At 36.2% G+C, this 63,902-nt stretch overlaps 2 protein-coding genes across 8 annotated transcripts in view; both read left to right on the forward strand.

The window, feature by feature from the left end:
* The window catches only part of LOC119779142 (single-minded homolog 1-like), a 12,207-nt gene extending 4,164 nt beyond the window's left edge, over positions 1–8,043 (forward strand). For all 3 annotated transcript variants that reach the window (XM_038278678.1, XM_038278679.1, XM_038278680.1), the window contains exons 9-12: positions 85–232; positions 5,018–5,174; positions 5,283–5,664; positions 6,011–8,043. In XM_038278678.1, the coding sequence (XP_038134606.1) occupies positions 85–232; positions 5,018–5,174; positions 5,283–5,664; positions 6,011–6,753 (1,430 nt within the window). In that variant the 3' untranslated portion in view covers positions 6,754–8,043. The remainder of the gene's footprint in view (positions 1–84; positions 233–5,017; positions 5,175–5,282; positions 5,665–6,010) is intronic.
* A 19,025-nt stretch (positions 8,044–27,068) lies between these two features.
* Positions 27,069–59,640, forward strand: LOC119779167 (melanocortin-2 receptor accessory protein 2B-like). Of its 5 annotated transcripts, XM_038278726.1 has the most exons (7): positions 27,086–27,217; positions 27,988–28,020; positions 28,261–28,460; positions 35,232–35,328; positions 50,945–51,082; positions 51,545–51,644; positions 58,604–59,640. In XM_038278726.1, the coding sequence occupies exons 4-7, from the start codon at positions 35,274–35,276 to the stop codon at positions 59,064–59,066; spliced, it is 756 nt and encodes a 251-aa protein (XP_038134654.1). In that variant the 5' UTR covers positions 27,086–27,217; positions 27,988–28,020; positions 28,261–28,460; positions 35,232–35,273; the 3' UTR covers positions 59,067–59,640. The 5 variants fall into 5 exon arrangements, with proteins under 5 accessions (XP_038134653.1, XP_038134655.1, XP_038134654.1 ...); XM_038278725.1 differs by lacking the exon at positions 27,988–28,020 and having other exon boundaries at positions 27,069–27,217; XM_038278727.1 differs by lacking the exons at positions 27,988–28,020; positions 28,261–28,460 and having other exon boundaries at positions 27,083–27,217.
* The last annotated feature ends 4,262 nt before the right edge of the window (positions 59,641–63,902 follow it).

Genomic DNA, 63,902 nt, shown 5'->3' on the forward strand with positions numbered 1-63,902 from the left:
CACACTTGCCAATGAAGAACCCAGAGAATGCAACCCAATAAATAGTTAATCTTCTTAGTCTAATCTTTTCCCCCTCTCTTTTAGTGTTGGTGAAAGGCCAGGTCACTACTAAGTATTACCGTTTCCTCGCCAAGCATGGTGGCTGGGTCTGGGTCCAGAGTTACGCCACTATTGTCCACAATAGCCGATCTTCAAGACCACATTGTATCGTCAGTGTCAACTACGTTCTCACGTAAGTTTCAGTGGTTAGGAAATTGAAATAATTTTTTTATATACACTATATTGCCAAAAGTATTTGCTCACCCATCCAAATTATTGGAATCAGGTGTTCCAATCACTTCCATGGCCACAGGTGTATAAATTCAAGCACCTAGGCATGCAGACTGTTTTTACAAACATTTGTGAAAGAATGGGTCGCTCTCAGGAGCTCAGTGAATTCCAGCGTGGAACTGTGATAGGATGCCACCTGTGCAACAAATCCAGTCGTGAAATTTCCTCGCTCCTAAATATTCCACAGTCAACTGTCAGCTGTATTATAAGAAAATGGAAGTGTTTGGGAACGACAGCAACTCAGCCACGAAGTGGTAGGCCACGTAAACTGACGGAGCGGGGTCAGCGGATGCTGACGCGCATAGTGCGAAGAGGTCGCCAACTTTCTGCAGAGTCAATCACTACAGACCTCCAAACTTCATGTGGCCTTCAGATTAGCTCAAGAACAGTGCGCAGAGAGCTTCATGGAATGGGTTTCCATGGTCAAGCAGCTGCATCCAAGCCATACATCACCAAGTGCAATGCAAAGCGTCGGATGCGGTGGTGTAAAGCACGCCGCCACTGGACTCTAGAGCAGTGGAGACGCGTTCTCTGGAGTGACGAATCGCGCTTCTCCATCTGGCAATCTGATGGACGGGTCTGGGTTTGGCGGTTGCCAGGAGAACGGTACTTGTCTGACTGCATTGTGCCAAGTGTAAAGTTTGGTGGAGGGGGGATTATGGTGTGGGGTTGTTTTTCAGGAGCTGGGCTTGGCCCCTTAGTTCCAGTGAAAGGAACTCTGAATGCTTCAGCATACCAAGACATTTTGGACAATTCCATGCTCCCAACTTTGTGGGAACAGTTTGGAGCTGGCCCCTTCCTCTTCCAACATGACTGTGCACCAGTGCACAAAGCAAGGTCCATAAAGACATGGATGACAGAGTCTGGTGTGGATGAACTTGACTGGCCTGCACAGAGTCCTGACCTCAACCCGATAGAACACCTTTGGGATGAATTAGAGCGGAGACTGAGAGCCAGGCCTTCTCGTCCAACATCAGTGTGCGACCTCACAAATGCGCTTCTGGAAGAATGGTCAAAAATTCCCATAAACACACTCCTAAACCTTGTGGACAGCCTTCCCAGAAGAGTTGAAGCTGTTCTAGCTGCAAAGGGTGGACCGACGTCATATTGAACCCTATGGATTAGGAACGGGATGTCACTTAAGCTCATATGTGAGTCAAGGCAGGTGAGCAAATACTTTTGGCAATATAGTGTATGTTAAAGTATTTGTTTGATTTATTTCATAAAGATTAGGTTTCTGTCTGTGTGTGGAAATTAGAGCTGTAAAATGTAACTCAAGTCAGGATCTAATCAGAGTAAAAAATCTTGTGCTTTAGATATTTAGCTGACAAATAAGCACTCTTGAAGCTATTTGTCTCCCAAAGCAATCCTTATTCTTATCCATCTGTTGCCTTTACACACAAATCCACCAACCACTGGGGCTGCAAGGTTTAGGCAGTTCTCTGTTATGAAAGCATAAAGCACATTCAGGCCCCTTTGAGACAGTCAGAACAAACATCAGGGTTCAGCCCCATCAAAAACCCTCTACTGTCACCATCGATTGGGCAGTCTAAGGAAAGCTAAATCAATCAAACAGTAACCTAGAAATCAATTGCTATCTCATAGATGTAGCACATATTGGATTTTACTTGTTAAGTTTGGTTGATCCTTGAGTTTGTGTGTGAGTGCATGTGATGTGGAGCTGTCTGAGTCTGTAGGTGGATGCATGTGCATGGCTGCAGTATGGGTATTGATTTTCTCAATATAGTAAGGAGAAAACAAAGTAACTATATTAAAATGACAGTGAATTTGCTTGGAGATAATTATGTATAACATGACGGTGTAAAAACTCATACACAGAAAAAGGTGCAAAAACAGACACTTCAATTTATTAAACAGCTATTCAACCTAGACAGTATTATGACCCAACAAGCTTTTTTTTTTTTTACAGATATAAGGTGCTCTGACCATGACCCCAAAGTGGAATTTGGCTAACACAGCTAGGTTTCTACTCAACATGATCGGTTGAGACATTAGTCAGCCAGAACTAAGATAGGATTCAGAACCAGCCACTGCAACTGTACCTGCAAGAGCAAATACTGCTCAGGCACTGCACAGGCTATCCAAACATGGCCTTCCCCCCAAGATGTCATACAGGAGAATTGGTTCATATTTGGAGTCATATTAAAGAGACTGGCTCCACAGGGTCAGGGTTGGGTCACAAGGTTTAAAATGCTAGGCAGCTGCTATTACATACTGTTGATGTGATCAGTTAAGAATAGGCTCATGTTTGCTGAACATTTGACACGGGAAGCCTTTTTCTCTCCCTCGACAGCAACACTGGATTGTGCAGCTACAGAACAGTGGCGGATAGGGTACAAAAGCTAAATGTAGGCATGTAAACAATTGTCTTAAGTGAGCAAAATGAACCATTTTATTGGTTGCTTGTGTTAAATGTGTGCTAGAAACAAGTCTCTCCTCTCAGTTGATTTTTTCATCTTATTGCTTTTTATTGCATCATACAATGATTTTAAGCATGCTCTCTACAGTATTGACTTTTGATTAATCATTAATTACATCACTGGTTTTAATACAAAACACCAGGATTGTGCCATCAGAAAAAAAAAAAAATCAGAAAAATATATATTTTTAGAGAATATCCAGATATGTTTTGTCATCACTAGATGTCTGTTTCACTGGCTTGATTGAAGAATCAGATCTCCTGAATTTCAACTGACCAGAGCCTAAAATATAAGTAAAGGATTAAACAGAAACTTACTGCTAACACCACTGCATGTTCACACAGCCTCTAATTTCTTTTTTAATCTTTTTTGTAATTTTTTGAATCTGTTGACGTTCCAATTTTAGTATCATTTCAGTGTATTCAGTATCTTTACCACCACATATTGTCTATTTGAGACATATGCTTGGTAAAACTTAAAATGTGTACTTTTTGATTTGATCCAACAAGTGGTAACCTGCTACCTACAGGTTCTAATGTTTATAGTGACAATAAAAAGGAAAGCAAATGGGACTTTGGAGCTAATTCAAATTATTCTCTTTATTTTCTTTTTTTTTTTTTTTTTTACTTGGATTTAAGAAGTTTAATGAATAAGAATCACACATTTTAGCCTCCTGTTTTACAGGGTGCTTTTCACAGTTGTCTAAATATCTATAGCCTGCACCTGTTAAGAGAATGAGACTGTCAACTAATTGGAGGATTACTTTGTGAGAGTTATTTTCATATCACTGTACATAAACTATGAAATATTATTTTATAGAATGTACACTCTACTTTCATCTAGCTGAATATTTGTTTTCTTTAGTGGGAATATTACCATGTGTATATGTGTAATGCATGGAACTTGATATGATCTGCAAAATATAATTATTTAAAAATTTTTGACTGTATATTATTACAATTGTGTTTGTGATTCAATTTTAGGAATAATTTATGATCAAAAATATACCATTAAAACCTTAATTCTCAAAAATATTTACTTTCTTGTAACACAGAGAAATGAGACATGAGCAAACTTTGTAAATGTGTGTAATTTAATTAACATGGCACTAATTATGCAGTAGTTGCATAACTGCTATGAAATGATTAATACTTAAAGCTGCTTTTAAACAACCACATTTTGAAGATGAGTTTATTACCATAGCTTATTTCCAAACTAGCGTCATTTTTCATGCACACTGTTAGAGCTCTTGATCACTTGTTAGATCCATAAGTAATATCCCTTTCTGCATTAGGTACTTGTTCGCAAAATTATATTTATGGCTCCTCTAACCCAGTCTGTGCTAAATGCAGTGGACTAAGGTGGCCCCTCATATAATCCTACATTGCACCTTTTAAACCATTGAACTGAAGTAGCATATTCATGTTTTAGTCTATTTAAATTTATGTTTTCCTAATTGTGCAGGACAATATCTTCAACCTGGGACTCTCCTGATATAATTTGACCACTGCAACAGAGCCACAGACTTAATTCAACAGAGTGGGGAGTTAAGACAGTAAATGCTTCTGTTGGAAAGTCTTCAGATCTCTGAGGATATAGCCCCCAGCAACTCAGTTCATTTAGATTATTTTGGTTCAATGTCCCAGATTTATTAATATGCAAAAAGTTGCTAAGTAAGTAAGCTAATTAAAGCTTTAGCTCCAACATAAGACTCCAGAAAATATAGGTTAGGTAAAAAAAAAAAAAAAAGTATAGATCATACATATTTATTTCTTTATTATGGATTTATCTGATAAATGTTGTATCCTATATTTTCCTCCACATGGTTAAGACTAAAATTGTTTTACTTAAACAATAAAATAAGACTAGATCAAGGGTTATGATGCTAATACTTATGGAAATTATTGTTTTTTAATGCAAATGCTTTAATACATGCTTTATCCCTTTGCTGTAACATAAAATCTATCCCTATATGAATAAGTAAGATGGTGAACTGACAAGTCTAATAAGTTGTGAGTATTGTGATAATTATAGGTGCTTCAAATAAGATACATGGATGAAGCAATAAAAAGAAAAAAAAAATCAAAGCAACACCAACAAAGACTACCTACCATATAACTTTGTCCTTTGTTTTGTTTTAGACATGAAAATTCTCCAAAGGAAAATATAGCCTGCAGTAATTTACATTTCTATAGGATAGAGTTTATTTTTGTGATGTCTAACATGTATGTTACTTCTGTTTAAAGGGACACTGAATATAAAGGAATGCAGCTTTCCCTAGATCAAATGAGTCCCACAAAACCAGCCTTCCCCTATGCTGACAGTCAAAGCGAGGACAGAAAAACGAGCAAGTCTCGTTTGACCCAATCCAAGGCAAAATCCAGAGTATCACCCTATCCTCAGGTAAAAGCTTTATGGAGCATATATCAGAGGAGCTCGTTGTTGTTGCTTGCCAAAAGCATTCCTGGAACAGCCTTAAATTATTCAAACTGTGATTTTGTGTCTTTCCAGCAATTTGCAGCTTTCAACCCAGAGCGTTCAGAATCGGACCAAGACAGCCAGTGGGGAGGGAGCCCTCTGACAGACACAGCCTCTCCTCAGTTGTTGGATCCAAGCGAGGCTGCTGAGGCATCTTGCGCCTATAGACTATATCCAGATTCTGGGTCCTTGTGCTACAGTCTGGGTTTATCTGAAGATGATCTCACCCACACCCAAACTCACACCACCACTTGTGACCGTGTCCGATGCCAAGGAGGCCGCTATTTCTTGGGAACCCCTCAGTCGGGAAGAGAGATGTGGTGGGACACAACACGTTCTGTCCTGTCGCTCCCAAAATTCTCTGTGGACAACAGTGAGGGCTATGAAATCACATCCTACCATGGCGCCATTCATGGTGAGGTGTTAGGGTTGAGACCACAACCATCTGTCTCTGAAAATAGCTCTGGCCTTGTTTCTTCTGGTAGCTTCCAAATGCTATTACAGGATATGCTAAGTTGTTTACGCCGTCTCTTGCCAGTGTGACGATTGCTACCATCTGTTCCAAAATTGCCTGCAATTGAAAGCCAAGTTATTTCACATTTCACATCCTTAAACAGAGAAACAACCCCCACTGTGCCTCTAACAAGTCATCAGATCATGATACCATATGCACTGAAAGCAGGACTTTACATGTTTAGTTTATCTTTAATAAGAATGCCTCTATTAATTTTTCACACGTAGTCTTTTATTTCTCTATGCAGGCCGGGCTCACTGGGATGAAGACAGTGTTGTGAGTTCGCCTGATGGAGGTGGCTCTACCAGCGATTCAGGTGAGCGTTATCATGGTGACCAGTTCCAATCAAGTCCTCGAGAACCAAGCAAGATGGAAACCCTGATTCGAGCAACACAACAAATGATCAAAGAGGAAGAGAATCGTTTGCAGCAGCAGAAGGTGCTTCTGGATGTCTCAGGCCTCACCAAAACTCACAGTCCCTGCTTCAGCTCCTCCATACCCCATCATACTCAGCTTCCCATGCCCAGTGTGGTGTGTCGTGGTCCTGGAGCTCCCAGCATTGACCTCCCGTCGGAGCGCCTCCATCACAGAGATGGCATCAAGGCACTTGGCCCTCATGACAATGATGAAAATACAACCAGCCCTGTGTCCGTGTCTCGTCTAAGCAGTCCCGGTTCTGATGGTGTCCCTAGGTCTGGCCTCCTTCTAACCAAAGACTATATGCCAACAGATTTATCCCCCCACCCTGCACAGGCGCATGGGAGTCCGCTGCTCTATCCTGCCCAGGAGAGGCAGCAGATGGACAGACAAGCAGCTTATGCTTTGACCGGCTATTCCCTGGAGCACCTGTACGACCCAGAGAACTTACGGAGTTATTCTAGCCTGGCTTGTGGGGGAGTCCAGTATGATGTGGCATCTCATGTGAGGATGCAGGCAGACCAGATGCAAGGACACAAGGCCACCTCAGTCATCATAACCAATGGCAGCTGACAGTTTCTGGTGCAGATTGGCCACGTTGTCTAGGATGAGGATGTTACAGCCAATGGCAATGTATATGTGAGCATCACTCACCAGATGCTTCATGCAAGAGACAACATTTTGACAAAGGGATGCAAAATACCTTGTTGTTACTGAACTGACACTCTCCCGGTGGCCCATTGAGCTCTACTTGTAAATGTCAGGCCCTTAAAATGTTCTATTCTCTTTACTTTGTTGTCAGAGGATGATTTTCCAAAGCTCAAAGGAAATAATGTTTATACACTGCTGGGCACTGGGAACAAGTGTGCTCCACTACAGGAAAATTGCTGTTATTCTAACGGTAGTGAACTGTATTACCCTCCCACCAGAAGGCTGGTTAAACATCAAGCAAATGTTTCTGTCCCAATCCTCTCACGCATCGTTGAGCATCTAAGTTAATCTGTCCAGGATGTGATTTCCACAGACTTTAGGAAAACTTGTTGTTCCATTGCCCCTTTACCCAGAAACTCCAAACTCCTTAAAAGCATTAAAATGCAGCACCAGAAAGACCTGCAGGCAGACAAGCATTTCACTGTTGTAAGATGTAAATGTTTCCTTGTATTTATTAGTCAGTGGGCTGTTTTTCTGCATGTGTCATTATTTTTAGTCAAAATAGACATATTTTCAGGGGCCAATAAAACAGTTTCTTTGATTGGATCAGATCATTATTACCATTTTAAATTAAATATAATTAAAAAATAACGGAAGTTTAAAAGCAAAATAAAAATCTGCCTTTAAAATGTGAATGATCAAAATCTGCCAGCAGAGCTTGGCTGACAGGCAGAATTCGTTAATTATACATGTCAGTGTATTTTCATTATTTGTATACTAAATTTTACCATGCTGCTGGATATGCTTTAAATTATAAAACAATCTTCCACCTGTGCATTTTCTTAATTTTCTAAATTTCTAAATTGGAAGGATAGAAGTTACTGATATTTTTTTTTTTTTAAGTTTTAGTTTCTCAATTGATTTTTTTCTCAATATACAATACATAATATATATTTACTTTTGAAAAAAATATGTATTATATAATTGGCTACAAAATTAAATACACCTAAACCTGAAAACTCCTGCAAACATAAGATATCTATGTGGAGTTTGTTGCCGTTCACATACAGTACACTCAATGCTACTGCACAAGACCTGTGATATTTGATAGAAGTATTGATGTATGTATAGTATTTAAGTTTATTAGTTGTGTATTTTTATCATTTAATGTTTAATTTAATTTTTATCCATTTTGTAAAATATAATAGTAAAGAAAGAATGATAAAATATTTTATTGGTTGTTTTTTCTTTGTTTTTCTTTTCTTCCCATCTAGCAAGGGGGAAAAAAAGGTTTTCAAATATACAATGGTAAACAACAGTATGGATAACTAAGCTCCAAGGCCCGTACATTTCAAGGTATTTTATGTGACTTTTGGGGGGTTTATTTCACTGGAAGGTGAACCTCTACATTAGTCTCTCATTATTTAAAATATGTGTGCTTAGCATTTTGCACAGTGAAAGCTTTTTGGCATGAAGAGCATTTTGCATCTCAGTCAAAAGGTTCAATCCGACGACACATCCTTCGTCCATGTTTTGATAAAACTGTGCGAAACTACAATTTAAAATCCTTTCCTGATTTTTTTATTATGGGTTTCTTTATCAACTCTTCTATGAAGGCCGTTTTTACTATCAAATTATTCTGCCTTAGCTTTGGATCTTTGCAGCACCTACAGAGCTGCCCCAAGCTGTTTGGCTGCTTTGCTGATGTGGTTCTCACTACCAAACCTGTCAGCTTAGGTTGAAAGCTGTTTGCTTAGTAACTCTTTCCTGCAAAAATCAGTCTTTTCCTGCAATATGATGTTTATATTTATCGTATGGATCTAAAGTTTTAAATTATTTAAGAAGCTCAACTAACAATTTTAAGTTGTGGCTTCAAAAATAGTGTTCATGTTGGCCAAATGTCTCAAGTTAGGAGAGGTTCTGGCTTTTTGTGTGGAAAATACAAAATAATTGTTAACCTTTTCTATCTGCTGGACTACAAACATGGAGCATTTTAATGATGTGATAAAATAGCCATATTTTTGCAGGAAACTAGTTGACTAACTAGATTAGTAAATAATTGTAGCATTTTCCAAAATTTAAAGGGTTTGTGTAACGGGGGCACGGTTGAATGTTTATTAATGTCTTAATCTAACAATTATGTTCTTAGCAAAAAAAGAGCAAGATTAGGGCATCCTATTTTTGGATTTTTGGGCCTATTCACTATAAAATTAATAATAATTGGGTAAAAGACCACAGTAGTACATAACATTTTGAAATTTCAGATATTGTTTTCTTAAGTGAAAAACTTAAATATCTAAAAAGTAACAAAATTCCCATCTGCATGAATGACCAACTTTTGAATTGTGGTCAGTCAGCAAACAAAATCAATGCTTGCTACCAGGATGCTCTTTGTACACCTTTTGCTTTTAGATAAGCTGTGGATTAAAGGACAAATTCTATGTAATTATGTTTTTTAGAAATGCCGAGTAGTGATTTATTACAAAAGTAAAGCACCATACCTTAAGTTTTCTAAATATTTGCTGCAAAATGTTCCCCTCATTTGATGCAGTCGATTTTTCACATTAACTGAACAATTTTCCTCTGGAGTATTTTAATGTATGCAACATATTCATGTGTTGCTGGAGAACAGTCTGGTTGACCATCAGAGGTTCTGGGGACTGGACACATTTTTGGCCCAGATACAGACCTCCCATCACTCACCACTGACGTAGCTTTGTGATGATTTGCCAGATTTCCCCCGTCTGCTGTCATTCTGGGAGACAAAAATGCTCCAACACTCAGCTGCTGACATCATCAAGGTTCATAAAAAGAGTGTGTGTGTGAAAGTGTCTCTACTGTTAAGATTCTTTAAAAATCAGAGAGTTTTTTTTCCCTCTAAAGGCTGAAGCTTTTGCCTGATGTGCCCTGAAGCCTTTCACATGTAGAGCTGGTTACAAATTAGGCCAAACTCTGGGCTTTTTGCCCAGACTTTGCTCCCTAAATACTTCATGCTTTCTTCCTGCAGATCATTGTGCAGCCCAAAGAAAGAAACTGATAATTAGTGTAAGGAAAAGTTAAAGTAGAAAAAAAAGAGGAACAGTTTTCTCACCAGATTTATAATAAACTTAGGCAAATAATGCAACAATTTTTTTTCTGATTCATTTAATCCATCGAAACTAAAAACCGTGGCAAACCTACAGCCCACATGACCTATCGCTTTGTAAAACTAATTTTTTACTTAGTTACAGGCATTTTTCTGTACGTTTAACTGGATGTAAAATTTGTTTTGCAAAATCTTTTGATTGGTCATATCAGATGAGAGAAAATTGTTTTTTTCACTTTCACAAAAATTCTAAAATGGATTTATGAGGTCTTTAAAGAGGTATTATTGATTTTTCTAATAATGCTGCTACTTGTGGTCTCGTAGCCTGTGCTCAAACTTAACAAGGCTTTTGTTCTTTACTTTTTTGGGTTTTTTGCATGGAGTTACCATTGGTGTCCCTTCTGAGTATCCACAAAATCCATCATGAATATAACGCTTTAATCGTTTGCTAGGTCAAGCCCATTCAACATGGACAAGCTTGACATCACATCTGCCGAACAGCGCAGGAACTTCCTACCTGCAGTAAATTCAGGAAAAGAGCCTACAGACTTGACCTGTGCAGGGTGTACCCCGCCTCTCGCCCGTAGACAGCTGGAGATGGGCACCAGCACCCCTCACAACCACACCTGGGATTAAGCGTGTCAGAAAATGGATGGATGGAGCACAGACTTATAGATGCATTGGCACTGAACTACTGAGGTGTCAGTCTACTCATCAAATGATGTTTTAGTTGTACAGGGCCAAATAAAAAGATAAATTTAAAGATATTTCTCGGTAAAAACTTGCATAAACGCTTTAAGTAGGCAATTTCAATACTTCAAACTCTTGCGATCCAAACCAGAGTTGTCACACTCCAGTTCCTGACAGCCCGTGTCCTTCACCTTTTAGATGTGTCTCTGGTTCAACACACCTGGAACAAATAATCCTATAATCAGCAGAACTTTGTATAACTTGGCTGTGTCCGAACGTCGGCCCTAACCCGAGATCCATCAATAACTATAAAGAGCGGGGACTATATAGTGGACTTTATAGCGAAGTCAGTTAGTTGACCGTTTAAAAAAATTATAACAATTTTTCACTCACCGTAGGTAACGTGCCTCCCCCGCACTGTGCCTGCGCCATCTTTGTTATTAGTCGCCACTGTCGCCACTGTGGGATAGTGACAGCCTTTGACGACAGTGGGCCACAGTCACAACAAATCCCATAAAGGTTAGCAAGAAGAGCTCTCCTCGCAAAACATTCCGGGATATATCTTTTTGTCTAGTGACCATTGATGATCACTACTTTTCAAGGTGCATCATGGGAAATTTTGAGTCCACTACTTTTTCATCCACTAGGTGTTCAGACACTCACTTAAAATGGTGTAACCACTATAGAGTGCCATATATAGTACTTAGGGTGGATATTTGGATACAGCCCTTGACTGAATGCTGAGGAGCTAATTAGACCATCTGATTCAGGTGTGTTGGAGGATACCAGTACTCGAAGACTTGTTTTTGACACCCCTGATCTAAGTAATTCCAATATTGTTCTGACTGGGTGTTTGAGTCTAACTGGAAGTTGAACCCAAGCCTAGTCCATTTGCTGATTAGCATTTTAGTAACAGGTTTCATTACAATGTTACCTTGTATTTAGCTCAATCCATCCACCCAATAACTATGAAAAGTTTCCCTCTCACTGATGATTAAAATTGCCCTACATCATGATGCCCTCACCACCATGTGTCATAGTGGGAAATAAAGGGTTCCAAGCTTTAATTTTTGAAGGCATTATATAAAATTATTTTTTGTATGTTATAAAAAGCCCTTATATTATATTCAAAATAAACAAGCTAGTTTTGTCTACATTCATTAGCAGGCAGACATGATGAAGATGAGATGGATAGTATTAGAGGAATTTATGGGAAATAAAGATGGAAATACAGTATCAAGGTTTCCAACTCCAGAAAAGGCAAATTGCCCCCTTTTTTCCATGAAAAACCACACAGTTTGGGAGGGCAGGTGGCAAGGCTTGCAATGGCTGCCGAATGTCCACTTGATTGATTTCAGGGCCGGGATCGAGGCGCAATTGCATATTCATATGACAATTAAAGAGTTTCTCTACCAGAGCCTCTATAACTCAGTCTGGCACTTAGTGAGGAGTCATGCTTATAAAGCAGCTTCGAAGCAGCGCAAAGGAAAATGTTTCAACATGTTTTCTGCTCATGTGCGTACTTTACTCTGAATGACATGTTAATTGTTTAAATCCTCTCCCCCATAAATCAGAGTGGAAATTGCCTGTTGTACAAATTACACTTTAAGAAACAGTTGTAAGGTGCAAAGCCATACAATTATATGGAAAAGAAACAGTTTATGTCGTAAGGCACCAGCAGACACCTGGGAAAAGTCATTCATGCAAAACCCTAAGCGACACTTCAACAGCAAGCTTCACTGCACCAGAGGACATTTAGATGTTCTGATCTGCTGGACTAGGATATTGAGGTCATCTGGTCGATCTGATCGGCTGAGTCAGGAATAAGCTTTCTATTTTGGGCAGAATCTCAATCTGGTATACTACAGAGTACAATACTTTACAACACTGTACAGTATAATTGTTTATTTTGTAACACAAAATAAACAATTCTGTATCATTATTGCTTTAAATATAAGAATAAATGCTGGATGACAATATATCAAGGATGATCTAAAAAGTTATGTGACAATAAGTTTTCACGTTGACCCTTAAATACATACTGTATTATTTTTCAATAGTTTTTGCAATTACAAACAAATCAGGTAAAGAAAAGAAATAAAAACTAAATCACATTAATAAACTGGTTAAATGCCACTAATGGAAAATTTCTTTAAAATACTGTTTAAGTTGAAAAAGGTTTCAATATATATAATATATAATTCAATATATAATATATAATCTCAAAATATTCACATACCTGCCTCTTTTTAAATCTGCTTTTTTTTTTTTTTTGGGGGAGAATTAAAAATTGTCCTTTATTTAACCGGTAAACAAACAATAGGGGTTGATTTCATTAGAGTCAGACATAGATTTTTAAAATCAGCTGACAAAAAACGTTTAGAGGCCAGTTCAGTGTGATTTAAAACATCTTGGTGCTGAATCCAGGCAGCAGGAGAAGCATAATGAAAAACCAATAGGTTGAAATCAAAGAACTACTTTTTAATTATTAAGTATGAAGAACTAGTGATTTGGTCTTAGTGAATAGTGGAGATTAGCCCACCACCTAAGATAAAATCACAGTATTGAGCAAGGGATTTAAAAAAAATTACTGTACATCTCAGAGAGTCAAAATATACTGCATCTAACTTATACACATGCAGGGTAGGGGACTCAGCTGGTGACTACCGGTAGTTATTTTAATTATTTAGTGCTTTGAAAACTAAGGAAGCATTACACGATAACTATATATTGTACCTAATAAAAATTTAACTAATTCAGTGCTATATTCAAATAATTAATTCACACAATTGATTAACAATCTTAAGACACTGCTAAAAATGAATCAAGATTTTGACTCCAACACAAGACAAAAAGAAGCTCACTGACACAATAGATAATTTTTTGTGTCATTTTTTTTTAGTACTTACAAAAAGACTCAAAAATCAGCCTTATTTTAAAGCCTTGAATAGAAACATATATCAGAAAAAAAATTATATGATTTCATTGTAGTTTCATTTTAAATACAAATATATTGAAAGGATAAAGTAGTTTTCTAATGGTGAAACAGAACCACCTTAATTTAAAAGTCACTAATCCTTTTGCAATAAGGCTATTAAAAAGACTACAAATACAACATCCTGAGCCTCTTAAGCACACAAACACACACACCTCAGGCTCAGATAGTGTGAGTTTAATGCCCTCCAATCCTATGAATCCCTTTGTTCCAGATTTCACGCTTGATTTGTCCACAGCATGAATCTGGCTGGTATCAGCGCTCTTGTCAGTGCTTTCACTCTTTCCAAATCCACAGAGCCACACAGGAACCGTGTCTTCACTCTCCAGTTCTCTCTGCTCTCTTGTGTCATCTTTCATTCCAACTCTTTAGCAAAATGCTCAACACATGCCAATGTGTTGCATATGTTTGTTTGTTTGTTTGGGTCCTGGTCCATCTCACTGTGCTGTAAACACAAGATCCATCTGCCAAAACCAGTCTAGAATAAATTTTGATGCTGTCAGAGCATTTTATGTGATATAAACATACCTTTTTAAATGGCTTCAGTAAAATCCCCAGGTGCATTTACAGCTGTGTGACATACAGAATAAAAACCCATTTACAAATCTCAAGATTGCTTTAACGCCTCTCACAAGAGGCCTTTCAGTCCTGTCCTATTTGAAATCTCCAGCTCTCAGAGCTTCACATCATTGAGGCTCTTCTAATCTTGCGATCTCTCCAGTGTTCACATTGAGCAGATATTGTGACAGCTGTGTGAGTCAGGAGAGGGAAGGTGCAGGAGAAAGACAAGGAGAAAGAAGGAGAGAGGAAAGAGAAAGGAGAGAGTCTCCAGAGAGAAGGTGCCGGTGCTCCATGGCTCCAAGTCGCAGCCTTGCATGCCAATGAGGAGATTCCCTTGCAGCAGCAGAGCAGCAGGAGGGGCAGCTTGCTGACACTGTACTAGTATAGTCCTGGATGGCAGCATTAGGCACTTTGCACCAAAAGGGGCTGAGCACCAGATGTATTTTTTTATGAAAAAAAAAAGGGGAAAATCCAAATCAACTTTTGATCATTTCCAGAATAACTATCCATATGCATCAATCCATACTTTTCTCATTTATTCTTCCCTATTTTAAACATTGTAGTAATAGCTAACATTAATGTTGATTCATTATTTTCACTTTTTGCGTTTTCATTATTTGTCTGGGCTTTACTTGTTATTCACTTTTTCCAAAAGTCTCTTTATGACAGAATAAATATACTGTTGTGGGACAATAAAATTCTGACATTTTTGAGGGGCAAAGGAATATTATTAGAAAAAAAAACAAGCTTTAGGTAATTTAATAAAAAGATGAAAGGATAAAATGTGATAGGACAGCTTGAATATACATGTAATTGTTTTGTTCACTGCATTTTAATGTATACTGGAATATAATTTAGAATACAAAAATATACACCCCATTTGTCAAAAACTAGTACTACTGCAGGTCATTCATCCTGGCACTATAACTGCAAAAACTTGCTTAATAACTAATGAGCAGTGAATTGCTCCACTGTGAGATCAATAAGGTCTATCTTAATATTGTAACCCTGCCTTTTCTTAGTGTATGGCTGTCTAAATGGTTACATTTATGGACTTTCTTAATGATAAGATAAGACTGTGTGCTATCTTGTATTAAAATGTTTGACAAGGCATCTACATTTACTGTTAGAAAACATTTGTAAATTTGCTTGAAATCATTAGCTTGCATTCATACGTTATTCTAAAGGTAATTTATGATTATCCAACTAATATATAAAAACAATTATAATTGTGGCTTCTTCTAAGATCATGAATTAGTGATTGAGGATGGAGAAAAAATGTAGATACATATTTTTCCTACATTCAAGTAACCTACCAGTACCTCAGAGGGTAAAAAGTAAATGTAACCCTGTCTAGGCTAACAAAGTGCGGAGCATCTTTACTACCTCTATATAAACTATACTCGTAGGAAGAAACAATTAATTTGAATCTAATTGTGAACACATTTTATTTTATATAAATGCAGGCTGAGATCAGTAGAATACTTTTAATCTGCTCCTCATTCCTCTATAACACATGAATCACGGTTATGTCCATAATCGTGGAGCTGACAGCATTTGTGAACGTAAGAGCACAAATGCAACCACCTCCCCTCTTTTCCCCTTCTAAGGAGAATTAATAACTAATTATGTCAGGTCACTCGTCCAGATGGTCCTATCAGATGGGCTTGCTGCCTGAACCTCACCTCCAACATGCACCTCTGACCCATGCGACAGCATCAACCCCCTAGTAGGGTGGAGTCTGCTGCCTATGCGACTGGGGATGTGGAATTAGGGGGTGCACGTCTTTGGGGGTGCAAATAAAGAAGCATTGAAAAAGGGAGAGACCCATTGGGCGTGTCTGATCAGTACGGGATGGCTGCCTCTAAAAGCTCCATGAATACAAGGCTCCCTGCCGGGGCTCTGATCTCCACGGTCATGATTCTGTTATTACATGGCATGCTTCCTGCGACAGGCAGATGGCTCAGAGAACCAGCACACACATTTGGAGGCATTCACACACATTCAACGCACACGGGTGTACCGCATCAATGGACACAACCTGATACTCCTCTTTCTTGTCTCATTAGGAGACTATAGAAACATAAGAACATAATAGGGGGGAATTAGGAGGTTGTGTGGGTGTCAAAGGGGATGCGGTGGAAGATTGGGACGAGAGCTAACAAGTGCATGGTGAGCTCCCTCTGTGCTTTGTGTGGTGATTAGAGCTTTGGATTGGGATGACAGGTAAAAGACGAGTCCTCTGGGAGGAAGCAGCTTTTTAAACGGACTGTTAAACAGTCAGAAAATGAAAGGCGGATGAAAAAAAGCAATAAGGTTTATAGCTGAAAATCTGCCGCTAGATTACATAAAGCATGTAGGCCTAAAACTGTATGTGCTTCATAAAAAACTGTGGTAATTAAAATTGCTTACCTTTTAATATGTAAAACAAAAGCATAATAACAGTAAACATAATCCACTAAGGGTGGAATTATACTATAGCTAATCTTAATTATTGTCAATCAGACTACAAGCAACACACCCAGGGCTTATATCCGCCATTTGTCACTTAAAAGCTAACTAAACTCTTGAGCAAACTTCCCCAAAGCTCCCCAGTTGGCAGAAACTGATCTCTGCTTCGTATTTGAGCAAAAGACACGCGACAAAGCAGCTAAGAAGAAATCAAACAGAGACCTTAAATAGGATTTAAGGTGTTTAACCACATCTCACTAATTCTGCTATTTTGAATAGAGGTTTGAAAAAGAAAGGGGACAGAGAATCCAGACAAAGACCTTAGTCTCTTTCAGTTTGCTGGAGTCATTCTGAGAAGAAAGTAATATCATGGTGGTTTGAGCTTTTAAATGCTTGGCAAATCAAAAGAAATTATTAAACCTGTTGACAAGATTGATAGATATTATACTCCCAATTATATTAAATGGCTTGGCACGTGTTGATAAACACAGATAATTACTTGTTAAAAGGTTTGTCATTATTATTACATCATTATTTTCTGGCATTTGGGTGCTAAGTGCCTAACAAGATTAGTCTGCTGGTCACGTTTCTGCTCTCAGCCTTACAGACAATGGATAACTTTACCAGCTGGCGGCCTTCTTCTTTTAACATCTGCCCATTACAAACTCTGACATTTATTAGCATATACGACGTAAGAAATGTTTATCTAAAGATGATTCGCAGACAGGTGATTAATGTTGCTTTTTAGTTTTGAGAAAACAACGGTATTTAACAGAATGTAACGTTAAAATCAGAAAGCTTTGAAAGAAATATGATAGAACAACGTGTAATATAAAAGGTGATTTTTCTCTACAATTTCTGTTGGTGAATGCTATTTATACTTCAAACAGCTATAATAGAAAGTAGCTGAACTGCATAATTTCTGATACCAAGACAGGTATAATTGCATGTACTGTATGCATTATATGTAATGTAAAGCTAATAGTTATGTTAAAAAGCATCCTCCACTGCAAGGAACAGGAGGAGCACTGCCATAGCCTTTCAAAATGACCTCCACCATGCTACAAATGTGTGTTTGCATAAATGGTTAGAAACCAACTCCATGAGGATGGTATGAGGGCCCAACATCCACAGATGGGGGTTGTGCACTCGGCACAAAACTGTGCATGATGCTTGGCATTTGCCAGGGAACACCAGGATTGGAAAATTCACTAATATTTTCTTTTAATTTATTTTATTTTATCCTTTTAACTTTTATCCTATGCTGTAAAGCAATCTGCTGCCTGCAACATCCTCCAGGTTGACCGGTTTGGTAGTGGGTCAGTAATAGTATACGGTGGCATTTCTTTGGAGAGCCGCACAGCCCTCCATGTGCTCGCTAGAGGTAGCATGACTCAGATGAGATCCTCTGACCCCTTGTGAGAACATATGTTGATGCGGTTGGCCCTGGGTTCCTCCTGCATAACAATGTTAGACCTAATGTGGCTGAAGTGTGTCAGCAGTTCCTGCAAGATGAAGGCATTGAACCTATTGACTAGCTTACGGTTCTTAGACCTGAATCTGACTAAGCACATTTCAGGTATCATGTCTCCATGCATCCACCAATGTCACATTGCAACATAGACTGTTCAGGAATTGGTGGAGGAGATCCCAGGTCCAGGTCTGGGAGGATATCCCTCAGGAGACCATCAGCCACCTCAACAACAGCATGCCCAGGTGTTGTAAGTAGGTCATACAGGCACATGGAGGCCACATACAATACTGAGCTAAATTTTTACCTAATTTAAGGATATTACAATTTGGAGATCCATTCTGGTTATCATCTCAAAGAGTTTAGGTTTTTTTTTAGAGGTACACCAGCACAGGCTTAGTAAAAGAAAGATTAGACAAAATAAGTTTTATGTTGATTTTTGTGGATCAATTAACTTTTTTTCAAAACAAAGTGTGGATGTCCAAGTTGTACTTATTTGTTTTCTTTCCACATTTGGCAAATTCTTAAAGGCGTCACTGCAAAAGTCATAAAATTTTCAGTCCTGACATGGCATGTGTCTTAATTAGAACCAATACTTGACTTTGTCATTTGGCAGACCTTCACTAATCAATGCTTAATACAAAAAAAAAACAACTGGATATCTTTTGGCAATATGTGTTTGGATTTTTCAGAAAAATTGCAAATTAACATTGTTTTATCTTCATTGCACTTTTTTTAATTAGAGCATGAAAGATTTGCATTACAAACGACAAATCAGTTAATGCTTCCCACAAAGTCCCAAGCCATAAAAGCATCCGTTTTTACCCACTTAATAAGTCTAATACTTCTCCCATGTGTTACTTTATAAAAGAAAAAAAAAAAACAACACACCTCTGTCTTACAGCAGGATCCAATGATAGCCTCTTCTGAGAAAAAATCACACACCATCTGTTTATACTATTCTTCCATGGCTGAAAAATTCAGAGGATCAAGCCATCATTTACCACTGTACCATTCCCTATCTGTGTGCACAAAACCCCACAGTTAAATGTACACTGGTGACAGACATCTATACACAGACATGCTGCACACACACATTTAGAAATCGCGCTTGTCTTCTGACCACCAGTGGGAGTGTGATGTTTTTACAGCTTTCCAATGCCTCCTATTAGTGAGTACTCTGTAATCACTCTGGTTATATATTAGTACAATCTATTGATTACCCCATAATCCAATCACCCGCCTCTTATTGATCTTTTATAGAGCACCCCCCAAGACAATAAAGCTGCAGCCACAAACTGCGGGTCAATAGGCACACAGGGAGATGAGTCTCCTAACAGCTAATTGGCTTATGAAATAATACAAACATTTTGCTTTCTCTGCACGTCAAAAAATCGATGCAGCGTCCAGCTGCTGCATTCAATTTTCTTTCTGTAAGGCGTCTTATTTTAACTCTGTCAACACATACATACTTTATTTTCATTATTAAAACAGATTTTAACTATATTACACAAACTCTTGCAGTTTTCAAGCAATTTATCTAATGAGTCCATCTTTTCCTTGCTTGGTGTTCACTCTTTTCTGTTCCTCCTCCTTCTCTCACTGGTCGTCGACTGATGTTTGGTTGCCAGATAAGTTTCTGCTTACAGAGGAGACCACATCTGACACCCAGCTGTGTGGGTCATGGGCTACAAGAGCAGCTGCTGGTCATAAATCACCCAAGCCGGAGGAGCTCTGGCACTCCCTCTGTCAGCCGTGAAACAAAGACATAGAGGTAGCAGGGGGTCAGAGGTATCTAACCTGCATAACAGCAAGAGACATAGCACCTTTGAGTCTATGCACACTGAATGGCTCTCCATCATGAAACTGAACTGTTTAGATTTGGTGAAATAAGAGAGGAATATATGACAGAATCAAAAAGGGGTGTTGGAAGAATGGAAACAAAGTCAAGAACGTATGCTGTTGTACGGTATGCAAGCAATTAGGGTTTAACAATCAATGTGGTTTGGGATCTATGGGGTCAAAACACAGACAACCCCTTGCTGAGTTACTACAGCAGAAGAAATGCAAATAAATTCTGTCAACAGAAAGGGAAGGCTCTTGAAGGAAGTCTTTGATGTGCACCAAAAACTATCATATGGTTTCTCCTATCATGTATATTAAAGATGATGGATAATGCCAATTGAAAAGAAATTAACCTCAAGCACTCAAAGATGTTTATGTTAGAATAGACTGATGCAGGGGTGCTGAAGTCCAGTCCTTAAGAGCTACCATCCTGTAACATTTAGATGCATCTCTTCTCTAACACACCTGAATCTAAAAGCTCAATCCCCATCATTTAGCTCAGCAGAGACATGATAACGAGCCATTCATTTTACTTGGGTGTGTTAAAAATGGGATGCATCAAAAAGTTGCAGGATAGTAGCAGGACTTGAACACCCCTGACCTCAAGCTTTTTGAAATGTTCAGTTGAGACACTAGGAAGGGGCTGATGCAGTACTAAAGACTGAAAGATATGAAAGTATGGATAGGTTTGGGTAACTGCTGTAGCAAAAATACCATTCCACAAGCATTTCATTAAATAATATATGATCAAATTCATAAATTCAGGGCTTAAAACACATCTGCAATAATCTTAGCATCATGCAAAGTATAATGCTCAGATATCTAAATCACAAATGTTAAACGCCTAAGTAAAGGGCTCTCCAGCTAAAAAAAAAAGCGTAATTTATCAAGCTAAAGGAAAAGAAGGGAAAAACATGATGGATCAGTGCAAATTATGTCACAATAATGTACAATTGTTTCTTTACAGATATTTCTAATTTGTGAGATTGCCAAAATTTCATTAATTCTTTACCTAATGTCCTATTTCTCAACATTGTGTAATACGTAATATATTAAGACACTAAAACGTTATAAGATATTATATGATTAGATAATTATTTAATTATATGAAATATAATTTTTTTGTTGTGTTGAGATTTCAGTTCCTAATTAACCTCGAACCTTTTAGATCTGAAGCTCCCTTTTAGATAAAAAGAGAAAGAGATAACAAATCTAAATCGAACCATTTTGATTGCAGCTAAGTAAAATCCGACATGGCTTTTTAAAATTATTTCTAAATGTCTATGAGCTTCTCAACAGGAAGAAAATGATGGAGATGCTTATGGCTTGAAAGGCAGTCTTTAGGTTTGGGAGCCCACTTCTGCTTTCACTTTTAAAAACTGATTGGAATTGCTGCCGGAAACAGTGTCATAAAAACATATCCCTACCAAGCATAAATATTATACAGAAAATGTGATGAAATTCTGAAAAAGCTTTCTCTCAAGCTATGCTGGAACAATCAGAGGGCATAAGTAAACTGCCATTCTCAGAACTGCTGATTATTGTCTTCATTTTGTTCATTTATTGTGACTGATTTTGTTCCTTCTATGAATATACAAACAATGCTGATTTCAAACTTTTATTTTATGGACTTTTATTTTTTGGATTGTATTTTGTACTGTATGTTATAGGAAAAAATGCAGAATTTAAAAAGACAATGGAAACAATCTTTCTCTGCGTAAAATGTCTGTACATTTGACAGGGATGGTTCATGGCACATACTACAAAAGAAACATGAGCATTAACAGAAATAGAGAGTTAAAAAGACAGCAAAGTATTGTAAATGATTTAACTTGAACTGTTAATTTTGACACGTTGAAAAATAAAAACATTATCTTAACAATAAAATTAAGAATGTATGTATCTAAATCAAAGAATGTATAGAAATCAAAAACACAGACCAAACAGAAAAAATTACATTATGACTATTTTTTACGTTTTTCCACAAACATCTATAGTAAAGACTATACTGGAGACTAATTAGTTGCAATTCAGACAAAAAACAAACAACATTGTTGTTTAGTGCATTAACATCCATTAACACAACAGTGCTGTATAGAGAGCGTGTTGTATTATGCTGTAACATAAGACCCACCTCAAAGACACTATTCAGGGTTTATATTTCAGACCACACAAGGCTGCATACTTTTACAAAGATCTGTGTCATAAATTGGGTGTTTTTTACTAGACACAAAGTCTCTTACAAGTTGGAGGGGGGAAAAAATTAGAAAAAGCTGAAAGAGATGTATATATAGCTTGATTGAAGAAGAGGAGAGGTTCACAATATCAATTCTTTACTTTGCTGCACAAAGGTCTGACCATTGTAAAAAACAAATCAGCCAAAAGAAAAGATACTTGAATATGATTTCTGGAGATGAGACAGATGTAGGCTTGTAGCACAAAAATAAGAGCAGATTATACAAAGGTATAGGATAGGAAGAAAAATGGCAAAGGATAGGGAAAAAGAGGATAGGACTTCCTTGCCCTTTAGTGTGCAGAAAGGGCCGATCGATAGAGGTGTAATGAGTGTGGTATTAGCTGCGGTGTAGAGGGACTGAAGCGGGGCAGAGGGGGGATGGAGAAAGCCAGGATCTGATTCCCAACAGCAAACAACACAGAGCTGCAGACATCAAAACCAACACCTGAGAACACCTATTAAAGCCAGATGACCCTCAGCTCAGCTAAAGATGGATTCAGCCGTAGACAAACTCTCCAAACGCACATATTTTACCCAACCTGCAGGCTAGTTTCACCCAGTTTTCCAGACTCCCACCAAAAGAAGGCTAACGGAGAAAAAGCAAGCCTAATCCTCCCTAAGAAAAGGATCACACTCAGCATCACCTCTCCTTTTTTATACAGATTAAACAACAATGGCTTCTGCCACTCTCTTAAATCGACTACACAGTGGCAATTTGTATTACAAAGATGGAGACACATGGATTGTCATAGCTTAAAGAGAGGGAGAGAAGGGGGTGGGAGTAGAGGAGTTTGGGGATAGCCATCAGGTACACTCAACACCAATCTGTTCATTCGTCAATGGGCTCCTTCTGCTGGAGTGCCATGTGCAGGGCACAACGCAAGACACAAACCACCCAGGCAAGTGCAAGCTGGGGCAGAGGGGGGTGGGGGGTATTGGGCTCCCCTGAATAGATGGATCAAAGCAGGGATAGAGAGTTGGCCCCTGTTCTTTGTACTTGCGTAGCTCCCAAAACAAACGCACCATCCCATGCCTGTTGGAAGCTGCACTGTGTAAGCTGGAGACAGGAACAGATGGCACAGAGAAGATACTTCGGAGAGTAAAGTGTTTGGAACATCTGTGGGCTTCAATTAAGATAGACTGGTGATTACTTTTTAATGCAAGATTAAATACTATATAACGATCATATATATTGTATGCAGTAAAGTGATATGAACAAAGCTGCTTCTACAATTACTATTATTCTGTTGTATAAATACTACTAATAAGCTAATTTGTTTGCTTGTGAAACAAAAACTTGTCTTGACCTGTTGTCAGAGCTTTGCATTTTTGTGCAAAACTTAAAAGGAAAAGATAAGGAACATTTTTTTGAGCTTGCATCAGATGACCTTAATTAGCCCCAGCAAAAACCATTCTGAGTAAGATTCGCAACAGCTGTCGAGAAGGATATCTACTGGGTTAATCCGTTTAATCTTTCATAATCTAATGTTTAATCAACAGTTCGCTGAAAAGTAAAAGAAGTTCTTTGTGCAACGTTTATAAACCTGAATATCTGAGGTTTTTTTTTTACTTTAAACGGGAAAATCTCATAAAAAGAATCTAGGCTGGAAAGATTCTTCCAGTGGTTAGAAGGAAATGCGAATCTCAAACTTTTTAGGCAAACAAGTGTTGCAGTCATGTTAGAATGAATGGATGCAGCCTTTTGAAATATTTACTTCTAAGATATTTGTATAAAGTAGCTTGATAAAATGCTTGTTAAATGATTACGCTCACTAATCGGCTTAAAAGTGATTTGTTGTTACCCTTTCAAAATAACAGCCTTTAACCAGGTGTTATACTTTTTTTCAATAAGTCCACATTTTGTGTTAAAATTTGTATTTTTATTTGACTGACAACACATTTAAATTTAAATGTTTTGTTTTCCTTTTCTACAAGGACCCTAACTGATAGAATTAAAGGTTTGTGGGTGTTGTGAATAACAAGATGCTTTAGTTTATCCCAGATAGAGTTCTCATTCTCATTTTGAATTTTGAAGACTTTTTTTTTTTTTAAGAAATTAGGAAAAAAAAAAAAACTTCTTGTAGTTTTAGCTGGAAATAATTTTAGGATTTTATGGTTTATTCAAATGAAAACAAGCAACAAAAACAAACAAATAGCAATCTGGAATCAGATTTCAAAGTCAGCATCATTAGCCAGCCATGCTGTAAGGCCATATTTTCTCACAGTATTTACATTTAGCACCGCTCAAGTGGGCGCCTACTTCCCCTTGACTGAGCATACCAACAAGCAACAGACAATTCCCTAGTTGAGCTGCTGACAGACATACTTTTCATTAATTTATTATGTTTTTTTTTTCATACCTGTTCTGTTGTCAAACAAGGTCACCAGGTAACCAAGTTATGTCCACTGCTTCTGTCTAAGATCTTTTTTAACCGTTCCGATCCTCCTTTTGAAAAAACTAGTCACTATCATCATTTCAAAGTAAAATTCAGTGATTTGTTTAAAATGCAACAATCAAAATCACCCCTTTTATATAACAATATTTCAACAGGCTCTGAAAAATCAGTCTCATTCCCTGCTGTTGACAAGAGAGACTACCCCCCTCCCGCCTCCCCCCAGCTCCAGCCCATCAAAGACAGGGCTTCCAGTAGATATAACCCATGCTATGGTAATCACATGCTAATCACACTTAACACCAGCACAGGGTCCTATACTCTAGATTAATGCATCCGTGGCATATTCACGTTTCCATTAGCATAAATCAGGTTCACCCTGCCTTTGTAATTAGTGTTTTCATGAGAATGATAATAAGATATGGTGATTAGGTCAGGGTACTAGAATAGAAATGACTTGTCAGCTAAGTCCAGCCTCAAACAGCCCGCACATGATAGACCATCAATATGTGCTTCCTCTAGAAGCAATTAATGATGTTGAAAGGTAATTGAAATTGAATGTGGAAAGCCAAAGTAGACTATTAATCAAATTTCTGAAAGATATTGCTTTAGCATTATTTCTTCTTTCTTATATCAGTCCTTATTTTCCCTTTGGATAGCCTGACTCAAAATGTTCATATGTCATTTTATATATATATATATATATATATATATATATATATATATATATATATATATATATATATATATATATATATATATATATATATATATATATATATATATATATATATATATATATATATATATATATATATATATATATATATATATATATATATATATATATATATATCGACAGCTAAACTCTCTATATATATTGTTTATTTGTAAAATGCACAATTTAGAATATATGTTGACATTAAAATGATTAAACACTTTCGTTATTCCTTTTAATATAATCATTAAATTTAGGTAATAATTTATTGTTTTATGTCATTTCTGAGAATGTCAAATAAAATCTTAGTTTCAAATATGATATACAATATAATATAATAAAAATGTACAAATATATTAAACCCATTTCTTGGAGTCAAAACAACAACATAAAAACAACTGCAATCTCAGTCATAAGAGAGTAATTATATCTGAATCTGATCTCTTTTTGAATTTTTCACAATCTTTCTTTAAAGTCAATCAAGCTACACTATGGAAAGTATTGGAGAAGGTTTGCAGTTGCCCTTTCCTCACCTCTATTAAATACACCTGCACCCTCCTCATCCTCTGTCCTCTAAGATCACAAAACAATAAAAACCTCTTCGTCCTCTCTGCAGTCAATGTGTCACTGTTCAGTGCAGAAAAATAGGGAGAATATATTGTACATTATGTGTTTTTACATATTTGGCCTGTAGTGAGGGAGTCACTTTTCCGGATACAATAAACATTGAATACTGTGTGTCTTCTGCCATTTCGTTTGGGAAGACATTTTGAAAAGCTCAATGTTTGCTTTAATCATTTTTAGACAATCTTTAATTTGTGCTTTGAGTCTTTGTCCCATTAAAACACTCAACTGCATCTAAGTAGGAACTAGTAATTAAGACTATTTCCTTCAGAAAAAAAAAAAAACTTTGAGGAGGATCAGGACATCCAGAAACCTGTAGAAGATGGTAGATCATCAGTGCGACTCTTGAGAGTACAGCGATTTGAACGTTGCCATGGCCTGAGCCTCTAAATAAGAATCTTCAACCTGGAGAAAACTTTGCATCCGCCTACATGGAGATTTTATTTGTCCTCTAGGATAAAATTGACAACCTGAAGCATGTATTCAGTGTAGAATATCCAGTAAACTGATAAGAGTGGGTGTTGCAATAATGCTATCTTTATTGCATAGACCTGGTTTGCTGCCTGTGTATTGAGCAAAATGAAAGATTAAAGAAGGCTTAAGTCAAACTGCAAGTTCTTAAATGCTCTCTCAAATCAGGAGTTAGAAATCTGAAACCCAAACAAAACTAGATTATGTAACAATACAGTGAATACAAAAACACACCAATGCTGATTTTTAAATGGATAAAACAGACAAACATTGGACTATGCTTGCAAAATGGAATTCAACCATTTCAGATAACATTACAAAACAGGCTGGATAAATAGTCCTCCAGAAATACTCTGCAGCCTTTTGGATGGGCATAAAAATAAGATTGCATTGATGTGCAACTTCTAAAGTGACACTTAACCATATAATTGTGCATGGTACAACTGAGTAAATGTTTAGTACCCGTGTTATTTGTACCAAAATCAGAGAAAAGAAGTGTTCAAATGCTTTTTAAAAGGTTCAAAGGTAGAATTATACTCCTTGCCATTATGAGTGTATGTAAAATTCTCACCAATGTGAAACTGTTGTTAATGTGTAACTGCGTTGCATGCTACCTAGTTTATTATTAAAAGACAAAACATAAAGTAAAGGGCAGTAATCACCGTCCAGTGATGGGGTTTACTCGTTGTGAATTTTATGTCTTTTGGGACATTTTTTTCCCCCAATGGTTGCCTCTGACATGGAGCATTTCTCTCGGAGTGGTGAACCTGCCTTACAGATGAGAACCTACCGTACATGTCTGTAACCAGCAGATGAGATCAGCTGGAGCAATAAAGGAGCTAAGAGGTAAGGTATTGAGATTTAGAATGGATAAATCTAAAAGCTGGACAAAAGAGGAAAGTAACCCTAATGGGAGCTTTGAAAGATATTACTGTGGTTTACTTTTCTTTCTATATGACATATTTGGTTCTGTGCAAAGTGATGGAAGCTGACTGTTTCCTCTTCCACTGAAAAAAAAACATCTTTGTTTTATTACAGGTATTAAAATGTCTTGCTGAGCTGTTTTATCACAAGGTCAAAAAAAGCTTAAAAATAAAACATTAAGCAACTAAACAAAACTGGACTTTTAGTTGTTTTGGTGGAAAATATTTCATTCTTCATCTCAAAAGAAATTATTTCGAGTTGAGAAGGATGCATTATTTTATAACTACAAAAGTGAGGTCCCATTTTCAATGATGTGCATCTGGTAACATTCTCATGCATTTGGCATAGATGAGGATGAGATGATCACGATATAGAAATAGCATGGTTTCCCAGTATTATGTTATTAATACGAAAAGGTAATCACAGTGATCAAAGACATCAAATACTTCATTTAAATACTAATTTATTTGAGAATAAATATAGAAGCAATTTCAAGCATGTTTCACAAAATGCCTATATTATTTTTATTTTTTTTTTTTATTTTAAATAAAGGGGAAAAACTGATATTGGTTGCCTCATAAGTCAAACCTGCTGCTTACAACGGATCATGCTCATACTATCATATCTACTGTCTTAGTGATGGATGGTGCTTCTTTAATGGTTTCTTTCTTGGGGTTTTACTATTCTTCTAGGTGAATAAAAAGGATAACCAAGTACATTAACAGGTGCGAGTTACAAAACTTTTTTTTGGCACTTTTTTACAATCATTTTAAGGAATTACTAACAGAATGATGGAAGTATTTTGGTGGTTTTATGATTTTATCTTTTTTAAAGTCCTTTAAGTCTTGATTCCAGTAAAAGGTATTTTGGTGTTTCTTTATTTATCCTAGTTGGGGTTAAATCAGTGGGTTTTGAATTTCACCAATGACAAACATACCAACCAAACCATTCATTTTCATTCCCAGGTTGCACATCAAATGGATAACCAACAGTGCATCTCCCGTCCAGGCAGAGAAAAAGCAGTTTGAATAATTTGTGGAGTGTGTTTTTAAGTTATTCCAGCTCCCTTCAGCACAGCAGCGCCTGACCCTTCTCCCCTTCTGTCTGCTAAGAGGCCTACGGGGAGGAATCAGACCAAATTACCTTTATTGATCCAGAGAGACAGGTGAATACCAAACAGGCCTCTTTCCCTTCGCTCATCTTATCTTTCATCATTTCTTTCTCCTGTCTGGGTGCAGCAGCAGAGATTATAAAAAGAAAACAGTGGATTTTTCTTTTATGAGAAAGGGACTATTCCAGCCATCAGCCTTTGCAGTAATTTACTGTTTACATTCAGGTTTCTGTGATTAAACAGGCCTCCTTGTTGCTCATCATTCACCATCAACAACAAGAAAGAGAAACAGACCTGGCTGCTTTTCTGCCTCCTATCCACAGACGCCCTTTTGGCCCAGCATACAAATCACTGTGGTGGTGGAAAAGATACTCCATTAGGTCCAACTCTGAGTTAAATCAATGCGTGACTTATCAAATGAAATAGGGGATTATGAGGTAATCACCTGACAAACGTTGCTGAAATTGTAATTATCTCCATCTCAGGAAGAAAAGACCAAACTAACTATTTAAGTAGACGGTAAGATAGCGAGGTGCAAAAGAAGCACATCAGCTTTTTCTCTATCATGTAGGTGTGGGAGATGGGATGTTTGTGATTTTGTTTCAAAAGGAAAATATTTACCTCGTTTCTTGGCTTATTAATACAAAACCACTGCTCAACCTTTTTTTTTTCACACTTTCCTGATGAAGCTTGATCGCTGTTGCTTGTATGTGACAAATATGTGGAACAGTGTGGATGATGGATAATAAGTATAAACAGTACAATGAGAGGGTTATTTTACTTAAAGAAGATGAAAAGATATTTAAGTTGCTAAAAAATTCAATTAAGAAACAATGTAATGACTTTTGCTAAAAATAGAAAATACAAATATTATATAAATAAATCATTTTTTTTTTTTACTTCAGATATTAAATATTTGTTTCATTAACAGCATTTTTGGTTTTAAACGTTAGGCTGAGAGCTACAAGTCTGGGTAAAATAAAATTGTAATTATTGTTATAATAATAATAATAATAATAATTATTATTATTATTATTATTATTGTTGTTGTTGTTGTTGTTGTTGTTGTTGTTGTAACAGTAATAATAATAATAATATGTTTTTCAACATTCCACCTTTGTTTATTAAAATTTGAAATTCGTATGTTGCTAATTATTTCTTCAGTGCAACACTGCCTCCAGGCGGTACCACATTGCTATTACAATAAGTACTTTTTTTTTTTTTTAAGTTAAGCTACTTGAAATGAAATGAAATGAAATTTTATTCGAACATGATACAAATATAAAAAAAATAAAATAGTGCACAGTAACAAGAAGTGCATAAAAAAAGAATAGAAAAAATACAGATATTTGTTTCAATTAACATATCATGCTCAAAATGGGGTAGGAAGAAGTGAAAACTTATTAACTCCTACCCCCTAAAAACATGAAAACTTACAGTCCTACTGTTATTAAAAAAATCAAAGTCAAGTGAAAGTCAAAGTGGCAGTCAGCAGTTACTAATATTTACCTAAACATTTCCCTTTTTATGCTGGTTTGTCTTTCCAAACCCTTACACCAAGTTGTTATCTTCAATACACACATTTTTGCTTTCTCTCACTCATATGTCTATCTCTATTGAAAATGACCTCCTTATATTTTCTTTTGAATTGTATTAAACTATTGCTTTGTTTTAAATCTTCATTTAAGTTGTTCCATAACTTTACACCTTTAATTGAAATACAATTAACGCCATCTACTGGTCAACTTAAACATACAAACAAGGGAGATTTGGAAAGAAAGCCGAGTTTATGTTACGTAAATAACAAAAAAGGGTAATGTTTTCCTTGTTTATCCAAAGGCAGCATAGTAACCACTGTGAAGCACTTTAGTAACTAAGCTTTTGAATCCGAAATTGCACTGAATTTAATTACATTTCTAATATTACTATTCTGTACAAAAATGATCATAGACCAGTGCATTAGAAGTGAACTCAACTTATTGCAGTGGTTTTCCTACCATTTTGACCATTATTGTTGACTCATTACAACCCCAAAATTTGATCTATGTTAATGTGATGTTATGTGATAAATAAAACATTTCACAGAACTGTGAAAGAGAAATACAAAATGGTTTTATTGATATTTAAGTTAGTTGTAAGCGCATATCTAAGTGGATGAAAATAAAAATCATGACATAATGCACAATGTTTTGCCCACACAGCATTTTGCATGAATCCCACATTGTGTCAAACCGTCAATTTTATTTTGTTAGGATTATTTTCTATCATTCATGTATGTGCCTGTTAAACCCCAATAATACCTGTCTGTTATGAGTATAATGTTTTCCAAAGCAGTTTATCTACTTAGAACAGTTATCATCTTCATTATGCACAAAACAAAGATTTGGGAATGAAATAGGAGCAAAGACAGAGTAAGTTCTCTGTTAAAGATGTACCGTAAACATAGAGCTTTCTTTTACAATTTGGCTTTTTTCAAGCATACATTTCTTCATGTCACTCATCTACAAGGACTAAACAATTGTCATGTGGACTTATTCTCCAACCTGAGCTCTGGATCTCTGCAGATCAGAGTGATTTACTGTATGTTGGGGCACTTGGTCGCTTCTTTTAGTAACGCTTGGCTTTCTCTGATCAATACCCCAGTCTTTGTAAGATTAAAGTTGTGACATACAATTTCTGTATTTAGATGATAGAATTAACAGTTATCTGTGATATTTTGAAAGCATAGTTTATCACTCTATAACCTTTAATATTCGTAATATTTCCTCCCTAATTGTTCTGTTGCATATAACATGCTGTTATAATATCATTATATAACCTTAAAGGCCTTCATAAATCTGTTGTTTTATATTAAATTCAAACAAAACATATGTTGTGTAATTGTATATAATCTTAAAATGAATGCTGGTTAATAATGTCACAATAAACTAGAGTGATGATAACTTTTTACATTTTCACTTGCAAAATATTTTATATATATTTATTATTTTCTTTGCACTTTTCACTCCTGTAACATAAAATATAAATATAACATAGATAAGTTTGTGACTATAATTTTATTTATTTTTTTTTTTTTATTACAGCTGTAAAATTATTGCTACATACTACAGTGGTAAGTCACAAAAAATTGGTCTGGTTTTTAAATGTACAACAATCCTCTGACAAGCCTGACAAGCCTAATATAGGCTTGCTAGGCCTTTTAAAGATTGAATTGATAGAAGTTATTTGCTTTCAAACACGCCCTACTTCATTGGGACATTAGCACAAAATGTTTTTTTCAGAATGCTTATTTTATAAGTAAATTATTAACATAACACACCTTTTTAACAGAAAAAAACAACCTACATCTGAATTTATGCAAACAACTGAACAAAGAAGAAACAACTCTTCAATGATGTCCTCTGCATTCCCTGGGATTTCACTTGAAGTGTGACCATGGGAAGCAGGGCCATCAGCTTTGCCGACTCATACTTTGTCACCATGCTGGTGTCTGGAATCACACCACAATCAATGGTTAAAGCTCACAGGAGGATGCCAGCAGTTGCACACTCCATAGCTGCATAAAACACTTGTCATGCTGCAGTTACAAAACACTGATTACATTTCCCTCAGTTACCATGCAGGAACTAATGCTGACATTTTTCCTGGCTTATTCTAAATGTTTTAAATAAAAAAGTAATCTTTAAACATTTTTGCTTCTTGGAAAGGTTGAAACTTTTCAAAAGTCACAATATTCTATAAAGTCTAACTATGATTTTATAATATTTGAGTACTTATACCTTTTATTTGCAATTATAATGTATCATAATAAAGTTCACATTTAAGATTAATAATCTATAACAAAAAAACACCCATTAGTTCCAAATATGATTTAGTTGGTGTACGTACATCCTGAGAGTTCATCACTGCCTACTTAGATTTTATAAGGCAGGTGGACAGATTTTTCCCCCATAGGTAACTCAGTCTTTAGTTCTGACAGTCATTCATGGGGAATTCCAGAAAGCCCAGCAGTTGTACAATGCATGAAAACCTCATCCGCATCTTATCTTAGATAAACAGTAATTATTGATACAAAGCAGTAGGACCTTTGGATGGACTCAATTGCTGTTTTTTATTTCTTCTATGCAGTTAGAAAATTGGCCGAATGTTTAATACTATCTATGTGACCTCTTAAAACCCCCAGTGGCCCATTTAGAGGACACCATGTTTCCCACCAAAAAGGTGTGTGAACTTTACACTTTTCCAAACACCTAAAGGCAACCCTGGAAAAGTTCCCATGGACTGGCAAAGCAAAGGCTGACACATTGAGTTGAAAAGTTCAGGTCTGCAAGAAGTCTCCAAGCTTCAACAAATGTACACTGAACTGTTTACTGCAGCCTCTGTGATGTTCTAATGAATGATGTTGTCTGGTAACCATCGTGGAAAACATAAAAAATTTTTATTGTTTGAGATTAGATGTTAGACTAATAGCAGCCTATAATTATTTTACAGCCGACTAAATATGAAAATTGTCTTATTTTTCCATACGAATTCTTACCTTATTAAGAAATAAATCTTGGATTTTAATACAGTTTATTATTGTTGCACCAATTTACAACATGTGAATTGTTGCAAAGCATCACATAAAAACTGAATTCCAATTCAAATCCAGTCAGAAAAATAGATTCCAAGTTGAGCACATACTGTGAATACAAAATTTATTCTAGTCATCAAAGAAGGCAGTTAGGGTTAGCATTGTATTTATAAAGGTTAAAAAGTTTTCTAAAAATAACCCATCTGATTTCAAAAAGTCACTGACTTTCAGCATTAATTCCTACTGGATGTGGACTATTGCTTACCTTGGGTTTTTCACTTTGAAGCAATCCAACCTAGTGATCATGCATAATGCAACAGTGGAAAGGAAAACTGCCCTTTACAGAAAAATTAACCTTTGCCAAACTATCTTTGTGTTAGCCACCATCTGGCACAACTGAATGGAGCTTTGAGAAGTCAGAGCATACAAAGAACACTAATGTGGGAGTAGAAAAGTAAAAAGTTAACATCACTGGTAGCTCCTCGTGTCTTCCCTGTGATAACCTGTGTTTAATAGATTATTTTGCTGCGTTTCACATTAAAATATTTTCTTAGTCAGTTTTCAAGTCTATAGGATGAAAGAGAGTACACACAGTTTTTCATGACGAAAGGTTCGATAACAGCTATGTCTCAGAGAAGGTTAAACACTGAAAGAAAGGGACGATAGTATTATCTATTGGAGGGCAAAATTCAAGGTTGAACTTTTTTTTATTTTTACTACTGTATTCAATCCTTTTTGAAAGGGGATGTCATTAGTTTGTTAAGCTAAGCTACTTTGGTCTTTAAAAGAGGCTTAATAAGAATTTTAAAGGTATAGTGGAGGATTTTCGCACATGAAAAATGCACATAAACAACCATTCCCGCTCCTGAGAGGGAACGATTATTATATGCGTGCAAGAGCATTCACAAGCACATTTCTCCTCGTGCGTGCTCTGTTTAAAAGTTGCTGTTTGCATCACTCATACATGCTTACCTTCCAAAAAAAGAGCTCAGACTCACCACCAGTAAATGAAAATGGGGATGAGCACGTAGGACGGCCTTACGTAAACATATCACCAGAATGACAATTAGGATGACCACTTATTTTGATGATCCACCCAGAAAAAGAACATCCTCCACTATACCTTTAACTACTGTATTCCTTTTTAGAGAGGATGCCCTTAGTTTGCTAAGCTAAGCTACTTCAGTCTAAAAAGTATTTTCAATTGAATGAAGGAACCTGTTCACTTTAAAACTAGATTTGTTTTAATGTTCTTTTTTTGCACACTTTGTTAAAAGAGTGTAAATAGACACATTGAGAAACCGTTTTTTTGTTGGTTTGTCGAAAAATACCAACTTTGTCTCACGCAAAACCACAGAACTATTGATATGGAACATTTCCAATAATTAGAATAAAGTCTGATTCCTTAGAGAAAAAAATATAAGGTACTTCTTGATGTTGAAAGCTAATGTGTTAAGAATAAGTATATTCACATCACAAATACTTTTGAGATGTCTACTGTAACTACTGAAGATAATTATAATGCTTTCACGTAACATATCATAACATATATGTACATATCTCTAATATTACAACTACTTAAAATGATCAAACTAGCACTTAAAAAATAGTCATAGATGATGTTTGTTAATCTAATTTATTTATTTAACACACAATCTAGAAAAAGCAGGCTGTGTTTTATTAATCTGAAAGAGGATAGGTGTCAAGAAATGTTTGATTTCATGATAACTAAGAGACTTTCTTCTGTCATCTGTCTGAGCTAAAACTTTTCCTTCCTGGATGGGTTAGCATCCTCCATCTGTCAAGCTTTAGCACCTTGGGTGACATTACACAGGATGTAAAGGGGGAACTTTAGCATGCAAGCTGATGTTATACTCAGTAAAATGAAAATAGACATTCTTATAAATACAAAAAAACATGACTATAAATACTTATTTCCAAGTAAGGGTAACTGAAATTTAATTTACACAAACTTTATTATTTAACAAATATTCTGGGGTGATCTAATTAAACTTAATAAATATGCAATCAGAGTAGTACTTTTATAAAATACTTTATTGCAGTAACCAAAAAAAAAAAAAGGCCAGGGAGTTAGAATGTTGGATGAATAATTTAGGTATATACATGTTAATTAGTTAAAGAAATGAAAGTCTATTTGCATGTATGTACAAAAATAACTTAAAAGAAATATAAATATAATAGCAACTTGGTTTCTTCAACTGTTCAAATTTAATTCTGCTCCTTTCCCACAGCTTCTTCCTCATCATCGCTTTCTTCATCACTGGAGTCTTCATATGGACAGATGGTGGCTTGGACCGGGTAGTTTCTCAGGAGCGTCTCTGCATCCCGGTACAGATAGTCAAAACATCTTGACTTTGGCCAGAACAACCTTAATACATAAAGAATTATAATTAATGTGATTCATGATAACTCTATGAAAAAAATGAGATATTTTTGATTAAAAAGAAAAAAAGAGATTGTTTCTTACTTGACTGGGTGTATAACTTGTTGAATCTTGGGCTGTAGGCTGGAGATCTGTCCATGCACAGAGAAAGGCTGGAAGTTAAGAGAACCAAATGTCTGCCACCATCCTCCAAAAAATTGCATATTTATCTTTTTTTTATATACTGTATCAAAGCTCACCATCAATTGCGCGGTTTTGTCCTCCGTTTTAGTCCACGGTCTCCACAAATTGCTATGCTGTGTGGGATTATTGGCTCCATTGTAATCCGCTGCTGATAATCCCGGCTTGGAGGCGTTAGTGTCCATGTTCTCTTTACGCTGATCTGGTCCGAGTTAAATCCCTTCTGGAAGTGAGACTGAAGACAAGAAGCTGGTATTTATCAGGGCCTGCAGGCAGCCCGTGCCAAATTGAACTTTGACGCGTCCCCAAGTGTCTCCATCAACCAAGATGTAAAGGTGAGAAGTCACACTTGGCCGACAAACGGCCATATGGCCACTATGCCTCTTTACAAATGTTGAATTTAGGAGATAAAGGGGGGGAAATCATGAGTTTGCAAGGAACATAGGGTGAATTAGTATCCCATTTTATGAAATCATTAATATTTTCACTCATTATGCTACATAATTATAGTGTATCATTAATGCATCCAATGATTTGAGGTGAGTAAAATATTTAGTTTTGCGTTAGACACATTGTTCCAGTTTTGCTTTGACATTTGGTATTTGCTGTTTAAGCTTATTATCTCACTTTATCTTAGCCATTTGGGGGTGAGGTGTGAACAAACACGTGCCCAATCAGATCCAATCGATCGCGTGCACATCTTCAAAGTCAGCTGGGGTGTTGGGGGGGTAGACACGCGCCACCCCAAAGTATCGGCAGCCTTTTGCGCAGGCCCTCAGCGCGCGGACAGGTTATTATAGCACCTTAACAGATGGATCTCTGTGCCATAAATTGGAAAACTAATATTGCTGTTCAAAAAAACGAGATACAGCAGTTTCCTACAGCAGGGCGCTTATCAGTCACCATCTTTATTAAAAATGTGTAGATAGGCGTTTTCATGTTGTAGACCAGCAGGTGGCAGAATGGATCTGTATGACAGCTAGAAACATCTTGGCTAATTAGTCTGCTGAAGAATTTTTTTGTAACACTGTGCAGTAAGGTGCCCTTAGACTTCACTGTGAAGTGCCTTTTTGGTATTTCACCTCATTCACAAAAATGGGGGATGCATTTGCAAGCAGCACTTGTTACAGGCAGACCTGCCAAAGGTAAATGATGCATGACCAGGCTTAGATTTTTTCACCCACTAGTTCTTCTAACATTACTGAACCTGTCTTAGGGGAAAAAGATACTAGAGCTTGGTGTTAATACGTCCACAAAGATTCCATCGTTTCCTTAGTCTCGGTTACTGCTTTCGGGCTAATTGGTCACCCTGGGCCCTTATTGACTCTCAGCATGATTCTCTGTTTTCCTGTGATCTGCCTCTTTTCCCTTTGCCCAGATAAGAACAATTAGGATACTAGCATGTTAGCAGTTTATTGGAATGCTCTTTAAATTGACAAAGATTTTGTATTTATTTGCTTATCTATAGGATGCATATTTTCAAATAGTTTGTTTTTCAGCAAGTAGATGGAAGTCAGCATAAACAAGGTGTACAGAGGTACTTGGTATAGGGCAAACTTGCATGACTTAGACTTTTCTTTGATACAGCATCACAAAGAATTGCATAATCATAAGAGGTAGGAAACAGATTTATAATTTTTAAGGTTTCACACAAGTACTTGTGCTGCTATTCCAGCTGCAAGATATGTGAGAATCCAACCTTTTTTTCCCATTTGTTTTTACAGGATTGTTCTACATTTTATTCCTTCTGCTGGCAACTTTGACAAGCTTCCCCATTACAATGGAAAATATCGGCACTCAGTTCATACAATTTCTTCTGTGTGCTGTGTAAATGCTCAGTCATTCTCCTAAGCACATTCCAAGTCAGATGCATAGGGGTTGATCATTGATTTGCATTGGACTTAAAATGTGCTTAGGAGGATGGAACTCGATGCTGCATCAGAGCTCCATCGACAGATTGCTCTATTGTGAGCTAAAATTACAAACGAAAAAAAACAAGCTCTTAAAAGGTGTATAATCGTGTTCAGAACGTTATCACTGCACTGTTTGCTGAGCTTCTCACTCTCAATGATTTGTTTGTTCACCCATGTGCCCTAATAACCCTCTAAGACCCCACAGAGAACAGCGGTGTTTATTGGAATGTATTTACTGTACATGTTTTAGATAAAAAAGGGACAAAGTAAAATTGGAGACCAGAATTATACATTATTTTACTTGTAAAAACAAACTGTATTTTTTGCCACTTCACAATTATGCCCTAACTTTTAAATTTAATGTGACAATATAGAAACATCTGCATGGAGTAAAAGTACTTTTTTTTTTTTTACTTATCTGTCAGCCACTTAGAAACAAAGACTCCAATTTGGCTGCTTTTTTATGGGGACATTTTTTATTACTGTTTTCTCTTGTCTCAGCCAATTATCTGACTTTCAATCAGAAGTTTTGCACTTTGAAGAACTTCACTATTAGAGATATTTGGCAAAAACATATATGAGTCAGAGAACATTTCACTTTAATTTATGCAGGATAATGATGATTTAGATGATGATGATAGTGATGATTATTATTATTACATGTAACTACATAATTTATTTTAGAAATCAAGCAAAACTCAGGAAATAAAGCTCAATTTGGCTAACTCAGTAGCAAAATTAAGAGTGAGACTGAGTTACAGTTATGTGCCAGTTCAGAGTTGTTCCAGAATGGAGCTTGCAAAAAAGACAAAATAAGTAAAGTAAAAAAAAAATAAAAATAAAATAAAGAAAAAAACACTCACTATGAGTGCACAGACAAATCTGAGTAAGCCCTTTTCTTTTTAGAGCTGAACCCTGGGATAATTTGGTAATAAAGGATAAGTTCCAGGAAAAAAAGAACAAGTGTTCAGAAGAACTGTACTGGAAGACTAGCATTACAACAATCTTTCAGTGTTAACTGTTTCAATGAGAACAAAAAAAAAAATATGTAGATCCCTTTTTCTTTTTACCAAATTAACATTTGATTCAACTGTATCTTTACTACAGTAGTTATCTACTGTATCACTAGTAAGATCTAAAAGAACTCTGAAAACTTATTTCCTTTAATGTATATTCAAAGAATGATCCCAGCAAGCCACATATTCACAAGTTATAGTTCTGAAAACCACACAACTTCAAGTTGCAGATTTTCTTTCTTTGGAAATTAATGACTTCATGTTTTAGCCTTTTAACTGAGTCAAGTTTAAGGCCACAACTGTTAGCTGCTAATTATGCAATTATCTTTCTCCTTCCCAGGGTTCTGCATCATGTTTTTAGCTGATGTGTGTGAATGTTTGTGCACGTTATAATTTCCCTCCTTTACCATGTGAGCTATCAGTGCTACAAGAACAGCAAAGCTCTCCTTTACATACAATGGAAAATATGCTTTGATGTTATTCTTCAAGCATTTCTGGTAATTGCACAGAGTATTAATAAACTTTGATAAACAAAATAAATGTCCTTTAGATCAATAGTGTTGAAAAAAATCATCAGTATTCTGATGGACATATCAAGATAGATCATTGACTTCTTGAAATGAAAGATGTTCTTTAAAATTTCACTAAATAATATTTACATTTAACAATGTAACTCAATGTTAAAATATAAAACCTTACAAATATAAAACCTGAAAGCACAAAATTGTGTAATTATGTCTGAGCTTATTTTTTGATGCATATATTTTATTCATACTTCATATTTCGTGCAGATTTATTAGTCATCGATTGGCTGTCAACGGACAGTCTGAATTCTGAAATCCCCTAAAAGTACAGTAACTCTAATAAAATTGTACTGAATTAAAAAATGACCATTGTAAAATTGAACTTTAAGTAAAGTAACAAGTAAAAAACATGTTTTCTGAGAGGAACAAGAAATGTGCAAACAAAAAGAAATGTTGGTCTTATATGAGACAATATGATGTCATTTACACATGCTAATAAAATATAATTAGCACATTTATATGGTTGAAGTCAAACCTAAACCAGATAATGATCAACTGTTGAATTCAACAAGCAGTATTTAAATGTGCAACCTGTTGCCTCTAATTTGAATATTTTTATCAAGTTATAAGTCATTTAAAAAAGTGCATTTACATGTCATCCTATACTGTCAAAGAAAATTATCACACTTTTTTATTTACCCTCACTTTCTTGTGTAGCTTAGAAGATGATTTTTTTTTATATGTCTTTATTCAAAATATGTTTACACTGCTTGATAACTGAAGAGAAAATATTAATTATAAGTAAAAGAACCCGACAAACTGTACTTAATTACAGTTACAGGAGTAAGTGAATAATTCACCTTTCACCTGTGGTAGCCTAAGGTAACACGAGGAGTTACAGTTGAGGTAACTGTATAATAAGTAAACCAGAGAGTATAAGCATCATCAAGCAAAAACTGAAAAAAGAATGACAGAAATGATTAGATGGGAGAAGAGGATAAGATGGATTCCTAGGATCAAAAAGACGGAAGGAGAAATGACCACTGGAAGAAGAAACATTAACAAAAGACTTAGATTTGGACGTGAAGTACTTAATCTAACACTTTTTAAAATTATAAACCATAACGGGAACTTTGACTGTTGAGGGGAGAATGAAACAGTAGAACATTTTATAAACAAAGAAATTATAAATGGTCTCTACTTATGTGAGGTTTCATCAAGTCCAATCAATCATTCACCAATTCATAAAAACACACTGACATATACCAGGGTGTGTTATTGATTTATTTATTTTTTTTGTTTCATTGTTTTTAAAGTACAGATTACGAACACAAATTTTATATCCAACCTGCCTAATGCACACCTATAGATACACAAAACGGAGAAACTCCAATTACAGATGATTGAGAAGCTAATTATTTCTCATAGTCTCACCATACCTCTGCTCCCCTAATATTTAAAGTCTAGATCCAACTCTGACAGAAGCATTGTATTTCATGTGTCAAGTCACTCCTGGATTAGAGACAGTGTTAGAAGTGTAATAACAAGAAAACCAAGAAAATTTTGGCTCTGTCGTCCAAAGTCCCATTTTCTGGTTAGAGTAAAATAAGCGTGTTATTTGGAAAGCTAGATCTTCAAGTCTGGAAAAACAAAAAAACAAAAAAAACAGAAAAGAATCAAACAGGATGCTTAAGGATTGGAAGTGAAGTTTTGATGAGGATTTATTTATTGGCCTTTTAATAAATACTAATTTCAAATAACCAAATGTTATGATATATAAATATATCACAATATATAATAGCTACAAGTTTTATTTATTTATTAATTCATTTTTTATTCAAACCTATTAAAAATACTGAGATGCAAATGCAGAGCTCAGAGTTTATGTTTGCATGCAATGTAGTGAAAACATTTTGTTCTTACTGGTAAGTTTATTCCAGAATACAGTATATACTTATGTATTTTTCATGTTATATATATCTGTTTTGAAAAAAGCAAACATTCTTCATGGGTACAATCTTATGCATTTAGGATCCCATGCTCAGTCATACATCCTGCTGCCTCCAGCTTCATGTTGAGCCTGACATTTTTTCTGAACCCCTTCAAATCCCCTGTATTGATTTTGTTGTTGTTGTTATAAATTTCCTCCTCTTTGTCTAAATACAAAAAATAGGGCAATTTTCCATTTTATTCCAGGGTTCCAAAGCTGTTACAGACATAACTAAACATAATTTATGCTAAGATCATTTATATGCTTAAACAGCACAATAAAAGTCAGAAAGAGAACTACCAGGTTCTTTTCAAAACTGCTGTTTAGAACTCACACTTAAATATGGAAAATTATCCATACTTTACTGTTATCAGCTATTTTTGTGGCAGTTACATCAAATAATATTCATGCAATACAAATATGGTTTGTTTTATAACAAAACAAAAAAAAGATAAATGCTTGAATAAAGTTTTTGCACATCTGAAAAATGCATTGTGTGTTTGAATCCACCCCCAAGTGCCTCCAGAAGTTCATTAGTGAATATTATTGCTCATTGGTGAATATGCTTGTGTGTGAGACAGTAGAGCTGGTCTTGCTAGAGAAAATACAGCAATAACAAAGACAAAGAAACCCAGCAATGGTGAATAGTAGAAAGTTATAATACCAGAGCATGGTATTCAGCAAATATACATATCGTGTGATTAGAGGTACCCCAAACTAAAGGTTTAGTTAAAAACTAGAAACTTCGTGTGAAAGAACTAACCATTGAATAACTGTAATATGAGCGCTCTAAACTGTGAGTAAGCAAGAGTGGAAAGTGCTTTTATGATGCGAATAAAGTGATGCTTACATGTATTATTCTGTATATATTGTAGGAATTTTTGTAAATATAACACTGCAGGCGGGAATTAGCATTTTTGCTATACTCTGGCACATGAGATCTCTTTTTTCTTAGACTAATATTTTTTTTGTGCATTGTCCCTGATCAAATAAAGAAATTAAATAAAAATAAAATAGAAATACAGCATCGCACATCCCAATATTTCAACAAGGAATATGGTGGTGGCAGAGCCACGCTATGAAGATGTTTATCTTCAGCAGGAGTACAGAAGCTTATGAGTGGACAGGGGGATGGAAGAAGGTAAATACAGGGCAATTCCAAAATAAAAAAACTATTAGAAGCTTCAAAACACTTGAGGCCGGAGTAGAGAATTCTCAATTTAAGCAAAAAAGAAACATTTATGTTGGATTCATTAGCAAAATCGCCAAAGCATGCACATATCGGCCTATGACAGCACAAGAAAAAAAATCTAACCTAAATCTTAGACTTAGACAGAATTTAATTTGTCATTTTGTTACGCAAGTGTAAAACAAAAAGAAATGTTGTTTGGAACAACTCTCTGGACAATTTCATCTTTTTAAAAGTCCAGCCTTGAAAAATAGTAAAAAGAAAAAATCCTAAGCTAAATAGATCTGAGTAATTAAAGACAACTTGAAGAGGTTTACAAATTATTTTTATTGCATCTCTATAGTGGTCCCAGAGTGAAGATGCCTTTGCAATTACATGAATGTTCAGTCAATTTAAAGAAGTATTTCAAATACAACAATTAGGGTTGCAAACATAAATGAGAATAGCTGAGAAAAAAAATAGAATAGCAAAGGTTAAACTAAGATACATTCAAAGGACAAATGTAACAAAAGAGAAATCCTGCATTCACAGAAAATAGTGAGCAGCAAAGTACAAATGGACTACAAATACAGAACCTACTGCAATTACATGCAAAGGGAAAATTCTGCTAATTGCAAAAATAACAATAAATTTTAAAAAGCTGCAAACTGGCTCCACATAATGAAAGTGTTCCAGAATAATAGCCAGAGATGATCTCAAACTCATATTGGAACCGACTCTCAGTAAAGACAAACAAGATGCTCAGATTGGTCAAGAGTTTCAAAAGGATTCAAAGAAAAACTTCCCCTTTTTTTTATGTTTTTGCAATTGATCTGGTCACTAGTCACTCATTCATAGTAATGTCTGTGGTCTGGGCATCTGACCTGATGATCATCTCCCCCTGGTGGTCTGAAGCATATGTGTTATGCAGATATAGTTAGTAACTTTTCTTAATATCCAGTTGTGTATTGTGTGACCTGTTCCCATCAGACCCATTGAGGACAGGAGCGACTTTCAGCAGAACTTTCTGAGCTGATTGGGCTAAGTGACACCTAGTGCCCACCTACCAAAGTTTGGTCTCAGCCAATCAGGCACAAAAAAAGCAAGAAAAACAAGAAAAACAGCAACAGAGGATTACAAAGCTAAGCTGAGCCAAAAGGCACAGGTAACAACTAGTTTTCTAGAAATGTAGTGGAGTAGAAAGTATGATATCTGACTTTGAAATATAGGGGAGTGAAAGTTATAGGAGCCTGTTTAAAAGATACTTAAGTAAAGTATACTGTAGATAGTTAAAAAAAATATACTTAAGTACAGTAATCAAGTAAATGAACTCAATTACTGTCCAACACTCCACTGTTATAGCATATTTAAAGTAGAGTTGTAAAGTAAATCTTATTGAAATCGAGCTACATCTTTATTAGTACCAAGACAACATGCCAAAAGATCCAGGGCTTTGAATGCTTTGTAAGTCACTTAGCGTGCGAGTTAGTCTAGAATATGATAAATTACAGCAGATAGACATTGACATGCACACTATTAAACATGCATGATTTTACCCATACAAAAAAAGTAAATCTAATAATAGAAGAAGTACAAAAACGTGATCACTTGTACATTTGTGGCGGAGATATACTCAGATGACCCATAATAATATCCCATCCATTTTATTTTTACTTTTTAATATGCAAAGTATGAGAAAAGGGTATTTATTACATGAAAAAAGGAGATGAGAAAATTCAGTCTAATTATATTCCTGTCTTTGGTTGGTTGTATGTGGGTCTTATTTACAAAGATTATCATATAATCAACAGCCAGTGACTACAAAAGGTTAATAACATCTACAGAACAGAAAGCTGCATCTTTTATCCATCAGGTGTTCAGTGGGTGTTTCATAAAACCTATTTTGTATTCAAATTTTCCTCCGTTGGGAGGTGCAGTTCAGCAATGACTCATGATCTGATTCAAAACTGAATGTCATATGATGTCATAAAGTACTCATAAATACTGTAGCACTCATGAACATGTCTTAAAATTAGTTTCTACGAGCTTCCTTCTCAGAATGGTTGTGGCAAGGTTCAGCTTGATCTAGATCCCAGTTTAATTGAAGTCCAAACCGTTCCCTAGGAAACCATGGGAGGGCAAAAAAAGTACAGTAAATAAAGGCTCCAGGATGACAGGGCTCACAAAAAATATATTGGAGAATAGAGAAAATACTATTAATTCATGGTCTAAAATTAGTACTGGTAATCGGACGTAATCCAATAAAATGTTCCACACAGATGTTATTTGCTCTAATTATACTAATACCAGCCACTCTTTATCTGTACAACAGAGGAAAATGAATACACAACCCAGAGCAAGGATATAGACACCCTGCATGTCCCTGTACACTGCTGGGGGACTGTTTTGACTCTGGTATGACAAGAACAGAATGCAAGTGCACTGAGAGACGGCTGATGTCCTAAAGATATAAGAGACACAAAGAAACAGAGAATGTTTAAAGTTGATCTTGCAAACAGAAATAAGACACCCCCATGCATAAAACATGTCAGTGTGACTGTGTTTGTGCAGATACCTCTGCTTTAGTGACATTTTGCTTTTAAACCAGGTCATAAGCAAGGAATTTCATGTTAATAGGAGACAAAAGAGAAAAATGCTTTAGATGTTATGATAAAGTGAATGTTGGAAATGATAATCATGACAAAAAAGAAAGAGCATTTAAATTGTCACAGTTGGTTTTGTGAAGTAAAGTCAGAAGCTCAAAATTTTGTTCTGAAAATGCTTTCCACATAACAGAAAGCATATATTGAATCCCTAAGAGGTTTTACTCCTATGTCTTCCAATGTTTCTCAAACCTCAGTTCAGTGGGGTTGATGGCTGTAGCTTCAACTTTGAGGCAAATATGTGATCAGAATGTTAGTCAGTGTAAAGTAGAAATGATGAAAGGAAAAGGAAAATTAGAATCAACGGTAGTATTTATCTTGACTCCCAACTTTCTTCTATGCATATTTAATTTTTAAAATCAAAGGCTTAAAATGTTTCTCTTTGAGGTGTTCACAGCACCTGTAATAATTAGATTTGAGTTACTAGTCAGAATAGGAGTCCCCACTCTAATCAACATGGACTACTGTGCTTCAAAAATGATTAATAATAGACTATGGTAAGAATCGCATGATAATCACAGAGATAGACCATAACTGTGGTTCATCTTACTAAAAATATATTGCAATACCTCCTAAAAAAAAAACAAAGTTGTAAAAGTGAAGAACACATTTATTTTGAAAAAAAAAATACACTCTCATATGGAGAAAAGAGAGAAAATACTGAAAATAACAGCTCTAGCAAAACAAGAAATGCAAAGAATCAAACTTGTAAGACAGACAACATAAGAACAAAATTTCTACTCTAAAAACTTGTTTAATTAAGAGACACAGTATTGAGAAAAGTCAAAATGTCCAAGGCAAATTGATTTATTTCACAAACACAGCAAAACTGGTCTTACTTTAAACCAAAATGAATCTACTGATTCAAACTGACATTATCTCAAGGCTTCATTATGTGTCATTCACAATATGCAACATTCAAAGGTCACAGCAAACATATTTCAGCTATAGGCAGGAGGGTCCAGCGATGTCCCCTGCGTTTAACAGCATCACCAGGGCACCGCAAGGATTCGTGCTTGTCCTTTTTTATACAAACTATAAAGCAGTTAGTGCATCATTGCTTCACCAGCTGTCATTCCACAAGTACTAAGTTGACACAGACATCACAGCGCTGCTGATCGATTGCAACATCAACAAACAGTTTGCATTTTGGTGTAATGGAAACAGCTCCATGATGTCATTGAAAAAGACAAAGTCATTAATCCTCTCACACCTCAACAGAACCTTCCCCTTGATTAGTGTCCCTCTGTCTCTGTGACATTGGAGCTGGCTTGGAGCTCGCCTGCCTGGCTATGTCCTTCTTGAATGGGGCCGCCTGTGGAGCTGGTAAATGGTTAGCTTTTGTATCTCTGCTTCTTTCTGTATGTCTGCTTCTGTCTCCTTGAACCCCAGTCGGCCTCACCAGATGGCCGCTTACACTGACGCTAGTTCTGCTGGAGGTTTTCTTCCTGTTAAAGGTGATTTTTTTTTACCCCATCTGTTTTCAGAACATCTCAAGACCAACACTTTGTGGATATATGTCATAATGGTTCACACCAAATGGGACTCCAGCGACCGAATGGAGAGATACATGTTATCGCTATGTGGAGGGGTGTTCAAGAGTGCAATAATGTCATGGGATGTAACATACACACTTTTAGTTGCAGCAAAGTGACAGTGACACCTACGTCCATGAGCAACAACTGATTTAAAATAATCTAAAAATTTTTGTCAAGTCACATAGCAACAGCCAGTCAGTGACTAGATGTTGCTGTGATGTAGGGTAGAGGAGCACAGCTAAGACAAAGCTTCTTTTCAATAAAATGTAAAAAATTATGTTGGCATACGAAGAAATAACAGATTCTGGTGTCCTCCACCTTAGAAGTGTTTCTCTTTTCAGACCTGAGTTACAGTAAGTACTTTGGTCATTAGTGCGCCTTTGGCCCCTGGTCCCCTGGTTTATGGTTTTACCTGGTTCCACTATAAGTCTTTCCATGCAAAACCTGCATATCTTTCCGGCACCCTTGCAGAGGTAAAGGCAATTGTCAACACATACATTTTGTATCAGGAGATTTCACATCCATCATACTGCCAACTGGGGCTGCTATGTTCTGAGAGATAAAATAGGACCAACAGATGCATAAAATAAAGCCTATGGTCATGACCTTGATGAAGAAGAGTATCCTGTGTATTAAGAGTAATAGTTTTGAAAAGGAATGTGCAATGAGTGTTTTTATTGTTCAAAAAATGCTTGTAAAATGCCTTGTCAAAGAACAGAAAGTAGGGCCTGAAAACCCTAAATTATGTTTTTTTGCCTTTATTTATATAGGCTATATATCTTGATTTGATTGAAAATCTCACCTGTAGTTTTGCCAGTGTATATAATAAACATCAGTGTCTAACACTTTCCCTTAATCTGTGTTCCTTAAATATCATCTCCACCCTAATCCCACCAAGAAATTACATTTTCAATGGTTTGAAGAGCATAAAAATAGAATAATCATAAAAGCTCTTTTTTTTTAAGGATCATTATATAAGCTGCTTAAATGATGTATCTGTTTGCGTTAAACATTGCAGTGCATTCCTTCTATTATCAGTATCTCAATCCTTGCAGGGTTAAATTTGGGCTGATGCCTATCCACCTCACGGACAGGTCTCAAGTTCATTTAATGCAACACAGAAACTCAAACCATCTAAGCTTTCACCAATTACAGTGACCAGCCGAACTGCCCAATTTAGAGTGGCCAATTAATATAACACACCTATTTTGAACTGTGAGAGAAAACCGGATGACATGCAAGTATAAAGGTGCATAAGTGGTATTCGTTTTTTAAATCCTGCACCGTTTCAAATTTCTGACTGATTTATTTCCAGATATGATGTGCAATATTTTCTACGAATTCCCTTCCCTGCTCCATCCTTAATAATAAAACTAAATCAATTTCTCTGTACAAAACTCCTCTATACATAATACTGTCATGCTGGTCACGAAAAAGCCTTTTTTTTATTCATTCAATATTTTTTTTGAGTCTTTTATTTAGAACATATACTTATTTTAGTGGTGCAACAAGCTCTTATCTGTCTTTGAAGAATTTCATCATTTTAATACCAGTATGTACAAGATGCTTCCTTTCTGATCAAAGCCATTCACCGACTCAAGAAACAGGATAACATTTTACCGAGACCAAACAAAAAAAGGACAGCTTTTAGAGATGAGCAAATTTTTAAGACATGCATTATTGACGTTTGGTAAATATCAAACATGAAGGTAGGCTCTGAATTACATTTTCAGTCCATTTGAGCGAAAAATAGAACTGATACAAAGAAGCACATATATTAGATATTGCAGAATATCTTCGTAATTATTACTGCTTTTCCTTTTGCATCTTATACAACCTTATACCAAACAATATTTACTTATCTCAATACAACTGCTTTTTCTCATTTTCTTTCATTTAGTGATATGAAGAGCTTATAGTGATGTTAAAACATATTTTCACAAGGTTCTTTTTACTAAAGAAAATACATATGGTCAATACAGTTGATGGAAATGGTGATATAACTTGGTGAATTTATGAAAGTAATAATAAGTGTTTTCTATAAATGGTCAACCTTGAAAATGAACCAGCTTGTATTGATCTCAAACAACCCAAGGTTTGAAGCATTTAGGCTTTTTTTAAAAAAGCCTTGTAGTGAATGTTCTAGTGCCATCCTGATTATCATATTTCTTTAATGATAGATATATTGTAAAGGCCAACTAAGCTTCCCTAATGCCCTAAATTTACAAGCTAATCCATAACTGCCTCTTGTTTTGTGGAATTTTCTTATTCATTTGAGCAGCCTTTTTGTCATCCCTCACCCTAACATCACTTAGAGCAACATTTTTAAACTGATCTCCTAGTCACACGTCCTAGCCAGCCCCCAGGAAATGAATTAATGAATGAATAAATTAATTAGTTAATTAATTAGTTAGACATTTCTAAACTCAACATTCTATGCTAACTTTATTGTTCTGTCTGGATCCCATTTAATAGCTGCAGAGATTACAATGGGGGTAATAAATGATTTTATCAAAGAAATGACAGTCTAGGCACTCACATGCTTTACTCTCTCATAGCAAAAATGATTAAAGATTGCAGGGCTGATTTGAATTTACATCATGTGGAAATAAGTGTGTTAATGCTGAAGAGCTGAGGAAAATAAACCTCTCCTGAAAAGACATAAAAAAGTAAAGTGGTAGCTGATATTAAGCTTGATGATTGAGCCAGAGTTCTTCAAAAGATAAAATGAGGGTGTTAAAAAGATTTTTTTCATTGTATTCATTAAAAAAACATTTTCAGTAACCAGGCCACGGGCTTTTATGCTTTTCATAGCAAGCACTGATTCTAAACAAGTAGTTGTTTCAGCTTTGTTAACAGCCTTTTACCAGCAGCAACATTCATCGCAGAAGCAAAACTTCATGAAGACAGTAGACCTATTCCTTTGGCCTTATTCTGTTTTCTTATTTTTTATTCTGTTTTCTTCTTTTTTATTGTTCTTGTTGTGTTATTGTACAAAATACAGCTCTTCAATTAGCTTGTGAATCCTATTCTTTTCTCCTTTTTTAACTGTCACATTTGAAGTTAATCATTAAAAACCTTTAAACCAGGCATGCACACAAACAATCCATGTAGTTACACAGGTCATTAAAAGATTATTTTTGGATGACAACTCATTCATTGTTAAAAAATAAATAAATAAATAACTAGTAACTGGATTGTACTCATGTAGCACCTTTTCAAGTAAGGGACTCCAGAGCACTGCATTCAGCACAACTGTACTTTTTCAACCACTGATGGTGGAAAGCCACATTGTAGCCACAGTTGCCCTGGGGCACACTGACAAAAGTGGAGCTGCCATACACAAGTGCCACCATCACTAGGCAGCACAGTTGAAGTGTTGTGCCCAAAAGTAAAACAACTGAGATAGACAGAGCTGGGGTCTTTAACCAGCAAGAAAGCCAGTTGCAAGACAATCAATTAATCAAAGTCCATTATTATAATTAGGTGTCTCAATGATTAAAAAAAAAAAAGATAAACTGAAACTGAATTATCCTAAACGTCCCTATAAATAACAAATGTAATCATTTTTGGCTTTTCAGGAATAGGTAAATAGAACAAGAAAACATTACAGCTTGCACCACAGCTTACACTACTCATCATGCTATACCATTCCTCAGTTTTAAATGACTAAGAATATAAAAATGTGTTGGAGGGAAAAAAAAGTAGATAACTAAATCCAATAGATTTAAAAATCACATCTTCATGAGTAAATAAAAAAAAAAGTTTATTTATTATAAATAACGCTGCATGAAACCATCTTGCAAAAACGTAATTTTTTTATTAAATTCTCTTTCGATTTTCTTTGTAAATTCCAATTACTCTCATTGATTTATGACCACAAGAAAAATGGTTAACTGTAGAGCCACACAATATTTATTTTGAAACAATACTCACTGATTATTTTTTTATTTTTGTTTGTTTGTCACTTTAGCAAGAAAATTTTAGTACCACAACATACGGTACACAAACACATGTATATATCTTTTATTTGCATGTCCTGTTAAAGTGGCTATAAAATAATGCAATTGTAGTTTTTTTTCTATATTTTTTTTCGATATGCACTATCATGATGTTATATTGCTTTAATGCTAAAACGTTATTCAGAGCGGCACAGGAACTACGTTGATTGAAAAATATCAGGTGATTTCCTGGAACATCTTTGGTTCGCAGTGAGTGCGCCACCATGCAGCCCACAGCTGTTGGATAAAATGATGCGCACTGAGAGGCTCTCCAAAAGGCTGCTCCGTCACTCTCAGGGCATGATGTGGGCAGAGTTATCGAGTAACGGCGTGGATTTTTATTTTAAAACCGATGCTTAGTAAATTATTTTTTTACCGAGTGCAGAATATGTATGTTATGTTTATGTGAAATTTGTTTTTGTTGGGTTAAGCTTTATTTTATAAACCGAAGAAATGATCAGCATACCTGGTGATGCGCTTTTGCCAACTTCATGGACTAACTGAACCCGCTTTCGTGTGGCAATTTTTGTTTTAAATGGACTGAATTTTCTTGTCTTTTGCTGTTAAGGTTTTTATAATCGGTTCGATATGTCCGACTTCCATAACCGAAGCCAGGTCAGCGCACGACGCAGCGACTATATCTGGCAGTATGAGTATTACGACGACGAGGAACCCGTGTCTTTTGATGGGCTTAAAGCGCACAGATGTAAGCCGAAATTAATCATTATGATTTATTTCGTTTTGTCTTTACTTTTCCTCCTCACGCATTAAGCCAGTGTGTGCTTTGTGTGCACTTTTATTTAATTATGATTCATTAGGGCTTTATTGGGGTCCATTATCGTCATTGCTTTTTCCGAAGGCTGACCTGCTCTGCCCCCTGCAGTAGCATTATTTACAAGACAGATTTAATGCAGCACTTTACTTCTGCTTCTCAGTTAATAATCAGACATCTTAATGAGACATTGTGGTAATAAACAAGTCAACCATTTTTGTCTGATCAAGTTATGGAGAAGAAAAATGAAATGCTCACTTTGATTTATTGCTTTTTTAATGTATTTATTTATTTTGCCTCTAGGGCATATCCTCCTGGGATAACTCCATTCAATAAACAGGAGAAGCAGACAGAATTAATGAGCTGCCAAAATCACTAATATCTCTTATCTTTCAGACTCCATCGTCATTGGCTTCTGGGTGGGATTGGCAGTTTTCGTCATTTTCATGTTCTTCGTTCTCACACTGCTCACAAAGACTGGAGGACCACATCAGGAGTAAGTGTTAAACAGTGTAATTCAGTTTTCCTCTGGTGCTTTTAATCATACAGGGATTCAGTCAGCAGTGAGGTGACAAATCATTCAGAGGTAATTCTTAATCTCTGACCTGTGTGATTCTTTTATTGGATTTATGAGAACTAATATGTCTTGAAATAAGTTGATTTTGGTTTCTGTAGAAGCACTTATCATATTTTCTTGCTGTCAAATTGGTAATGTTTTTGTTTTCATAATGATCAGGTATGTATATTTTCTTTTATTTTATTAAAGTCCTCATATCTTTATTTTAAGTGTTCTGGCATCTCAAAATAACCTGCTAAAATGCTATGTAATAAATGCCCTGTTCCTTCAAATCAGTAGTTAAAGGCTATGTTCACACTGCAGGCCTTGATACTCAATTCCGATTTTTTTGTGAAATCCGATTTTCTTGCCGTTCATATTTGCAAATATATGCGACTTGTATGTGATCTACTGTGTGAACTGCAGTCATACGACGCAAGTGCAATGATGTCACAGACCAGTGTGCACTACTTTTACGGAAGTAAACATGGATGGTAGTGCACATCTAGCGGTCTTTTCCAACCATAAAAACTCAATCTTTTCAATATGTTCAAACATAAATACTGCTCTCCGCATCATCATCTGCCATCTCTTTGTCTTTGTTTTTCTTGCTGCTTCTGCGTAGAAAGACCCAGAATAGTGACTTTTGTCGGGTATTAATGACGTTCAGGTCCGATAAATGCGACCTGGCCATTTAGACACAGGTCGCATTTGAAAAGATCAGATTTGTATCGGATTCAGGACCACACAGCCAAGTGGAGTGTCGGATAAGAAAAAATCGTATCTGGTCATATATGGGCAAAAAAATAGGGTTTGGGTCACTTCAGGCTGCTGTATGAACATAGCCAAATTCTGTACAAGTTGTGGAAATATTAAGTGTTAAACCAAAGGAAAGCTTGCCTAATTAGCCCCTAAAAATATTAGCCTACAGAATTTGAAAACAATGGAGAGAACACATATTTGATAAACTTTCGATTTTGCAGGTTTTTCCACTGGCAAAGAATTTAGAAGTCTTGTAATTTGTATCACAGGTACTCTTCACATGTGAGGTATCTAAAACAAAAAAATCTAGAGAATCAAATTGTTAAATTTCAATTTTATTGCATGACATAAGTATTTGATACATCAGAAAAAAATGAAAATTTATATTTGGTACTAAAGCCTTTGTTTGCAATTACAGATATCAGATGCTTCTTGTAGTTCTTTTTTGTGTGCCCTGTTTTACCAATATATATATATATATATATATTAGATGATAGCCCAACAGATTTGCTTTCACAAGAAGGCCGTTATTAGCCTGACGTAGTCCTACTCAATTCTAGTCAGAATATGAGTCTGATATTGCTCCAGATACTGCTCCAGATACTGCTCTAGAGCTGTGATTATGGGGCGTGTTTCGAACAAACCAGGGAAAAAAATGCCTCTGCACTCAATTGGATACACCTACAACCAATAAGAGCAACGGAGTGCGTGACGTATGTTAAGCGACGCATAGTTGTTGTCAACAAAAATCAAAGCGTGCAGTTGCACGCCTAGAATAAGAAGATAAGCCTTGATCACGTTTCTCTGTTCCTCTTTTAAAATTAATTTGCTGTCGATATCTTCTAGAACAAACCTAATAGCAGAATCTACACACCTTAACTCTCCAGCGGCAGCCATTGCTGTTGTTACCCAAGCGCGCTTTGGTGACGTGGTTGATTACGTTACTGTTGATCATCTGTCCATCATCGTTTAAAGCCCGCCCTGACAATTTGATTGGCCCGCCAGATATTGTGCGAGCATAGTCGCGCTACTATTGAGCAATGCCAGACCGAACTTCCCGACCTCAAACGTTGTGGGCGGGACTAAGTTCGGAATGGCACCCAGGCTAGGCCGTTATGACTATTGCCATAAGGTTCAGCTTGGTTTTTGTATATGAAATTTTATTAAAAAAGTATTTAGTGAGTAAAATTATATACAAGAGACGGAGATGGAAAGATAGGTGAGTACGAAAGAGGGGATAAGAACTATGGGGAGAGAAAAAGAGAGGGACAGAAAAGCATGCATAAAAAAAATAAATAAGCAAAAATAGTTCTTAAAGGAAAAGTCCGGTCAGCAAGAATTAATGAATTAATCATTATCTATACCTAAAACAAATACATTCGGGATTCAATGAATTTAGCGTTAATCAGTAAAAAAATGAAAATAAAAGTTTTCGTTGCGATCACTGAGTCTGGGAGCGACCTTTTATGCCCAAATAGAGTAACACCTCACTCCTGACATCTTCCGGCAGTGACGTCACGGTGCGCTGGGCCAATCTCCATTCTCCCCACGTCACCAGCAAAATCAATGGGAACTATTATACACGCCTGTAATCAGCAACAATTATTTTAGATTTCGAGAGGACTTCACTATTGAAATTCACAAGAGCTATAGTTAAACTGACAAGGCCCATATGCATGGCAGTTGGATGTTGCAATACATCGTGTAAAAGAAAAAAAATTGGTTATTTCACCTTTCCACCTCGAGTTTGTTGTTGGATTGCCGACTTGAAGAGGGAGGATTTGCCATCAAACTTCTGGCCAGAGAAAAAACATGAAATATGTAGCCAACTTTTCTAAGAAGAATGTTTTCAGGATGACTTGAGTAATAGTGCGTAGTGACAAACACCAGATACAGCATTGGGACTTGCTTAACAGCTCATACTGCACCATGATTTCAAAAACCAGTTGGTGGCAGAAGTTAAAATTAATAATTGCTCTTAATTAAAACAAAAAACACTTAGCATTTATTGAGCAGTATGTAATATTTTTATGTTTAAAGTACTTTCAGAAGTTTGAATTCTGAATTTGACCAGACCTTTCCTTTACAAATGTTGCTCCAGGGATATTGGCCCACTCCTCTATACAGATACTTCTCCAGAGCACTGCAAACCTTAGGGTTTCGTCCTACAGTGTGAGTTTATGATATATGTGCAGCACGATGCTCTGATGCGATCTACCTGCTCACATTGTATGTCTAAAAACCACGTCGGACTCAGCTCTGCAGTTTGATGGAACTACTCTGACTCGTCTATCCAGAAGCAAAGTGAGTAGAAGAGGAATATGAAGCTCACTAGAGTGAACCGTGCTGCCTTGGCAATTTACGCAATTTTGTGCTGAAAGCCCTAAAAAGAAAAGGCCACGACATATTTGGACAAAGACATGGCTGAGCAAACGTGGCTACTATGGTCTGTCAATTTTACACAAATATCTCCATTTCACTCGCACCCCTGCAATGCTTCTGTGTTTACATTTGAGAAGAAGAAGAAGAAAATGAAGAATCCTTGTTTGAGCATGCCCACTGAGCGATTTGCCCATGACGGTAAAACATTTTTGATTTTCTCCCGCCCTCACGACAACGAAGTGGTCATGAGAGGCTGATCACCCCTCGTTATCCCCTGTACAATACACAACGCACAATCAGGCTGAAAGTCGGCCTGATCGGAAAATTCTCACATGACTGGAAAGTTGCCCAAAAATGGGCAAAAAATCGCACAGTGTAAGCCCGGCTTTATAGAGGTACTACTTAGTTGTCCTGGCTGTGTGCTGGAAGGCCCAGCCCTGACACATATTTAAATCCCTTTGTGATTTAAGTAATTTTCTTACTAAAATCTCCTTATACATGGCCCCATCTGTCCTCGCCTCAATGTAGTGCATTTGTCCCAGTCCCTTTACAGAAAAAAGATCCCCAATGAATGCTATCCCCCTAAATGCTTCATGGTTGGGATGGTATTGTTGTGGTTGTACTTATCCTTCCTCCTCTAAACATGAGGAGTGGAGTTCATTTTTTTCTCTCATCAGAGCACATGGCTATCTTCCAGTACTTCACTGAATCATCCAGGTGGTCATCAACAAATTACATATGGGCCTGGACATATGCTGACTTCAGCAAGGAGACCTTGCATTGGCTGCAGGATTTCAATCCACAGTGGCATAGTCTTATTAATGGCCTTAGTGTTATTAATGAGCCTGCGGTCCCAGCTCTTTTCAGGTTATTGACCTGGTGCTGGTGTGTAGTTTTCTTGGCATTACTGCCAAATAACATTAAAACATGTACAGCATTTGGGGAAACATTTTGGGAAGCGCAAAATGCAACACATTGATGCAGTCCGGCTACATTTACACTAGGGGGCAGCAGTCTGTCTTACAACCAGAGGTCAACTATGTAGAGCAGATCTGCTGCTCTCATTGTGCCCCAGGGCACCTGTGGCTACAATGTAGCTTACCACCATTAGTTTTTGAATGTGGGTGAATTGATGAATGACAATTGGTATACCCACACCAACTCTAATAGATATTCAAAAGAGAAAAAGCTTGCTGCTTAAATCTGTGGAGCGGACACACACTAAACCCTGCATTCAGGCTGGCCCAATGCAATGCCTCAAGAGGAAATACGTTTTCTGGGGTTAATGATCTTACCAGGAGTTCTAGGACAAAACTCACTATCTGTACACGCAAATATAAATTTTTTATTCTCCGAAAAGTCTCTCTGTTTTCACGTGTTTCTATTATGCCTTTTGGTTTTTGCTAGTCAAGTTACCATAAGTTAATGCTTTCATTTTATTCTGAAATTCTCCAGGATGTTTTTTTTTTTTTCTTTCTGGTGCCCGACTCTTCCTGTTTGGCTTGTAAGATTCAGGAACTTGTTGGGTAGTCCACTGTGTGGCTAAACTTCCCTCTTGTGGATCATTTCATTGATCAGCAGGGCTTTAGTAACTTCAACTGCCCTCCACCATGGGTAAAACTTGTATAAGCATTAATTTTAACAATCTGGAGTCCTTGCAGTGCCCCCACCGCCGCTGGACCTCATTTAGTGTAAGCCCTGTCTAAAGCTTCTATGAAGTTTGCAGGTTAACAAGGGTTTTTCAAACACGGTTGAGAGGCTAACAATCACCATTTGGATCCCTTCCCATTGCCTAAAAAAGCTGGGTCAGACCCCCAAATAGCAAGCAGCAAGGTCTCTCTGCCCTTAATGCTGCGTGTCTGGTGACGCCATCACCCTGGTTTAGCGTTAATGATATCACCAGTGTGACTGAAATAAGGAAAGTAAACAATGGAGAGCAACATGGAACGAAGTGTGTTTCGTTCTTTTGTCCCTCTGAATTTCTCTCCTTTACTGCGGTATGTTTATTGGATGTGAGCATGTTCCCACTATCACGATCAGAGCAGAGCCATTTGAAGGCGAGTTTATCCTGGGTCGCTTGCTGAGTCGTTAGAGATCGGTTTAAGCTGGTCATTGAGCTGTTCCCACTGCCACTAAAAGTTGATTATTCCCAGGTTTTTTAGCCAATGACAAAGGGGTATACTTGTAAAGAGAAACCAATGCCAGTGGGTGTGTGCTATGGCTCCCAAACAGGCCAGGAAGGTAGAATCAAGGAAGAAGTAGGATGCAAAAACGTAACACAGAAGAGAACAAAAAGGGGCGTTTATGTGAACCAACGATGCAGGAGCAACATGTAAAATCCAAATTAAAATCATTAGTTTCTAAAAGAGATTGTAAAACAGAGAAACATTAAAGTCCTCTGATGATGTTTGTGTCAGTGCATGCGTGTTAAGGGTCAGGAGGGCTGTGTTGGTTCGTATGCCAAAACACGTCAGTTTATAAACACCGTAGGGTACAAAATGTACACTCCGGGAGCTGGTTTCAAATGTACTCATGTTTTGGCTGCTTCATCGTGATTAAAACAGTGGCTTGCTCAGATAAACACTGCAAGAACCCCTGGTGGGGTGTGTATAAACCATTTTCTCCAATTAATTTTAGTTCCTAGAAGACATTTGGTTTTTCATCCATCCATCTATCTCCGCTTATCCGCCAGGGTCACGGTGGAGCTGTTGCCTGTCTCCAATAGTCTATGGTGGGATAGACACCCAGCATTAGAAAAAAAGCAAGTCTTTGATTACCGAATTGGAAATTACAAAGTCTGAAGAATAAACTTCCCACCTGCCTTTGTTTTAAAATAAATAATCAGATAACCAACAATTTTGCATGAATGAAAGGTAGACATTTTTCAAAACATGCCATGGCCAAAATTTCTAAAAGGCTTTTTGTGAAAAATGCTTTCTCATGTCAAGCAATAAGGAATTGAACCTGGAGAGACTCACACAGAGAAAAGTTGCAATTAGAAAAGTATTATTCAATTTATTGTTATAGGTAACACAATCCTACTCTTCAAAATATTTATTCTAACCAAAACCAGCTGATGGTGAGGACTCATTGCCTCTGCAATCCCTTGCACTGAGCATGCATGTACAGCAGCGACAGTGGAGAGGAAATCTCAATTTTAGCAGGAAGAAACCTCCAGCAGAACCAGGCTCAGTGTGAGCAGCCATCTGTCACGGCTGACTGGGGTTTGAGGAGATGGAAGCAGATAAAGATATAAATGAAATAGATTATTTGGTACTTAGAAGACTTTGATGATGTGAATCAACATTTGCTTAGAAGGAAAACGAAGCTAGGCCATGAGCTAAATGTAAGGGGTATTGAAAGATGATTGGCTTCGGAGAAGGTGTGGCCCCTAGTTGATTGGCTGGAGGTGAACAAGGAACATTGCAGGTGGTTCAGGTGATGATAGTCTTTCAGGCTGTATTTTCACGTAATCTCTTATGTAAAGGAGTGTCTAAAGAACCACTGATAACCTAAAACAAAGTAGACTATGGTATTTATTACTCAGCAGCAAATAAAAAACAACCATTTCTCCCTTCTGTCATATGCTTAAAAAAGTGCTCCCAGCATTAACAAATCAACCTTTAAACATATAAAAAGGGAAATAAAGAGATGTTTGAGTCATTTTAACTGCTAATGGCATCTAAAAAATCTTGATTTTTAAAACAAATTCTCTATTGTAAAGTCACTCAATAATTCTTTGATTGTTCTAACAGAAACCCAGACTCGGTTGAAAAGCATCAGCGACCAGAGGGACGGCTGGTAGAGTTTAATGGCCACCAGGAGGAGAACGACAAAGCTTTCTCCCGCCCACTGTTGGAAGGCTCACGTTCATATTTTAATTTCTACATCAGTGAGGAAGACCAAGCCCAGGAGAAACAGAAACCAGAAGACAAAAAGAGATCTACAAAAGTTATAGCTGGAAGACATTTGTGCTCCTCTGAGATAGATGAGATGGATGAGGACAATGAAGAAAGTGGAGGACACCAACCTCTGAATGGTTTAACTGAGAATAGTATGACAGACAGAGAGTGTGCTTTCATGTCTCACTTTAACATCCCAAACTTTGTGAACTTGGATCAAAGCTCCACACTTGGAGAGGACGATCTGCTCTATGAGCCGTCCGTTGTCCTGGAGCGTCAGTCACAAGCTTACAATGCTCATCGGGACACCCACTAAGACAGATAGATGCAGCGGTCTTCTAAAACAATTTGGTTTGCATCCGACGGTTAGATGGAACAGAGGGAAACGTGCACCTGCTACTCCTCTCTTTCTGCAAAAGGTTTAAAATGACTTTTTAATGTTTTCTTAAAAATACAGGCATTGGATTTAGATTTACAAGAAAGAGAGTGGAAAGCATAGTCTGCAAAAGTAAACTCAGAGTAACAAGATGAGTTTTCCTTCAGAAGAGAAGATTGTTTCGTAAATAATACCTGTTATTTCAAGTACTGTGAGTCTGAATTGGATCCAGCTGGGCTGCTTTTGGATTCGCACAGAAAAAGAGAATAATGAAAGACAAGAGGGGGTCACTAGGAAAGAATGCACTGGGGAAATTATTCTGCTATTCTTGCTGTTTTTGGTACACTCTAAGATTGTGAACAAAGGTTCCTATCTGTGGGTGAGAAACAGAGACAAGGTGGTTGACCAGCATAGAGAAACAATAAAATAAATGGATATTGTTGTTAAGTCAAACCATAACAAAAGTGAAATGTATACCAACTGTATGTTTTAAATAAAGGAATATAAATAAAAATGCTGTTCTTTGATAATGTAAAGATATATAGATAGATAGATAGATAGATAGATAGATAGATAGATAGATAGATAGATAGATAGATAGATAGATAGATAGATAGATAGATAGATAGATAGATAGATAGATAGATAGATAGATAGATAGATAGATAGATAGATAGATAGATAGATAGATAGATAGATAGATAGATAGATAGATTATATCAATTTACACAGTAACTATTAATAACCATTGAATAAAGAAAGAATTTTAAGTGACCTTTAGGATTTGTTTATTTACCAAACACTACATAGTTTCTGGTGACAGATTCAACAAGATGATTCAACAAGAACAGTTTTGACATTGAAGCATGGGTAAGACTTTATACTTTACTTAGACATAAGGTTGTCTTTGATTTCTTTCTTAGATTTCTATCAGTGTATAAGTATTTTAGTTTATATATCTGTTTCTTTTTCTTTTCCTGTCTTCCAAATAACCTGATAAATCAAATTGACCACAATAAGATTGACGAAATTAACTGAGGGGTGTTAAACATAGAAACAGAAATGATAAATGTGTCCTAGTTGTGATGCAGAGACCATTGAGGCCCTTCTACTGCATGCAGATGCTTTGATATTAGCCATTCCTTTCCAGCTCTAACTGCATGTTTGGGGTTTTAGTTCTGCTCAAAGGTGTGGATCGACTCCTGGGTGAAGTCTTATGCAGCTGCTAAAAGATTTTCTGTCCTTAACCACTTTTAACATCAAATCTTAACTTTTTCCCATTCACTTTTGTAAAAAAAAAAAAAAAAAAAAAAAAACCTTCCAAAGCTAGATTCTATCGCAACTATGCTTAATTTGAATGTTTTTTTTTATTGCTATTAATAATTTTAAACTTGTGGAGTGCAAGACTTATTGCTAATCAGTTCCTCCCACCTTAAGTGGAGTTATGTGTTTATTTCTCTGCCATTGCTTTCCTGGGATGCATTTGTAATATTTCATAAAATATTGTTTTGTTACAATTCCAAACCTTGATAACTTTTCTTCACCCTGATCCAATTTTTATTGTCTGCAAAGAGCTATTTAGAGATTGCTTCCTAAATTCAGGACCTTTGCTGCTTGTCTGCCCCCTTTTCCTCTGTAGATAATAGAAAATGGTATCATCAAATTTTACAGATCTTCCCAGCTGTTTTTCTTTATTTGCATGATGCATTTTTTTTTTACTAACCTTTAACAACAACAATCTAAAGCCGTCACAGAAAAGCTCTAGGTATTACTGAAATTTAATGAGAAAATATTCTACAAAATATTTACCTATTATCTGTCCTCTGAAGATTGTTGATTGGACTGGATTTTTAGAAGTGCAGTACAATATTTCAATGCTGGGCTTTTCAGATTTCCATTATTGGATGTTTTAAAAACTTTACTTACTTTTTTTTTTCTTGAAGGGTTGATACACAACCCACAGTACTCAAAACAACTTAAATACATTTTTTTCGGAATTTCAAAATGGTTGAAGGACTATGCTTCGTTAAGGTACAGCCAAATTTATTTATTTTTCTATTTTTCATGTAATGGAAGCCCAAAAAATTGTTTTTAAGTTTTATATATTTTAAGCTTCCATTTATCTAGGCCTTAACCAATAACAGTATCCAATCAATCTCATTTGATTAAGTGGTTCTGTCTAATTTTTTTCTCTATATTCTATTCACTCTATCAAAGAGTCTGTATCAGTGGTCTCAAACTCCTTCTAGATCTCTGACTGTATGTCAGAAAGGTATTTAGCCATTTCATTAAGGTGTATAGGGAAAGAGATACACCTAAAACTGAAAAAACTGCTCTGAAGAGTGTCGGACAACTGGTTTAGATCTTTATCTCAACAGCTGCACCTCCTGTATTGTGAATAAACTACACAATAGTTGATTGTGTAGTTTAAGGTTCAAGGTTCAAGAGTCTTTATTATCCCAGAGGGGCAATTTGTCAAACAGCAGCATAAAAACATTGCACAACACACAGATAGAGAACAGTAAGTGAAATACTACAGTGACCGATTTAGAATTGTAACAGCGACAGAAATAAAACAGTTCTTGTGTCTCCTTGTCATGCATTTAGGGACAAAAGGGGGTCGTTTGATGGGCGTGGGTTGAACTCCTCCCACAGAGAGTGGCATGGGTCAGAGGAAATCTTGTATGCCTTTTTTAACATCTGGGCCTTGTAGATGTCCTGTAGATCAATCAGGGATGTTCCTACGATTTTTGCACATGTATTAGCAATGTGTTTTATATTTTTTGAAGATGGATTCCACCAATTATTATTATTATTACAATTTATGATTATTGTTATTAATTGCTAAACTTTCAATACAAATACATGTGCTGGTGAGTTTTTGTGCAGAGAGCATCCACTTGATTCTCCAATCTCAGTTTATCATTAATGATACTCTAGTACCCATGTATTGGTTTTAGGGTACAAATACCTTTTCCATGCTATAAGATCTGCATGTTGGTCAGGAAACATAGAAACGACAGCATCATTAATGAATAAACTCTCATTTCAATATAAATATACTATGATTACTCAAAAGAAAACATGAACTATAGATACTTAAAAACACTGTTGAAAAGGTTGGCGAATCATCACCCTGGTTTCATTATCTTTTAACGAACTAACCTTATCAAAGTCTATGTGTAAAGGTCAATCTCTTGCTCTCTAAACCATCTCTTTACTACATTTTTATCACTTTTAGTCAGTTCTTACTCAAAACAGGGGTTTTGTCAGATCTGCATGAGATAGAAAAAATAGACTCTGCTATTTTCTCAAAAAATAATTTTTTCATTGAAAGAGACTTTGCTTCAAAATAAGAATATCACTGTCTGGAGCCAAAGTATTTGTTGAAGGTCTCAGACGTGCTGAACAATTCTTAGCAGACCAAAACATCATTATTTAAAGAGACATGCTTTTGACAGGCATTTCAGTTTTAAAACCTTTTATCCTTGCAGAAAATGCATTTGAACAGTGTTGAGAGTGCAGTCTTCAGAGTAATCATTAGTATGTTCAATTGTGTTGAATCAAATGTCACCTGAACATATTTTTCAACAGTCTTGGGATGAACATCTTGTTTACACTTTTGCATGCCTTTCTCTGCCTGCATTTAGAGACTAAAGATAGAGGTAATGATCACAACAAACGTTTTAAGACATGAGTATTTACCTATAAAATCTTCACAGATGTTTTGCATAACCAACCACTAAGATAAAATAGGAGTTTGCCAAAGATCTATAAAAACTATGATAAAAAAATTATAATATAATAATAATATAATATACTAATGGTAACTATTGTAACACCATTGTTCTGGACTGAAAAGCATCAATTAGAGAAAATAAACAGGGGCTTAAATTTCACAACAGGGAACATATAAATATTAGACAGATATTTCTGCCAGCCTTTTTTCCTTCAAGTTTAAAGAAAGAGACTGTAAAAGCCTCAATAATTAGAACTAATGAATCAAGTAGAGAACATTAAAATAGAAAGATTTACAAGAAAGAACAACTTAGAGTTGTTCTTTATTCATGTAGAATATCTCCCATGAGTCAAAACAAATTAAAACTGTTTTGTTCCACATCAGGTGATGATAATGCAAAACGACATTGCTGCTTTCCATTAAGACTGATCAGGAAATATGTAACCCTCATACACAATACTTCTTAGATGGAAGGGTGTGCAGAGAATGCCAGACAGCCCATCAAAGACAGCTCTGCAAACAAAAACAAAAAATCATGCTTTCAGCCTTTTGACAAACAGCACATTGAATTCGATATCAAAAGTGACTGACGAGGCTGAAACCTAAAAAACATCATGTTTGCCGAAAGGTATTCAGTAAGAGAAAGACTGAGCAGATATGCATTATTGCTCAGCGTAAATGCAGTTTCTGTGTTCACTCTTTCATACTTACATCAGCAACATCTTATTGTTTACCTATTTTTTGCAGCTTCATCACATTCTAGTAGCACTTAATCATTCACCCGCCTATTTTCTGCCTACCTGCTTTCAAAAGGGAGACTGAATAACATCAGTTAGAAAATGCATATGATGTTAAAGCTACAGCATATACTTTCCACTTAGAAACAACTACTGTACCACAAACTATACTGTGGTATGCCTATGTCTCTGTACATGGCTGCTCTTTATCTTCACAATGCAACCTTAAAAAACATTGGATACTAAGAAGCTTTGTTTATTGCCATGCACCTTTGACAAAACCAGAGATGTGCAAAAAGG

This window comes from Cyprinodon tularosa, unplaced genomic scaffold (genome assembly GCF_016077235.1).
Source record: "Cyprinodon tularosa strain WSP-4 unplaced genomic scaffold, ASM1607723v1 ctg143, whole genome shotgun sequence".
Taxonomy (NCBI): domain Eukaryota; kingdom Metazoa; phylum Chordata; class Actinopteri; order Cyprinodontiformes; family Cyprinodontidae; genus Cyprinodon; species Cyprinodon tularosa.

Excerpts from the sequence above, each read along its gene's own strand:
- LOC119779167 (XM_038278725.1), top strand. The coding sequence starts at position 35,274 with ATGGACAGATGGTGGCTTGGACCGGGTAGTTTCTCAGGAGCGTCTCTG. Across the intron at positions 51,083-51,544 it reads TGGGCTTAAAGCGCACAGAT|ACTCCATCGTCATTGGCTTC; the intron begins GTAAGCCGAAAT and ends CTTATCTTTCAG. Across the intron at positions 51,645-58,603 it reads ACTGGAGGACCACATCAGGA|AAACCCAGACTCGGTTGAAA; the intron begins GTAAGTGTTAAA and ends TTGTTCTAACAG.